Raw genomic sequence first — 72,089 nt, 5'->3', positions numbered from 1 at the left:
TACTCGCGCTCTTAATTTGTGATCGTGTAATCTAAATATTGTTGTCAGCTATGAATTTTGAACTTAAAACAGTGAAATGGAATGATATTAATTTAATGCTGGCGTTTGAATTTCAACAACACTCAGCTTCATTCCTGAAAAGGAAGCGACCGTGCTTGGTGATGCAATTGGGACAATGAGCAACAAAGGTTCATGCTATGTTGCTGTAATTTTGAAACAGTTTGAGAACCTGAGGTATGCCATACACTTCTAAAACTTTACGTGCTTCCAACCTTCCTTGTTGGTTGATCGAACGTAGTGGTGACAGTAATTCATTGTCGGCCGTCGCTGTTGCAGAAGCTGGATGTTGGCACGCCTTCTTCTCGACACGGTCATCAGGCTAAACGGGCTCTTGGTGTGCGCCAGCTAATGCTTCCCGTCCGCGACACCGTGTCAGAAACTACCATAGCAAGTCGAGCGCAATTAAATGCTGCCAAACCCCGAAAACGCGGCAACTCGCGGGAGCGTCACACAACAAACCAGCTCCACTGCCCTACTCCAGCCAGACTCTCTCTGGTCTGCCCGCGCTCCACGCGACAGAGTTAAAACTACCAAAGATCCTAAACACTTTGGTTCTCCACACGACCGATCGATGTATTCATTCGATGGCATAGTTTTCTGTAGTCAAGACCCAGCGAAAAAATACAGATAATATTTACAAAACAAACCAATTATACATAGACATAAATGCATATATATATATATATATATATATATATATATATATATATATACATAGACATAAATGCATATATATATATATATATATATATATATATATATATATAGTGAAACAATTACGATATACAAAGACACAGAAATGTCATATCTTCACGTAACAAAATAGGGAAAAATTCATAGTACATTAGATGGAAATAGGAGGATATGCATTTCCGGTGTTACACGTGACCCACATTGTCTGAGGATGTTCGTGCAACCTAAACAGACTCAGAAAATGTCCCAAAAAAAAAAAAAAAAAAACAGCGGAAATGCATATGCTCAAAACATCAAGGAAATTTAGCATTAGGCTAATTAACCATAAACCAATTCCTAGACCATACTAATTGAGTGTAAACGCTCCTAACCTTATTCCACTCTGCCATCTTACTCAAAGAAAATAGGTTGACAATATATTAAAATTGATAGAAAACATAGAAAAGGGTTTAGCTATTCTAAAATCGTCAAAATTCTTAACAGTATCAAGAAATGGAATTCTATTTACAAAATTAACCAGAGTACATGGTCATAAAAAACAGGTATATCAAAATACGCAAATTAATCGTTAGTTACATAGAATACACATTTTATATAACCTTTTCATAATTAATATTCTCGTCATGAGAGTCCACTTTACGCTAAACAAGAAAATAATATACAGCAGATCGACAAAAACATAAATATTGACAGCAGAATTCTTTCACATCAGCTGTCCGGGAGGAAATCCAACTACGCCTTCTGTACTCGCAAATACAAAGAATGCCGAGAGTGGCACAAGAGCCGACAGCGGCTCCCTCTCGCCTTTATTGTTGCGCCCGCCTGTGCGGCACGCTTGATTTCACTCGCCTGTGTAACGGCATTTCCAGAACGTCCGTTTCACTGAATTCTTTCGGAATAACTGACTCCTGTGTAATCTCAAGGGGTCCATTAACACTTTCACAGTGGGTAACTCAACACTGTCCATCATCACACGCATGTACTAGCCTGAAACTTAAAACAGCGTCTAAGTACATTGGCAATGATTAGTAAATAACTTATTCATGAAATCTTACAGCTAGTTACAAAATCATATTTACATTCCTTAATCTAATGTGACTCAGCTGAAAACTTAAACTAGCAGCTTGGATTTTTCAACTGATTAATAATCAGATACTCTTAAATCATTTAGTCAAAATTAATTACTTATTAATTATAACTTCTTTAATGTTCTCTTGGTCAGGCAAAAGCATGGCAATCTAGCAAACCCTTAAATCTTACACTCTGTATTTACATACTGCACAAATTACCCCTTCAGTGGTATTAATCAATCCTAGGTTGGTACAATTTGAAGTCAACAATGTTCCGTATACCTAATAGTTTTACAGAGCTTGGATACTCTAAGCAATAAGCATTTGTATGAGTTATACCAATGACTTTATATGGTCCATTATAAACAAACTTAAATTTAGAGATTTCATTCTCTGTCTCGCTCGATTTCTCGTGAGCTTTTATAAGTACTAAGTCTCCGATAGCAAACTTAGCAAAACGCGCTTTAGCGTCATGACAACGTATGCGAGCATCGGCTTTTACCTTCATTATTTCTCGCAAACAATCTTTTTTTCACACCAATAGCAATGTCGATCCGTGGAGGGAATTTTATTATCTGTTCCACAAGTCCCGGTTTCTCTGAAAACACACTCTTATTCCTCATTATTACTTCATACAGACCTCGTCTTTGTTCGTGTGTTACGTTTGACACACCGTCTACAATACTTTCCAATTCACGTTCTACACTATTGTCAATGCCGAGATTCCTCACGTTACAGTAGGTGAAATTCATCCCTACATCAGTGGCATCCGGCCAGTTAGCAATGTGTATAGGCAGGTATTACCTATGCACACCGTGTACTGCCTCGTCAAAACTAACTACTATTGTTTTATCTTGTGACGTACATGTCAAAGTTTTGCTTTCGCAATTAATCACTGCACCGTACTTTAATAGCCAATCTAACCCGGTAATTACTTCTGTAGTTAAGTCTGGCACGACGACAAACTCTTGTTCAAATTGTGCCCCACATATCTCGAAGTTGACAAAAATCTGATTTGTGACCGGTTTACTGGCCTTCCCAGCAGCACCGATAATTTTCACTCCTGTTACCGGCATAACTACTCAAATATTTTCCCAGATACAGCACTCAATTCTGCACCGGTGTCAATCAACACGTTTAGTTGTAGGTCGTGCATATTAACAGACACTACTATCTGTCTACACTTGTCCTCGACTGTTTCTTTATTTTCCCACAGTAAATCCTTGTCTATATGCAGGTCATTCCAGAAAAAACCATCCGGCTTTGATCCTAAATCCGGCTTATCTGGCAGCTTTTTCGGCCTCTGTTCACATACAGTTTTAATTTCAACACGTTTGTCCTGAGGCTTAGTCTGTAACTTCGCCTCCAATACCGAAACCTTTTCCTGTAACTCGTCAACTAGTTAGTATTGCTTTGCTATCAATTCACTAATTGTCTCCTTCGTTGATTCCTCTTTGGTCAGATTGATCTCATCTGCCAATCTACCTGGAGGAATGTGCCCAGTAGTATCTGCAATTACTTCCTCTGGATCTGCGCAACCCACACTGCTACCGTCCGACCGTATAACGTCAGCTCTAACCTCATACACGCTGTAATCTATGTGTTTTTCTACCAATCGTGTCCGGCTATCAATAAAATTCTCGTAATGTTTCTCCTTAATATTTTCGAAATGTTTAAACAGGAGTTTTGCGTCGGATAGGTCGGCTACTTCTACCACTATAACTTTCGGTAAGGTCTGCGGGAAAGGGCCAGAACTTTCCGTTACTACTTCAATATCCAACTCCTGCGGGACGAAACACGACGAATCTTGCTCGTGCTGCCGATGAACATCAACTATTTCTGGTAAAGTATGCCGGTTAGGGCCAGAAATTTCTATCAATTTACAAATACTATATTCCTGTGGGACGAGACGCGGCAAATTCTGCCCGCGCTCCCCATAAACACTTCTCGCGTACAGGCCCCTATAATCTCTTAGTTCGTCGTATAAGCGACCGAACTGCCTTAACAAGACCTCATCCCTCTCTGCATCCCCTTGCTCGATGACGGACGTGTTATCCGACATCTGATCTACTCTCAACAATTGCGAATTATTCTTAAACTCAATCTCCAGTTCCGCTGTGGGTGTTACAGCTACCACTCTATAATCGATTTCCGGAACACTACTTAAATTGTTCTCACTGACAGTGAATGTATTTTCTACTGCCGTGTCGACAGCTGATCTACTACTTGTGGGCGCACTCCTTTCTCTTAGCACTGGCACACTCTCCCGCCGTTGATTATTCCATACGGAATTTTTATAACGACGACACCTGGGTTTTCTCCTGTTATTGGGCCGCCAAAACTTCTCCACGCCCGGTCGGCCCCTCATCGGCGCGGTTAATGGTTTCCCTGTCTCGTCCCAGCAGATCTACTCCCCGGATGTTGCTGAGGCGGCTTATCACACCCTCTGGCGTTATTACTATTCTGTGAAGCCCGTATCACGTTATTATGATACTGGTTTCCGTCATTCCTGTTATTATTTGCAGTGTACCGAATGTTAATACGGTCCGAACCGTTATTGTTATTGCTGCCATGGTTGCAGTATGCATTATTCCCATGGTTATCGTTCTTGTGGTTGTTGTGGAACCCGTTGTTGTTACCACGGCCTCTACCACTGACGCGATTATTGCGCCAATTGTCCTCGTCCTCAACTCTTCCCAGGAAATCATTGATTGTCTTGTAATTGCTTCCTACGTGTCGTTTTGTATCATCTGGAAGCTACTTGTTGAGTTTCCGGACTATTTCGGATTTCGTGTGGCGATCACGCAAATATTCGAAACTGCGGATCCAACCCTCACAAAACTCCTTCATCGAGCCACGCGAATTCGCATCGAAAGGCCTCGATACGACAAATTCGCGCCAGACACTTTTTTGTTTTTGCTCTGATCAGTATTCAGCCAGAACCAAGTTTTTAAACTCGTCAAAAGTCAGGTTCGTGATGTTGAAGTTTAAGCCCCAACACTTGGCACCACTAGCCAACACGTCAATAACCGCATTAATTTTTCTCTCATTAGTCCATGATCTGGGTAAAACTCTTTCACAATTTTTAAGGGGTCGAACCGCTCCTCTTTCATCAACAATTCCGAGCTATGTGCACAGATTGGCACATAGCTCTGTTTTTCATCAAGTTTCTTTTCTAATTCCGACACTCTCATAATTACTTCGCAAGTGGTTGTCGCAAGCGTTTCCACTTCCCTCTTTTTCTCCTCGCAGGTATTAGCCTGTTTCCTCACTTTACTATCTACTTGGGATACTAAAGCCTTTAAAGTTTCCACCTTCTGTTGATCCTCTTTTTTCACTAATTTAATTTGTTCCGTCACCTTATTCTCGATGATCAGAGCAACTGCTCCTCTTACACTTTTCTCGATTCTGCTAATTTCGGAATCAAAACGAGTATTTATGTCCGCAATTTCCGACTGAACGCCTATCATTTCCTGTCTAAGATTACCGATTTCGGTATTAATCACAACAATATCTTGATGGATTTTATAAACTTTTGTGTTAACAACTCCAACATTGTTGTTGACAACATTAATAGCTTCGTTCTGATTGTCTAGCTCCCTGTCAATTCTTTCAGACTGAGCTTTAATTTCTGCTGATTGAGTTTCTATCTTGCTAGACCGAGTCTTGATTTCGTTAATCAAAACATTCAATAAATCAGTTAAATTCCCGGAAAGTACCGGTTTTATTTCCATAGTGGGTTCCTCTTTAATTGTACCCCCGTATTTCTCATCAATTGGTTCAGAATTGATTTTCATTTCCGATTCCGAAACATTTTCTAAAGTTTGGAATTCCATTTCTGCTCTATGTTGCGTTTCGGCGGTCGCGTCTTTCATGCTAGCCGCCTGCCCCTGAACAATGGGTTCCGTGGTGCGCGTTTCCCACTGTTCGACCGATTGTTCCGTACCCAAGTCCACCAAATTCTGGTAATTGTTGGCTTCACTCAATTTACAAATTTTCAATATAAATGACAAACCTCAAATGTAATTAGGATTCCTCCCACTACTTATTCTCGCTGACGTAACGACCTGTTAGTAACCAGTACTTTGTTACGAGATTTTCACAATGCAAAATTCGTGTCCAGAACAACCTCAAATCCGAAGATTGTCCCGTCACCACGTCGCCACGTGTAACCTCCCCCTCACTTATCGACCTTAATGACAGTGAAAAATTAAACCGCGTGCACCTAATGGAAATTTGGGAAAAGCAATCGTCACAGAAGTTAATTTGTCGGTAAAGAGGGAGGAAAGGGTTACATCTAAACGAAACGAAAGATGCAAATGAAATTGGTGGAAATTAATTTTGAGAAAAAGGTAACATTAATAAAGGAAGTAAACGCGTGGTAGTTACGTTAACAGTTAATTGGCGTTAATTAGTTATTTGAGATATGGGGAAAATTACGGTTGCTAGTCCTATGGACAACTACTACAATAAATGAAAGATTAATGCGCATATAATTAGCACTAAAAGTGTGGCAACTGAAGGTTGACACGTGCTGTGTGAAAACTTAATGTTTGTCAGAAGTAATAAATTTCGCTACACTCTGACTTAATTTAGGCAAAGAATTAATAAAACCGGAAAATTGAAAGTTAATTTAGTGACTGAAACTAATAGTGAACTTTGTTTCTGAAGCACTACGAAATTCAATAAAATAAGGTTAGTCTTGGGCTACCTCAACAATCATTTCAAAAGCAACTTGAATCTACGCAATTTAAAAATAAGATATTTAACTTTGAACCTGAATTAAATGATTCGGATCAATAAACAATAGTAAAATTTAGTACGTACCAAGCTGAGCTCCAGTCACAGGCAAGCTAAAATATGGGAACAAAACTCGCGCTCTTAATTTGTGCTTGTGTAATCTAAATATTGTTGCCAGCTATGAATACTTTAACTGAATTTTGAAATTAAAACAGTGAAATGGAATGATATTACTTTATTGCTGGCGTTTGAATTTCAACGACACTCGGGTTCATTCTGGAAAAGGAAGGGACCCTGCTTGGTGATGCAATTGGGACAGTGAGCAACAAAGGTTCGTGCTACATTGTTGTAATTTTGAAACAGTTTGAGAAGCTGAGGTCTGTCATACAGTTCTAAGACTTTACGTGCTTCCAGTCTTCCTTGTTGGTTGATTGAAGGTTTGAAGTCGTCGATCGTAGAGGTGGTGACAGTCACTCATTGTCGGCCGTCGCTGTTGCAGAAGCTGGATGTTGGTGAGCTATCTTCTCGACATGGTCATCAGGCGAAACGGGCTCTTGGTGTGCGCGAGCTAATGCTTCCCCTCCGCGACACCGGGTCAGAAACTATCATAGCAAGTCGAGCGCAATTGCATGCTGCCAAACCCCGAAAGCGCGGCAACTCGCGGGAGCGTCACACAACGCACCTGCCCTAATCCAGCCTGACTCTCTCTGCTCTGCCCGCGCTCCACGCGACAGAGTTAACACTACCAAGGATCCTAAACACTTTGGTTCTCCACACGACCTATCGATGTATTCGTTCGATAGCATAGTTTTCCCTAGGCAAGACACAGCGTAAAATTACAAATAATATTTACAAAACAAACCAATTATACATAGACATAAATGCATATATATATATATATATATATATATATATATATATATATATATATATATATATGTTGAAACAATTACGATATATAAAGACACAGAAATGTCATATCTTCAGGTAACAAAATAAGAAAAAAATTCATAGTACATAAGATGGAAATAGTAGGATATGCATTTCCGGCGTTACACAGTGTCACTGAAACTAATGAGTCTTCCACCGTCACTAGGAGCACATTACAATCAGAATTTCTTCCATGAAGTCGTGGAAGAAGAACTAAGTCCATCTAATCAGATCTTTCTATTTCACCGCAGATGTTGTCCGCCCTGGTAGCTGAGTGGTCAGCGTGACAGACTGTCAATCCTAAGGGCCCGGGTTCGATTCCCGGATGGGTCGGAAATTTTCTCCGCTCAGGGACTGGGTGTTGTGTTGTCCTAATCATCATCATTTCATCCCCATCGACGCGCAGGTCGCTGAAGTGGCGTCAAATCGAAAGACCTGCACCAGGCGAACGGTCTACCCGACGGGAGGCCATACCAACACGACATTTCCATTATACCGCAGATGTTATCTTCATCGCTGAGATTCTCGAGTAGCATTACGGCAGTACTTATTTGTTCTGAGAAATGTTGCCTGAATGACGTTTAAAAGCAGTGGTAGGTTTCCATTGTATGAAACAGCATATGGCAAAGTATTACTCTAGTACATAAGCATAGATAAAGGTTTTACAACCAGAAACAACATCATGCTTAATTATTACTCTGACATAACACTAAAACCAGGAGCCAAACATGTACAATAAAAGCAGTTTCAGTATAGGATAAAGTTATTACCTGTTGCACATTATGTTGCCGGTTCAGAGCAGCACTAAGAGGAAACGGTTACCTGTGCGATAATGTTAAATGTAAATGTCATGTGACTAGGGCCTCCCGTCGGGTAGACCGTTCGCCGGCTGCAAGTCTTTCTATTTGACGCTACTTTTTGTCACTGAAAACTACCGTTCTTATGGAGCGGCACCCACTGACTGTTCAGAAAACAATTGTAATCAGCCTACATCATTCCGTCTAGTGGTAACAATACAAAATAAAAACAGGTGTCAGCGTATGATATATCGTGGGAATTACTGGGTTAATTGTGCTTACTTGCATGCCTCGTACTGCAGCGGAAGAGTTCCACTATGCGGACGTATTTCGTTCGGCTTGCGCCTGAGTGAGTAAAGTCGACTGCATCCCAAACACTTGTTGACAGCCGCCTTGCGCTACCACGACGGCGGCTGTCGCCTTTGCCTTGTCTGCAGCGTTAACACACAGTCTGAATGTGACCTGTATATCCACTCTGAACACAACAACCATTACAATATGGACAGTTTTTCCGCTCATGCCTCGACATCACTGAGGACATAATTTTCTCCCAGAATTTTGTAAAACATTCGTTGTGCGACGAGACTGAAAATTGTTACTTCTACTGCTCTTACTGCTTTACTATTTGTCTGTACACTATTCCAGTTATAGGCGCTTCAGTCTGGAACCGTGCTACCACTACGGTCGCCGGTTCGAATCCTGCCTAGGGGACGGATGTGTGTGATGTCCTTAGGTTAGTTAGGTTAAAGTAGTTCTATGCTCTAGGGGACTGATGACCTCAGATGTTAAGTCCCATAATGCTCAGAGCCATTTGAACCATTTTTTGAGCACTATTCGAAGAATATTCCGTACGTGAGACAAAGAGTCTTGTGCGTTACGAAGGAAATAAATACAAGAACCCTCGAAATCAACCTCTGGTGAGCCCACAATTGTTTCAAATTCCACAAGAGACAGTACTGTTTCTAAATCAGGATCAGGCAGTTTTACAATTGCAACGAGCATGCATGTATCAGATATATTCTGAGTAATGGTGACACGTAACACTATAAATCGCTATAGTTAATTCCGCACGAGCATTTAAACTTGCATTTCCTGGTGTGACCTCCGAGTTCCGCTATCCACTGTTTGACAGTCTGAACAAGCTGCTGCTTCAGACAAAAAATTTAAACCGAGCAGCAGCTACATGGATTTCACTCTCAAAATACTCATCTAATAATTTTACAAACTCGTCGTACATGCCTTTGTCGCGAACAGTTTCGGCATAGAGCTCCACACAGAGGCGGTACACTGCAGGACCAATAGTGAGCAAAAAGTAAACGCTCCACACATGTTAATTTGTAGACGATGAAGTGTACCTTTAATTTCGCCCTCTATTGGCTGTGGTAAGGAAGAAATTTGGGAGCAGATAACGGGTACGGTGCTGCTTGTTTCTTGAGTAAGGACATCAGTTGTCTAACGTTGAGCAGCAGGCGTTGTGTCTGCGGCACCGTGCAATTTAGGTTCCAGAGAGTTCCATTGGCCGCTCAGACATGGTGAAATATAGGAGACACAATATAACAACAGAAGCAAACAGGCAACGATAAAGAAAACTCGAGCACAGGCAGGCAGCTGGCGTGAATTACGAGCAGCAGGTTAAACGCCGATCATCGAGGTCATTTTTTGTGATCAGGTGAAAGTACTTTCTTTCGGCCACAACTGAGGGTTCCTCGAAGACTTATCATACTAGAACACATATAATATTAGTTCACTTAGACACACAAACAAATAAAATATTTGTTTACGTTTGACACAGTTCTTTGTTATAGGGGTACTGGATAACTTACATCTCTCATGGGCCAGCAAAGCATCGCCTGATGCACGAATTAACAAACTGTTCTCTTGAAGCACAATATTTAACAATGACTACACTGCAAGTTCATCTGAAACATTAATTGTCATTGTCCAACTCGATGATCTTGACTGATGTAGCTAAGGGCTCGCACTAGGGAGAGCTCTTGCTAGTTGCCACCATTATGACCTCAGCGTGAAGACGCTGCTACGCTGAGTGGCCAGGCGTGGTCTTCAACAGCACCTCCCATACGTCACTGCAGACTGCAGCGAGTCCTCGCTACCGTCTGTGGCATCGATTCGTGTTGCCAGCTATGATGTGGCAACGCAATCTCTGTACGATACCATAGTGTCCTCTTTTATTGTATGTTATAAATTTTTTGCTATCATGTAGCTGAAGTGCGGTGACTTTTATCCTCAGACAGCCCAAACCTCGCCGGTATGGGGTGAGGAGGAAGAAATACAGTAACGGAAAAAGAGCATGCTGCAGGCAGTTCGGACTCTGGGCTTCAGACCGGCAGCATCAGCGGTCTACCAAACGTGGAGATCACTGTCGCAGCGAGCACCTATCGCTGACGGTACGCTGGACCGCCGTCCGCCACTCCCCGGTTTCATGGCTCCCGCAAATCGTCTATTGGCAGCCGACGTCATCGAGCTATCGCCGCCGATGGCCGACGTCGAGGAAGGATCGTCTTCCCACCGGCTGGTATTGTCGTGGAAATGTGCCTCCGACATGCGCCGACGCCCGATGTCCCGGAAGCATCATTGCCCCACCGGTAACTGTCATCATCGAGTCGTCGCCTCTGACAGCCACTAATTCCCGACGTCCGGAATCACGTCATCCTCTAGGGCACACTCCGCTCGCCAGGCTGGATACAACCGTCGATCATCTTAGGCCTCTGCGGATCGACTTCTTGGCTTCATCATGCAGGCATATTGCAGGCGTCTATGGGTGACATTTCTGTTTATATTTTAGTAGTGCGGACAGTCGTCCACGGACACTACATTTGAATTCTGTTCCTCTTAGCGGTAGCAAACAGTTGTTATTGAACCTGCGCATTTTATTGGTAATCCATAGGAACCCTCGGCCGCGGACATAAAATTCTCGAAACTCTTAGTCACGACATAAGAATACCATCGCTTATGGAGCTCTGTGACCCAGATACCTCACGGAAAATGCCATACTTGCTTCATTGAGATCGTGTCAGCATTACCGAAGTATCAGCAACACGTCACTGTACACGCTGGTTGTGTATACCATGTTCATTGTACGTCAGTATCCATGTCACAAAGAACCTCGTTTGTTTTTGGATTCTCATCTGTCTTGTATACGGCTGCATAAAGGTCCACTTTATACTTTAACCAAAGAGGACTTCTAACAGCACATCGAAGACTTATATTCTGTAACACCATAAATTTGCATCTCGTCCGCAAGTCGTGTAGAAGGGGCACTGGATTGTGCATTCAGGTAAACAGTCACTCGCTTGAACATCTCCCTTAAATGAACACTTTCCTACTAACCCTAGGTAGATGTGCGGTCAGCGTGGTAGATTACTGGCAGAAGGGGTCCGGTTTAGATTCCTGGCCGAGTCAGAGATTTTCTCCGCTTGGGAATGGGTGTCGTGTTATACTCACTTCATATCGTCGTAATCGACAAGAAATAAGTCTCCAGTACATTGTTGTGTATTATTTCCATTAGTGAGGTGGCTGACTGGACGCGAACTGGAAGCTACTACATTAAAACAAAAAATTTAAAAAATGGAAAGAAAATCTGCGACTTATACACCCAACTTAACTAAGCCAATAATAAAAAGCATGTAGCAACCACAGGTGAAACTTGACTGTTTCCAGCTCTCTAACTAAAATTGAAAGAAATATGATTAATATTGATTTTTACTCGGCTGGTATAACAAAAGAGTCACATATTAGAAAATATGACGTTATATTAAAAATTATAACTCATTTTTATGACTCTCTGGAAAATAACGGAATAAGATATGTTCGGCATTCGTAGAAAAAGTATCTACTCTCACGTTTACCTTTGTAAGTCGTTTATAATATGAGTTTCGATTAGCAGCTGTCAGACATGAATTTCCAGTGGTAAGGCCATTGGAAAATTGAGGCTGGCTAAGCGAGCAATGGAGAGATACGTGCTGGAAAATACTTAAAAAGCTAATGAAAGATATTAATAGAACAATAATAAGGAGAGAGAGTAGGTGACGAAAGTGGATTAAGTAACTGTCACAGCAGGAGGCTTCACTATGTCTGCAATAAAAATGATTAGGAGGACACCGAGGCCAGACAGATGGGTGGCAGATGTACTTTGCTGTAATCCCAGAAATTGGAAGAGACCGAAACGATCCGCTAATGGTAACATCTTAAATGAGACCAGGAGACATGCAGGGTCAATTTGGATAAATGTAATTGAAGAAAATAACGAATGATAACGTCCAGAGAAATCTTCCAGCTGTCAGTGGATTTCGTATGGCTGTTGAAGATGAGTACAATCATGGCTAAAAAATAAGCAAAGCCAAAAGTAACGCGTAGTTACAGGAAACCGAACACACTATTTTCCCCTTTATGTGCAATTCTCTGTAACATTTCAGATCTTAAGAAGGCTTATTGCTCAGCCGAAACTGTTAATCAATGATTTTTAAATTATTGCGATCAGGACTATTAAAGTATTTTATCTAAGAAATCTTTAACGTTTGTGGAAACAGAATTGTAACAGGTTTAACGTTCAAGCTGTGGAAGATATACACTCCTGGAAATGGAAAAAAGAACACATTGACACCGGTGTGTCACACCCACCATACTTGCTCCGGACACTGCGAGAGGGCTGTACAAGCAATGATCACACGCACGGCACAGCGGACACACCAGGAACCGCGGTGTTGGCCGTCGAATGGCGCTAGCTGCGCAGCATTTGTGCACCGCCGCCGTCAGTGTGAGCCAGTTTGCCGTGGCATACGGAGCTCCATCGCAGTCTTTAACACTGGTAGCATGCTGCGACAGCGTGGACGTGAACCGTATGTGCAGTTGACGGACTTTGAGCGAGGGCGTATAGAGGGCATGCGGGAGGCCGGATGGACGTACCGCCGAATTGCTCAACACGTGGGGCGTGAGGTCTCCACAGTGCATCGATGTTGTCGCCAGTGGTCGGCGGAAGGGGCACGTGCCCGTCGACCTGGGACCGGACCGCAGCGACGCACGGATGCACGCCAAGACCGTAGGATCCTACGCAGTGCCGTAGGGGACCGCACCGCCACTTCCCAGCAAATTAGGGACACTGTTGCTCCTGCGGTATCGGCGACGACCATTCGCAACCGTCTCCATGAAGCTGGGCTACGGTCCCGCACACCGTTAGGCCGTCTTCCGCTCACGCCCCAGCATCGTGCAGCCCGCCTCCAGTGGTGTCGCGACAGGCGTGAATGGAGGGACGAATGGAGACGTGTCGTCTTCAGCGATGAGAGTCGCTTCTGCCTTGGTGCCAATGAAGGTCGTATGCGTGTTTGGCGCCGTGCAGGTGAGCGCCACAATCAGGACTGCATACGACCGAGGCACACAGGGCCAACACCCGGCATCATGGTGTGGGGAGCGATCTTCTACACTGGCCGTACACCACTGGTGATCGTCGAGGGGACACTGAATAGTGCACGGTACATCCAAACCGTCATCGAACCCATCGTTCTACCATTCCTAGACCGGCAAGGGAACTTGCTATTCCAACAGGACAATGCACGTCCGCATGTATCCCGTGCCACCCAACGTGCTCTAGAAGGTGTAAGTCAACTACCCTGGCCAGCAAGATCTCCGGATCTGTCCCCCATTGAGCATGTTTGGGACTGGATGAAGCGTCGTCTCACGCGGTCTGCACGTCCAGCACGAACGCTGGTCCAACTGAGGCGCCAGGTGGAAATGGCATGGCAAGCCGTTCCACAGGACTACATCCAGCATCTCTACGATCGTCTCCATGGGAGAATAGCAGCCTGCATTGCTGCGAAAGGTGGATATACACTGTACTAGTGCCGACATTGTGCATGCTCTGTTGCCTGTGTCTATGTGCCTGTGGCTCTGTCAGTGTGATCATGTGATGTATCTGACCCCAGGAATGTGTCAATAAAGTTTCCCCTTCCTGGGACAATGAATTCACGGTGTTCTTATTTCAATTTCCAGGAATGTAGTTGTAGAAGAAGGTGGAAAAACCTTCTGTAAAGAAAAACCAGGTTATAGAATATCTATGTTAAGAAGATATCAACAATTTTGTCCAACTGTGTAAAGTTTTCATTTCCATCTATATGACTACTCTGCAGTTCAAATTAAGTAGCTTCGAGAGGATTCATCGAATCACTTTCAAGGTATTTCTTTACCGTCCCACTGTCGGATAGCGGATGGAGAAAACAAGCACTTAAATCATTCTGTGTCAGGTCATCATTTTATTATGATCATCGTTTCTCCCTATGAAGGTGAGACCCAACAAAATACTTTTCGAAACCTTATGAGAAAATTGGCTAGTAAAATTTCACGAGATTATACTGTCACAACTAGAAACGTCTTTGTTTTAAGAATTGCCTCCCGAATTCACATATCATATTCTTTGCACTCTCACCTCTACTTCGTGATAATACAAAACAAATCTGAGAAATTTCTTAAAGAGTTTCAACTTCAGCCATGCAATTTTGCGACAGAGGAAAGGTAATTTGATCTACGTTAATACAGAAGAATTATGAATGGTATGCAGACATCTGATGTGCATGAAACAGGAAGTAATAAAACATCTATATAGTAATTATTTACCGGAGGAGGGTATTGGTTTGTGGGATAACCGCTGCAGGAAGTAGAAGTGGTATTAGAGGCAGATAAAGAGTGTTATATGCAAAATAAATTGAAATGATATTGTATTTATTATACAGAGATAGAAAGAAATACTCTACAATTAGGGAAAGGCGGATGACACCAACAAGTGAAAAGGTGGGGACTAAAATGCTCTTAACTTCATAGAAAATAATGTGGATAACATTCAAAACTGCTATCATTTTAACGTAAATCGTGTATGAATATTGTATAAAATCATATACATACATTATATAGTACAGCTAACGTTTCTCGTATAAGTGTTCAAGCAAACTGAACTTTTAGGTGGTTGCAGAAATAGGGAGTCCAGCATTATGTAACTCATTTGGCATTACTCTCTTTTATGATAACATATACGCCCCGTTAAGCATTTAATAACATTTCTTCGCTGCAATTACCGATCTCTCCGATTCTGTATTTGACTTTCAGTTCATGATTACTACCCCAAATTAGTCAGTACAGATTATTATTCGTTTACCTCAATATTTTTTTACACAGTATTGAAATTGCGACATTATGGGGGGCTGAAGTGCATCAAAACAAAACATTGAGTAATGACTCTATTTCTCTACCTTAAACAAGCAACGTCTGTTTATTTATCATTAATACCACCCTTACTTGAAATAAAGTTGATTATTTAAAACCACATATAATTTTGCCAAGGCGGGTAACCCATTTATGCCGGCACGCTTGAAAGCTGTGCACACGTTCTCACAATGCGATTGTTTAACCGTAACAGTTAGTTCAAACATTTAAATAGGTAGGAATTCCACTCTATGCCCATTCCGTGCATATTTTTGGCTTAAATGAAGTTCAAAGAGTTTGTAACAAACAGAAAGTGATTCAGTATTCTTTATCAACAGAACTGTAGTTAAAAAGAAAAGTACCGCAAACGACACAAAATAATAAATTTCACATCAACATCTCAACTGTACTAAGTATTCAATCTGCACTTTTTTTACAGACTTCTCTATCCTGCCCGTATGAAGTATTCACGTACAACATTGCAGCTGTTTGCTTGAAGTAAATTTTATTTTCATGATATAAAGTAGCTTTATAAGGTTACTTCTTTTCCAAGGGTCTAAAAAATTTTTACATAAAATGAAATGCTTGTATTACTCGGATATCCTTATATCTCCTCTATTTATAATATGTTGTTTCTATTAAATATGCGGCAGATCCATGTATTTCCCGATAGTGAGTCGGAAGGGGCGCAAATACATCTGCCATTTAACAGACATCTGCTCTTGAATTCACATCCCTCTTGCTGCACCGGTGTGCATTATTTGCGTAGAACTCACCGGAGAATTCACAGTAATTGTCGTTTCGAAGAAACTGTATTGTGAAAGCTTAATAAAACAGACCAAACGTTTCGCAAATTAGGCACATCGGAAGATTAAGTTGCACGCTAGGAGCGCGAGTAAATAAACGCGGTGTGGTGCAGCCTGTTAGAATGCAGGCCACCGCCTCAAGGTCCATATTAAACATTTTAATGGCCGGGTCCACGAACCGCTCACACTGCGAGACTGGGAGACCGCCGCGCGCATACTAATGGGCCATTAGCCCGTGACGTAAGCCTTATCGTGATGGAAGGCCCTGGCTCGCCAAGGTCGCTAATGTAATTACAAGCAGGTTTGTTTATCAAAGAGGAGGAAAGTGTCTCTAAATTATTGTTTCGCCATAAAAATTCCGGTAGTCTCAGTAACACAAGTGAGTGAAAAGCGATACGTGTATTGGCTCAAACTCAAGTAAACTAGGTACAGTTCTACAGTCCAAGACGCCCATAATGGGTTCAAAATAATCAGATTTAAGACGTACATTAGTCATATTATTCATACAAATACCCACGGTACACAGTTTCAAAAGAGTGAAAAGAACATGTTCCTGAGGTGTGCACTGAAATGACAGAGGTCACGATAGTGCAGTGCGCACAAATCCAGGTAGAGATAGTATCTTGTACAAAAGGTATACAAGGGCAATGCATTAGCGGAGCTGTCATTTGTACGCAGGTGGTTCGTGTGAAATGGTTTCCCAAGTTATTATGGCCCCACGACTTGAATTAACAGATTTTTAATGTGGCATGCTAGTTGAAGCCAGACCCATGGGGCATACTATTTTCGGAAATCGTTAGGGAATTCAATATTCCGAGATGCACGATATTAAAAGTGTGCCGAGAATACAAAATTTCAGACACTACCTCTCACTACAGACAACACAGTGGCCGATGGCCTATACTCAGCGACACGAGATCAGCGACTTTTGCGTAGAATTGTAAGTGATAACAGACCTGCAATACAGCGTTAAATAACCACAGATACCAATGTTGGATGTACGGCGAGAGTATCCTTTAAGACAGTTCATCGAAACCTGGCGTTAACGCGATAGCCTTTGCTGTCAGCACCACATCGCCTGCACCACCTTCCTGGGCTCGTGACCATATCGGTTGGACCCTAGACGACTGGAAAACTGTGGCCTGGTCAGGTGAGTCCCGATTTCAATTGGTAAGAGCTGATAGGATTCGATTGCGGTGCAGACCCCATGAACTGATTGGCCCAAGTTGTCAACTGCAAGCCGATAGGGGCTCCATAACGGATTGGGTCCAGGTAATGTTTGGCTATTTGGAAGCCATCACATTTGGTCACCCATATCATTCGACATGAATCCCATGAGACATTTAGGGCACAAAATCTAGAGGTCAGTTCGTACACAAAATCGTACACCCGCAACACTTCCGCTGTTGTGGTCGGCTGAAGAGGCAGCATAGTCCAATATTTCTCCTGCGAACATCCAACGACTTGTTGAACCCATGCCATATAGAGGTGCTGCATTACGGCCGTTAAAATTAGGTCCGACACATATCAAGATGTATCTCATTACGTTTTTCACCTCACTATACAGAGATTAATAACGATAAGAAGGAGGGACGTATGGCGTTGTCGGCTGGCAGACCTCTAAGGGAGGGTACACCCTTCACAATATGTAAGATTTGTTTCTCAAGTGTTTCTGTTGACTGCAGATGACTTGAATGGATATGTGTATGGTGCGGTATGAGGTCAGTGGTTTGTGATCAGGAGCACTAGGAGATTGTTAAAACTTGTGCCAGTGTTTAGCTTACTTGTGTCTAATAGCATCATGGGGGTTGTCGAGATTAACATTACCAAGGCAAGAATGAATCACCATCAACAGTGTAAAACTCCCTGACTCAGTGTGAGAAGGGAGCACTGTGTCGCACAGTAATATGTAGTTCATACTTAGAGGCTGTCTTGGGTCTTTGTGCTCGTTCTCACACTATACAAACAGTCATCTATCGTGCTGAGGTCCGTGGGCATGTAGCGAGGCGCTATATCATACTTCTAACATTTTTTGTGAACCGATATTAATGAAAGATTATACCTGATACTATTTAGAAATGTGAGTTCAGCATATTAATTTCAGTGCCTTTTATTATGTTAGAGAGTTAGACACACTTAACACAAAAAAATTTCAGCAGTTAAAAACAAATAACAGTATTCGTATTATAAGACTATGTGTGAAGTGAATGGGAAGGATACATGAAAAAGAAATCTAGAACTTGTGAGTATTTCAGTAAACCTTAAAGTGTGAAAAAATGTTGTGAAACAGTGGAGTGTGTTATGTACACTGAGGGAAGGAAAATTTGAAAAGCCCTGGCAGTTATTCCGGAAAAGCTAAATCATTGCTCCAGTCCACGAGATAAGTGAATATATGGTTTTCCAGGATCACTTGGCATATTTAAACAGGATTTTGGTAATTAAATTAATTACATTGGTGAGTTGTGATTGGTAAGTTAGGGCATTATCTTAGTAATATAAGAACACGTAAAACTATCGTTGAACATCAACAGAATTAGATAACCAGAGATGAGCGGGTTCACGCGTTCTGGAGCTTGAATGATACATTTCGGATAACAGGAGGGAACTGTAATCCAGTTTACCAGAGCATACAATGTTTCGGATGATTTTCCTAAAATGTTGCTAAATCACGATTCGATGAAAACAAAACTCAAAAATGGATATGTACAATGTCATCCTATTTGGAAGACTGTCCTAATAAGTAATTCTGTAAAAGTGAAAGAGTCCTTCAAATAAAAACTAATAACTCCATGTGGCATCATATTATTAACCTCTTTATCAGTGAATTTCAACAATACTCAGTACAATGGCTTTAAAACCGAAATGAACTCTATAAAAGGAAACAATATTGTTTGAAATCAGGTTGCTTATACGTATGAAACATGCATTACCGATTCTTTTTTATATATGCCTGTGTAACTAGTGTAAACGATAAGCAACCATTAACAGATAGACTTCTGGTACTATATTTATCTGGTAAAAATCTCTATGTGACAACCCGCTTGCCACAATAATTTAATGCTAGATTTCTTGGGAACTGAGTAAAGACCTATCTAATATTTTTGGCGAGCGTAACAACGTATTCCCCGCATGAACCTTGGACCCTACCGTTGGTGGAAGGCTTGCGTGTCTCAGTGATAGAAATAGACATACCATAGATGAAACTACAATGGAGGGGTGTATGTTGAGAGGCCAAACAAACGTGTGGATCCTGAAGAGGGGCAAAAGTCTTTTCAGTAGTAGGAAGGGCAACAGTTTGGATGTTTGACTGATCTGGCCTTGTAAGACCAATCAAAACGGCCTTGCTGGGCTGGTAGTGCGAAAGGCTGGAAAGGAATGAAAGAGTGAGCCACTTTGTATGATTTTGCACAGAGCGTAGCAGATCATAGCTAACACTTGGTTTAAGAATCATGAAAGAAGGTTGTGTACTCGGAAGAGACTTGGAACCACAGGTAGGTTTGAGATTGATTATGTAATTGTAGGAGAGAGATTTAGAAATCAAGTTTTAAATTGCAAGGCATTTACTGGGGAAGATGCAGACCCTGACCACAATTTATTGGTTATGAACAGCATATTAAAACAGAAGAAACTGAAAAAGCCAGAAATTTAAGGACATGATATCTGGAAAAACTGGGCATTTAGAGGGAGCAATGGGGAACAATTGTCAAGAAAAGGGGAAAGGAATATAGCAGAAGAAGTTTGGAGAGCTTTGAGAGATGAAATAGTGAAGGCAGCAGAAGATCAAGTAGTTAAAAAGACGAGGGCTAGTAGAAATTCGGGGCTAACAGGATAGACATTGAATTTAATTGATGAAAGGAGGAAATGTAAACCTGCTTCAAATAAATTATTTGAAAGGGAATACGGACACATAAAAAATGAGACTGAGAGGAATTGCAAACATGCTAAGCAAGAATACCAGAGGACAAATGTAAGGTAGTGAAAGCATATATCATTAGGGCTATGATAGCTACTGTCTTTAGGAAAAGTTAAAGAGACCTTCGGAGAAAGGAAAACCATGTGTAAGAATGTCAAGAGCTAAGATAGAAAACCAGTCTAAAGAAAGATGGGGAAACAGAAAGGTGGAAGGAGTATATAGAGCGTCTATAAAAGGGAGATGAACTTGAGGGTAACGTTATGGAAACAGAATAGGACGTAGAGGAAGACGAAAAGGCAGATATAATACTGCGTGAAGAATTTGACAAAACACTGAAAGACTTGAATCGAAACAAGGCCCAGGGAGTAGACAACTAGAATTCCAGTGCCAAAGAAAGCAGGTGCTGACACGTGTGAAAATTACCGAAATATCAGTGTAATAACTCACGCTTGCAAAATACTAACACGGGTCCCTTACAGAAAAACGGAAAACTTGGTAGAAGCCGACTTCGGGGAAGATCATTTCGGATTACGGAGAAATGTGCTTACTTCATCGATTTCTTAGCCACTGGTGCCCCCAATACTTATCTTCTCACATTAAACACCTATCATCATTCCACAACCGCAATACCAGATCGGATACGTCTAGCATCTTGGCTGTACCTTTACATAACACAAAATCTTTCTCCGTGTCATTCTCCATCTCAGCCATACGACTATGGAACGCGCTCCCCTGTGATCTGCGTCTTATCCAAAACCACTCAACATTCAAGTGGGAACTTAAGACTTACATATATGGGACGGTATAGCCACCATTGTTGTGCCCCCCCCCCCCCCCCCTCATCTTTTTCTTTCTCCTCTCCATCATAGCTTCGAATTTTACCATTCTATTTCTCTTCCTCTAACCTATCTACCTCTTCTATATCTCTTTCACCCCATTCCATCTCTGCTTGATGAGAATAACTCACAAGCTGCCAGAATATAACGAGAAAATTCCCAACTAGCAATAGGACTGACACTCATAAAAGAAAAATATGTTTACTTTCATATACATAGTCATTATTATTATTATTATTATTATTATCATTATTATTATTATTTTTATTATTCTTGATTGTTATAATTATTTTTTGATTGTTATAATTATCATTGTACTACTTTTATAATCTCTATTTTTTTTCTTTAACATTAATACTGTATAACATGTTATATGTCCTAATTTTCTGTAGACACTGAAATTTGTTGAATCTGAGTATGCCTGGTTAGGTGTAAGAGAGGGCCCGAAGGCCCTAATCTTGCCAGGTGAAATAAATGCATAAAGAAATAAATAAATAAAATGTAGGGGCACGAGAAGCAATAATGAACCTACGACTTATCTTAGGTTAAGGAAAGGCAAACCTACGTTTATAGCATTTGTAGACTTTGAAAAAGCTTTCGTCACTGTTCACTGAAATATTCTCTTTCAAAATTATAACGGTGGCAGAGGTAAAATACTTGGGGAGAAATGCTGCTTACAATTAGTACAGAAACCAGATGGCCGTTATAAGAGTCGAGTGGCACGAAAGGGGAGCAACGTTTGAGAAGGGAGTGAGGCAGGTTTGTAGCCTATCCCAGATGTTATTCCAACTGTATATTGAGTTAGCAGGAAAGAAAACAAAAGAAAGGTTGGAGTAGGAATTGTAGACCAGCGAAAAGAAATAATAACTTTGAGGTGTCCCGATGACATTGTAATTCTATCAAAGACTGCAAAAGACTTGGAAGAGCAGTTGAACGGAATAAACAGTGTCTTCAAAGGAGGAGACAACATAAACGTCAACAAAAGCAAAATGATGATAATGGAATGTACGCGAATTAAATCAGGAGATGCTGAGGGCATTAGATTAGGAAATGAGACACATAAAGTAGAAGATGAGTTTCGCTATTTGCACGGAAAAATAACTGATAATGCTCAAAGTATGGTGTATATAAAATGTAGACTGGTAATGGCAAGAAGAGCGTTCCTGAAGAAGAAAAATTTGTTAACATCGAGTATAGATTTAAATGTTCAAATGGTTCAAATGGCTCTGAGCACTATGGGACTCAACCGCTGAGGTCAGTAGTCCCCTAGAACTTAGAACTAGTTAAGCCTAACTAACCTAAGGACATCACAAACATCAATGCCCGAGGCAGGATTCGAACCTGCGACCGTAGCGGTCTTGCGGTTCCAGACTGCAGCGCCTTTAACCGCACGGCCACATCGGCCGGCAGATTTAAATGTCAAGAAGTCTTTTCTGAAAGTATTTATATTGAGTATAGCCACGTATAGAAGAGAGACATGGACGATAAAAAAAAACAAGACAAGAAGAGAACAGAAACTTTTCAAATCTGGTGCTATAGAAGAAAGCTGAAGGTATGATGGGTAGATCACGTAACTAATGAGGGGGTACTGAATAGAAGTGGGGAGAAGAGAAATTTGTGGTACAACCTGACTAGAAGAAGGGACTGGTTGGTCGGACACATTCTGAGGCATCAAGGGATCACAAATTTAGTACTGGAGTGAAGTGTGGGGGGTAAAAAACGTAGAGGCAGACCGAGAGATGAATACAGGAAGCAGATTCAGAAGGATGTAGGTTGCAGTAGTTAGTATGAGATGAAGAGACTTGCACAAGACAGAGTAACATGGAGAGCTGTATGAACCCGGAAATGGACCAAAGACCACTACAACAACAACAGCGACAACAACATATTGACATAATGTACAATTTAGATTGTTTATGCACTGATTATACCGGTATTGAGTAATAAAGATCGTGAGTTCGATGTGTCTAATGAATGACTGTGTGAATATCGTACGTGAAGTTGTAGCTGAAATGTGACTTGTAATTCATGAACAACTTGACTGCCATAATAACATTAAGCTAGGTAATTTTTACGGATTTTGAAATTGTTCTGGCAAGTTGTTTCCGTCCTTAGCATATACTTTGACATGTTTGACTCCTCAAATGTTTTCTTTTCTTTTAGGATCCAACGTAACGTCGTATACTTAAAGTCAACAAGTGGAGACTTAATATCTCCGTATAGAAAAGGTAACGTATCGTTCCAACGGTAGAAGCAGTCGAAGGACACATGTAATACAGTCATACTTTGTTTCCACTGGTTCTTCGCTGAGTTTCTTTGCACGTCGTGGCGCTGTGGAGCCTTCTGAGGCGAGTGTGCGCACCTTTGTTGCATTACAGCACCATTCAACTGTTGGGCCAACATTTGTGCACCGTCTGGTAATATGGAACTCTACATCACCACCTCTCCTCCAATTATCAGCCAAATTATGGGTATGAAAATGTCTTCCACACCTTGCAGAGTTAAGTTGCCAACCAAGAACTCGAGACCGTACTAATAATGTAATACGTAAATATTTATGAATTTCTCTGCTGTCAGAAATAAAAACAAACTGAAACAGCGGCAGTGCATTCATAAACTGGACTAAATTATTGCTGAGAGGCCCGTTAGCCTCAAAAGTGTATCCCTCTGCGATTAACCGTAAAGTAAAATAAATTCATACTAAGCATGTTTCAGTTCGTAATTAACAGAGATTAGGGACAACAAGTATAAACAAATGTTTCAACGTTTTCTTCAAATTTCTTGAAATTTTTATACACATTATTACAATATGTGCTCCTTTCAGAAATATGTGACGTAATAAAACACTCTATTTCAGATGAATTGCTAACTATACAAATGCTATTCCTCACACAAAAACAACTTCCATCCCGTGCGTGGCCTCTTCAGTTATGTTCCGAGTAAATTTCCTTACTATGAGGAGTTTATTTACCCTGTGCGTAGTGTAAGAAACTAGCAAACCCATCAAATTCAAAAGATAATAAAATACATCTTACTAGCCTCTCTATAAAGACTTACAAAACTCACCAATCTCACGGTTCTAAGGCACGTATTAGCACTATAAGAACATTGTTGTTTGAAACCAGATTGCTTTAACTAATGTAACCTATATTACAAATATCATTTGACTCTTATTTGTGTAATTACTGTAAATGGTAAGCGAACAATATGGCGGACAAATCCGGTTCTCTATTTATCTTGGGAAACGACATTAAGCAACAACTTGATTGCCATTGTAATTTAATGCTAGTTGATGTTAGCACATTCTACAGAAACTATTCCGCAAAAATTGTTTCTGTCTTTTAATATATTCTTGGATTTGTTTAGCATCCTTTTCTTTTAGAATCCAAGGTAACGTCGTATGCATAAAGGAAATAAGAGGAGATTTAATGTCTCCATATAGAAATGGTAACGTATTGTTTCAACAATAGAAGCACTTTTTTCATTACGAGTGCCTCGATATAATGGCTGTTACATATATGAACTTGTTCAAGGAGAAACTCGACACTTTTCTTATTTGGTACACGAAGACTTTATAAAAAATCTCACATGAAGGTTGACGATGATTTAACGGTGGAGTTTATTTTATTATTCATTATTACGAGATAAATTGCCTGAATTTCATTGATACTCTTTTATTGTTTGGGTAGTGCCTGTTGTAACTAAGTCTTATACAACTGGGATGCTGACAATCTAACTTTGTGTTAACAATATATCTACAAACAAATTTCATCTAATACAGAATCAAAAATTCACAAATTACCTATTATAACAAAACTAGAAATACATGAAACATCGAGAAGCTATGGTTCAATTATTACACCATATCTGGCAGTGAAATGAATATCGTACTGAGCTGTATGCTGGGGTAGTAAGGAATCATTCTAATGCCCTACTCTGTATTGTTTTACATGTGTTTTCTAGTACTTTTCATATATACAAGGACACCATCACACAGGGTTCACCATTCTTCAAACAGCCAAGAAATTCCAAATACTTGTCACAAATTCAATAACACTGGCAACCGAGAGTCTATAGGTGGCCTGTAGCGATGTTTCAGCGGTTACGTTTGAAAAGCTGAATTCACAGCAAGATAGAATGCAAATTATCAGTCCTTGTTTGAAGAAACCATAGTGGAAAATTGATGCTTCTAACATATTTTTCATTAGTTAAGGATATTTTAACTTATTACAGCTTCCAAAAATCTGAAAAATTTATAAACATACTCTGTAATACCCTGCGCAGCCTTTTAGAGAACAGTAGAACTTATACTGTTGTTTGTCACCGGTTGAATCAGACGCCAACAGTCGGTGCAAGACGGCCGTGCGCAGAGAACCTCACGAGTTGTAATGGCCGCAGCACCATATGTCGTAAGTCTTATCGAGAAACTCCAGCGATTTGTGTGTGTGTGTGTGTGTGATGTGTGTGTGTGTGTCAGACGCTGGCGATATATAACCAGAAGTCTCGTAAACCCGGTAGTGAGCCATTAAATGCGGCTTCCTAAGACACAAACCTATCTTCCTCATTACGGTGACGGGCTTAGAGTTGTTGCGCCCTGCCAAAACTACGGATCGGTACTTTTGGCTGTGTATATAAATTACGTAGTAAATGATAGGATTGCTAGTAGTATTGGTAGCATTAGTTGGGAAAGAAACCTAAATAAGTAAGTTGGAGAGAAACTGGGAGCCGGCGACTTCTCTTTGTTTTTTATTTGTTTTGCACATAATTAGAGCCGCACGTCGCCCAGTGTTAGTTCACTGTGTTTTTTCTGTCCTTATAATATACAAATTGCATTTTACAAGTAATAGAAATCAGTTTATCGCGTAATTTCTACCTTTTTATGTAACCAAAGCAGTTACAGGTACATTTACATGCACAAACCTAAAAAGAATATGTGTAATTATTGTTACTTTTTTCTCAATAGAATTTTCTTCCTCAACATAAAAGGCCATAGTTCCTTGTTGTTACTGATAATTACGCAAGTTGTTTAGCAGTAATAGAACCATTTATATAAGCCTGACGACGTATTGAAGGTATGTTTAAATTTTTTGCTGTTTACATTTACTAGCTCTATATGGGAAATCAGCGTTCTTACCTTTTTTAATTTTTACTGCAACATTCCTTTGTTGTACGTTATAAATCAACATGTTTAGAATAAAATCTGCATTAAACATTGACAATTTCAGCGTTGCTATAAATGATTTTCGAATAGAAACTGAATTAAACATTGACAGTTTCAACTTTGGTTCAAATAATGTTTATTTTTAAGTAACAGACAGTAGGGTAACCATGTAGAACAAAAATGTTCCGTATGTTACGCAGCCCTTTATACACCATTACTCAGTTCCTAGAAAATTCACTGCTTCCAGTTTCTAGAGGAATCTTGTAAGATACTTATCACATACAAACAAATCAATCACATGGGGCGACGCCAAATAGTTATGCAACACACTTAGCATAGAGGTAATGCAGTTACGATCTTAACTGACCAAGGCTACTAGGTAAGCTAAGTCAACACTTATTTATGATAGTCTGCGGCAGTTTTAAATCTTTAAACGGGCTACATCTCTAGTTGCTTTATCACTTTTGGGAACTAGTAGGTTGCCATTGTCCACCCACACCTAGGACTATGTGCATATGGCATTTCTCTCTTTCTTTTAAAATTGTTTATATAGTTTTCATTTTAGGATACGGTACGCTAAATCAAATACAAAACCGACTACGATGGGCTACGAAATGCATCAGTTTGCGCAGCAGCAATAAATCTTCCATTCCCATGAATCTTGCTTCAGTTTATCAACTACCAGATTGAATCAACCAGTAGCACCCCTTGACACCAACGATAGCCATAGTTGCTCCTTGATACAGAAAACCATGGTTCCACTAAAAAGTGCTTGAAACATCAATCTTATTTTCTCACAGTCCTAAGGCAGCCCTTGAATAGGATATTTTTCCACTAATATTTTTAGGTACGTTTGTGAGTACTTCCCTGCACTATGTGTCTGGAATCGACAATTCACCTAAAGTAGGTTTGTGGGCTTTCACAGCGCTGTCAATGTCTATGAAATTCTGCTGGATAATAGATTGTGACATGTAAAATGTACTCATGTTTTGCCCACTATTTAAAGGGATTTTTGTCATGGTATGTGTATCACACACTCTCATAAAGGCTCATTGCTATGTTGATGGTCGACAACTTATCTGAGACGCTTGGCATTCGGGACTCGCTTTCGGAACCATACTTACATTTGCAGCATCTTTATCACAGCAAGTTTCAGCTAGAAAGAATCCTGCAGGAATTTCGACATTAAATACATTCCAGTAATCTGAGCACTATAAAGTCTTTCGAATTATTACAAATTTAAATCAGGAAAACATTTTATTTGATTGTTATGATTTCTTATGGGTCTTACATATCGTATCTTCCCGTCAGTCGCGTAAATAAAACATAAATCGAATACAAATAATATAAAAACTATATACGACCAGAAACTGAAGATATCGCCTCGCAGTTGATACTTATAGCTCATACATTTTTTACAGTAATGTGTAGAAAGTGAAGTGCACACGTATGTAGTGAGATAACAACATATTATTATTCACTGTCCATAGTACATACGTTTTACACTGAGCATACACAGAATGACCAGAGAATGTAATCTTACAACAAAATAACATATTACATATTGAAACACACATATTTTTGTGTTTTTCCTACCTTTATCTTACTAGAACCATGTGTACTATAAAACAAAGAGTCTTCAACAACCATAGAAATTAAGAGATAAAACAGCATACATTGATATAATAAAATACAAATAGAGGCATCAGAGATTAATACATTGCAAAATTTTCACCATGAAACTGGGTGCATAGAAATATTTTTTCGTGTTGAAAGAATTTCGAAAACATAGCCTGCGAAAGGAAGTGATTCACTTTTGAGGATAGTGAGCAGCATCTAAGACTTTTCTCTCGGCTTATTTTCTATTGGTAACATTCTAACATTCTTGAAAAGCTCCAGTTTTCAACTTTTCTCATTTCGATGTAAGGGCAGTTTTTCAGATCGATCCCAATTTGAGACTACCAATAATGCAATCCCTTCGAATAAGATTTTCCCCACTTCAGACGACTGTCTCTCAAACTGTGTGCCAGTCGTAGAAACAGGTTCGTTGTTGCTGTAGACATCTTTTGCGTCATACAAATGTATTTAACACCATACTGTTCCTTTGCCAAGCAACCTGGGTCTGCAGAAAATACCATTCCTGCAAAAAGGTTCTGATTTAGGAGCTTCAAACAAGCAACGTGCTGTGGCTCGGTAGCGGAGAGTGTGATCTGCCTACCACACTTACAGGTTCAAGGCACAAACAACATGCAAAGTGGTGTAAGCCTTACATTACCTTAACGCGGCAAATGGCTAACCACAGTATCTGGAAATGGTCTCTGATGTGAAGACTATATTGCATGCACATGTCAATAAAATTATTTAAAATTCAAGGCACACATATATTGTTCTGTACAGGGTCATCTGCTTTACAATGGAACGCCGTCACAATGGAAGAACACAACTCACTTATACAGCAGATATCGGTCATGCTTGTTATTTAATGAGGGTCGCCTGACCGGAACTGTTGTAGGACAAGAAAAAGAGGTAAAACATATTAGCCTTCTAAACACAGGATTTATTTTCTCTACAATTTTCACATTTAACTGAATAATTTTCATAACTGCGGTAAATAGAATTGCTTACTTTAGGCTCAATTAAAGAAAAATTATCTCTGAAAAATTTAACTAATTTTGTCGCACAATGGAATGTATGTTGATATGTTCAAAATCACACTAAATTATTGCTTGAACGAAGCTCACTTGGTGGTGACTGTTCTGCTAACAATTAGTGGATACATCCGACTGAACAGAAGATTGCTACGGAATCACGACTGGGTTTCAAAAATCTCTGCTGCTTGCAACCGTATGTGAAAACTGGATCGAAGATACGAAATTAGTAAAAAGATTGAAAAGACAACACAAGTTGCGCAACTGACATCAGAAATAGTGAGCTGGTCAGCGGAAAGTGCGCCAGGCTGCGACAACGCGTCTCTGTCTACCGATGTAACCTCAAGGCGACGTGTCTCAACACCATCTCTCCGTCTTCCTGATTTTACTCTCTGCTCCCATTAACAGACGGCTTACCAAGAAGGATTCACAATTTTCACCACAGTGATGATCAAGAGTTACTGTGAACACGAAAAAACGCAGGAGAAGTCTGTCAAATCTTCTCCACAATTGCTTACTGTAGGCCAATTAACTGGCCAGAAATTGGTATACTTTATCGTCCATACAGTTAGATTCTGGAATTCACCTACGCTGAAGATGGCAAATTTTTGGTGTCGCATGTTTATAATCCAACAGGAATACGCTCAACTATGAAATAGACCTAGGATGATGACGAAGTACAAAGTGGTTGACAAACACGTTAGAAAGAACAGTTGACAGCCTCCATAGAAGATATGATCTGGTGTTCTGCAAGTGATGACACATAATGACATCTATGTGGAGCATCCATCAGCTGATTGGTCAGAATTTTCAAAATATCCAAAAGTTTGCCTGAGCACGGCTCAGATTTTGAGAGAGGAAAACTTATACCTGTTTTTTTCGGAACGAAACACACCGATGTCCAGTTGTTTTAGTTGTTAATACAAAAATTCTTCCATTGTACGCTACTTTATAAGAAACACTTAGAAATGTTCTGTTAATCAATGTTCTGTTCAGTAGTTTATAAGAATGTATTTGGGTTTTACTTATGTTGTCATCTTGCACTGTGGCAAAAGTCATCTTGTCCCAGTACTGGAGCAAGGTGCCACTTCTCTATCGGCATAGAATTGGCAGAGTAAGCGAGATTATATTTACGAAAGAGTTATAGAACTAGTTATAATGCAGTAAAAGAGCACTTTATAAATGCATGGAAAGAAAATACAGCTACATCAAAATAACAATTAATTGAAATGGATTATCTGTTAACATCGCAAACTGTTCCGATTTACATTATCTTGCTCCAATAAATGTTGTCATGGGAAAAACAAATGTTATGCATTTTAGAATAAGTCTTCACTCAGTCCATTTCATATCAACATGAGCTGAAGCATTTATTCTCGTATACAGACACGCATCAGCGTGTACACGAAATACAGAGAGTTCTCTCCCCGGATGCGGGGTTACAACTGAAGGGAATCCCCTAAATACGGTGCTTCCAGGTGCGCAGCGCGCAGATCTCTCCCGCCCTCCCCCACTCACCCCTGTCACTCCCAGCTGCTTACTGTAGGCCAATTAACTGGCTTTCCGCCTTGCTTTCCCCTCGCCACCATTATGCCCGTCCGTGGCTTTAGTTACCGAGGCCAAGTTTAAGGCGACGCTGCGGTACGGCTCCTGCAAGGTGGGAGGGAGGCGCTGGGGGAGGTAAAAAGGAGAAGAAGCAGAAACGAGCCGGCTTCGCCCCTTTTATGATAATAGAGCCCGCGTCATTTGGCTCCTTCTAGGAAGTCCTCCCTTACGACATTATTATTTTGGGTTAAAATAACGTCGTAGGGTTTTATGAGATGACGTATTTAGACCACGCCTTGCTCTGGTGGAATTATATAAGACGCATTCCTTTTTTCGATTTTCTTAGCCGTAGCTATATCGCTGTCAGTATCCGCCGCTACCTGTATTCCCAACATTTTTATCTGTGCAGAGCACGTAGGGAATAAATTGAGATTACAGAAGTCATGGGGCAGTGATATGGACATGTCAGAGGACGGTAGTATGGTGTGCACAAGGTAAAAAAAAGGGCAATACATTGGAGGTGAATCTGCCATTTACACTCATGTGAAAACGTTTCCGACGTGATTATGGCCGCATGACGAAATTAATACACTTCGAACACGCAATGGTAGTTGGAGCTACAAGCATGAGACATTCCATTTCGAAGATTGTTAGAGAATTCAATATTCCCAGATGCACAGTTTCAAGAGCGTGCTGAGAATATCACACTTCAGGCACTACCTCTCACCTCAGACAATGCTGTGGCCGGCGGCCGCCACTTAACTACCGAGAGCGGAGGCGTTTGCGCAGCATTTCAGTTCTAACAAGCAACAGTGTATGAAACAGCAGCAGAAAACGATGTGTGACGCACAACGAATGTATCCGTTACGACGGTGCGGCAAATTTGGTGTTTGGCAGCAGATGGTCAACGTGGGTGCCTTTGCTAACAGCATGGCGTCGTCTGCAACACCTCTCCTGGGCTCACGACCATGTCGAGTGGACCCTAGACGAATTGAAAACCGTCGCTTCGTCAGATGAGTCCAGATTTCAGTTGGTAAGAGCTGATGGCAGAGTTCGAGTGTGGTCCAGACCCCAAGAGGCCATGCACCTATGTTGTCAACAAGGCACTGTGAAAGCGACGGCTCCATAATGGTGTCGGCTGCTTTAGATGGAATGTACTCGGTCCACTGGTGCATCTGAACCGATCATTAACGAAAAATGGTTATTTTCAGCTACTTGGAGACCATTTCCAGACATTCATATACTTCATGTTCCCAAAAATGATGGAATTCTTTTGGATGATGATGCGCCACGTCACCATTACACAACTGTTCACGATTGGCTTGAAGAACATTCTCGACAGTTGAAGTAAAAGATTTGGCAACCCACACAGCCCGATATGGATCATATCACTTATTACTGGAACAAATTCGAGAAGTCAGTTGGTTCATAAAATCCTGCCCTGATAACACCTTCGCAGTTATGGGCATCTATAGAAGCTCAGTATTTCTGCTGGGGACATCCAACGAGTTATTGAGTCCATGCCACGTGGAGAAGCTGCACTAAGCCGGGCAAAAGCAGGTCCGACACGGTATTAGGAGGTATCGCATGACTTGTCACCCCATTGTACAGATTCAAAGGAATTATACCCACCATAATGGTCACAAAACTAGGAACGAAGGTTTAGTCTATGCAAACTCAGTAACATGTTTTACGGTGAGTCTACTGTCACTATTTTATGAAATAACGTATTAACAAAGTTATTAAATTATTTTGGATTTAGTTCGAGAACCAATGATAGCAGTAGCTTGCTTTGACATACGTTCGTCGGACGAGATCTACAGTCACCACAGAATATTTCAATTACGAAGGAAGCACTGACTACACAGAATTAAATAAGAAGTTATAAAGTTTTGGGAGTATAATGAGGGTAGATGTCGCTACAGACTTATGTTGTACGCTACTTTGAAGCCGGCATCGCCATATTAGATTCCCCAGAATATTAGCAGACTGCGATTGCTTCTTGCTCTTAATCTCTGTCTTGTGAAAGGAATGTGTGATTTCTACAATAAAAGCTACAGTGTTTTGTGAACAACGCAGCGCAGGTAGACATTCTCAGACGCTTTTAGACGCTTTTCAGATCTTCAAATGGCTCTGAGCACTATGGGACTTAACATCTGTGGTCATCAGTCCCCTAGAACTAAGAACTACTTAAACCTAACTAACCTAAGGACATGACACAACCATGCCCGAGGCAGGATTCGAACCTGCGACCGTAGTAGTCGCGCGGTTCCGGACTGAGTGCCTAGAACCGCTAGACCACGGCGGTCGGCTTTTCAGATCTTAACTGAGTATTTGATAAAGTAATACGACGCTTTTAGTCTCGTTAATGTATCTACGTTTTTGTTAAACTTTTCGAACAAGGAAGAAGAGAATATAATGGGAGCAGATTACGTTTGTAATCCAATGTTTTTCTTAATACTGTTGGACGAAACAAATGTTAAATCGGTCTACTCTTTCTCAAAATATTGATAACATATGTTGCTATGTCTGCTCGGTTTCCAAATCTTTCCTTCTCACAGCGTTCAACCTGAGACATATTAGAGTTGGATTGGTCTGAAATCTAAGGTCGAATGATTCAAATAAAACCAATATAAAAAAATAATCAGCCCAAACCACTCCTGAATGGGTCCAATTATGAATCAAATGTGATACCTTTACACTTTAGATTAGAATGAGAATGGTTAGTGCAACCGTAAATGACACAAACCAGCGTTTTTATCAAAACACTTGCACCCGAAGGTAATGTTTAGCGCAGCTGACATAACGGACGTTGGTTTCAAAGAGACCCAACGTGATATATGGACCCTGTGGCGTGCGTCCCAGGACGTGACGCTGTAGGTCTTACGACTGCAGCTACCGTCACCTGCGGGAAGCGAGTTCCTACTTCAATAATTCTTAACTGCTCGTTTAAATACATGCAAGCTCTCTATAACACAACCAAAGTTAAAACTTTTATTGGATAACTTTTCATTGACATATTTTCCTTTCCCGTGAGCAGTGCATGGAGCTGAGGGTTAGCTACGCGTAGTGGGAAAGGTGACTAACGTGACATCACAAGTCCGTTGCGCGCCCCAAATTTCTGGTGGGCCCCAGTTTCAAGTTTGTGACGTCATGAAAACACCACTTGTTACTGTCCCTCCATGTATAAAATATCTACAGCCCAAACTGTTCTGCGCAAGTAATTTGGTCTGATTTTGTAGTCTTCAGTCCGAAGAATGGTGTGATGCAGCTCTCCATGCTGCTCTATCCTCGGAAAATCTCTTCACCTCCGAAACATTACTGCACATTACGTCTTTCTGAATCTGTTTACAGCATTCCTCGCTTGGTGTCCCTCTATGACTTTTCTTCCACCCCTCCTCCACAATTCCCTCCAGTGCTAAATTGGTTATCCCTCATTGTCTCAGGAAGTGTCCAACCAACCAAGCCCTTCTTGTAGTCAGATTGTGGCCACAAATTTCTTTTCACCTCAACTTTACCGAGTATCTCCTCATTAGCTGCATCTTTTACCCCTCTGATCTTCAACAGTCTTGTGTAGCACATTTCCGAAACTTCTATTCTCTTCTTGTCTGATCTGTTTGTCGTTCATGTTTCACTTCTATGCGTGGCTACCCTCCATATAAATACATTCAGAAAACACTTTCTGACACGTAAATCTACTTTTTACGTTGGCACATTTATCTTCTTCACAAACACTTTTCTAGCCATTGCCAGTCTACATTTTATAACCTCTGCACTACAGCAATCATCAGTTATTTTGCTCCCCAAACAGCAAAATTCATCTACTATTTTAAATCTTTAATTTCCTAAATAATTCTCTCAACATCATCTGATTTAATTTGACTACGCTCCATCAACGTTGTTTTGATTTTTGTTGATGTTCATCCTATACCCTCATTTCAAGAACAGTCCATTTCGTTTAACGGCTCTTCCAAATCCTTTGCAGTCTCTGACAGAATCAGAATGTCATCGGGAAACGTCAAAGTTTTTATTTTGCCTCCTAACACTTTAATTCCTGCTGTACATTCTTATTTACTTTCCTTTCAAAAAACGATTCAAATGGCTCTGAGCGCTATGGGACTTAACTTATGAGGTCATCAGTCCCCTAGAACTTAAAACTACTTAAACCTAACTAACCTAAGGACATGACGCAGATCCATGCCCGAGGCAGGATTCGAACCTGCGACCGTAGTGGTCGCGCGGTTCCAGACTGTAGCGCCTAGAACCGTTCGGACACTCTGGCAGTGCAGAAAATGAGCAGTGCTGTTTACTGAAAGGAATAATTATGGAATTCAGTTGGAGAAATTTATGGAAGTCACAGAAAGTGTAAACTATCATGGCTGGTTAAAGTGAGAGAACAGAAAAGACAGATCTTCAACCCCTATGAGACATATCGCTAACGCTACGCAACACCGATTCTAGTCCTGACAGAGGCCTCACTACGGCGAGGAAGTTTCTTCAGGCATGCCATATGCTGAAGTTCGGTACTGATGATTACTAAGATAACAAATTATGGGGTTTTTGTTGCTATCGAGGTGAAGAAAAGCCGAGCAATATTTGAAAACAGATAACGTAGCAAATGGTTCAAATGGCTCTGAGCACTATGGGACTTAACAGCTGTGGTCATCAGTCCTCTAGAACTTAGAACTACTTAAACCTAACTAACCTAAGGACATCACACACATCCATGCCCGAGACAGGATTCGAACCTGCGACCGTAGGAGTCGCGCGGTTACGGACTGCGCGCCTAGAACCGCGAGACCACCGCGGCCGGCGATAACGTAGCGATTTATCGTAGTCTACATTCCCCTGCGGTATCACCTACAGTCGGCTGCGAAATTCATTGCTGTTGGCAAGAGTCGGTAATCATGTGCGGCTCTTGTTTGTTGATATCTTTTTACGACCACCGCTCTCGTGCCGTGTTCATGACTGCAACTAGTACAACATTCCTCGTACGCGCGTAAGGCAGACCGCGTTGACGCACCAAAAAATCGGGCCACTCTGTTCACGGTCTGGTCTTGGGCACTTCCAAATTAGGTCATTTCTGAAATTCGGCCTCATATCCTCGTCCACACAACATATTGCACTGATTCAGTACCAACAACACTGAACAGCCAAAGAAACTGGTACACCTGCCTAATATAGTGTATGGTCCCCGCGAGCACGCAGAAGTGTCGCAGTACGACGTTTCATGGACTCGAATAATATCTGAAATACTGCTGGAGGGAACTGACACCATGGATCCTGCAGGGCCGTCCATAAATCTGTAAGATTACGAGGGGGTCGAGATCTCTTCTTAACAGTACGTTGCAAGGCATCCCTGATATACTCAATAATGCTCATTTCTGGGGCGTTTGGTGGACAGCGGAAGTGTTTAAACTCAGAAGAGCGTTCCTGGAGCCTCTCTGTTGCATTTCTGGACGTGTGGGGTGTCGCATTGTCCTGCAGGAATTGCCCAAGTCCGTCGGAATGCTCAATGGACATAAATGGATGAAGGTGGTCAGACAGCATGCTTACGTATGTGTCACCTGTGAGAGTTGTATCTAGACGTCTCAGGGGATCCGTATCACTCCAACTGCACACGCCCCACACCACTGCAGAGCCTCCACCAGCTTTAAAAGCCCCCTGTTGACATCCAAGGTCCATGAATTGATGAGGTTGTCTCCATCGTATACATCTATCCACTCGATACAATTTCAAACGAGACTCGTCCGACCGTGCAACACGTTTCCAGTCATCAACAGTCCAATGTCGGTGTTGGTGGGCCCAGGCAAGCTTTGTGTCGTGCAGTCATCACGGGTACACGAGTGGGCCTTCGGCTCCGAAAGCCAATATCGATAATGTTTCGTTGAATGGTTGGCACGCTGACACTTGTTGATGGCCCAGCGTTGCTTCCTGCAGCTATTTGCGCAAGAGTTGCACTTCTGTCACGTTTAACGATTCTCTTCGGTCATCGGTGGTCCCGTTCTTGAAGGAACTTTTTCCGTCGCAGTGATGTCAAAGATTTCATGTTTTACCGGTTTCCAAATAGTGTCAGTGCTCGCATGAAATGGTCGTAAGGGAAAATTCCTTCTTCATCCCTACCTCGGAGATGATCTGCCCCATCGCTTTTTGTGCCGACTATAACCCCACGTTCAAACTCACTTCAGTCCTGATAACCTGCCATCGTAGCAGCAGTAACAGATCTAACAACGGCGCGAGACACTTGCTGTCTTATAGAGGCCTTGCCGAGCGTAGCGCCATCTTCTGCCTATTCACATATCTCTGTATTTGAATATGTACGGCTATACCAGTTTCTTTGGCGCTTCTGTGTATTTTCACATACATATGGATCCACTTTTGATGACTTACGTCAACAATTTCGGATCACAGGAGCACCTGGCAACAATTCCTTACGATCTAGAGCGCTCCAGTGCAGCCAAAATGTTGTTTATGTTTTGCCTCGTGAGCTTATAAACGCTACATATCTCGAACACAGTTCCAGTGTATTAGACAGGTAACATCTCGCTTGTTGTCAACATTTATAAAATTTCCAATGTCATAATAGAGAGGACTTACAACACCGGACTAATGAAAGTGTCTTTACACTGTCTTATACATGTTAGATCGGAATGCACATACAAAAGAATTTCGGTCAGCTATGTATTCTGACGTATATTGAACATGTCATACACATTTAAATGTTACTATTGTTCGGTGAATGCCGACACGATATTATTGAAACAGCAATGGCTCATGCCACGAGATATCGTGGTCGAAGACATCCATCGACAATTATGTTCTTTCATGCTGAGCAATGACTTGGAGAAACAAGTTGTTTGAGGCTGGATGGTTGTAAGACACGAACCTAGAAATAAGATAGGATATTCAATACATCACAATGTCAGCTTGGGAGATGTTTCTGCTGTCACAGGTTTTGGTATTACATCTTTGTGGTGAATGGTGAACAGTCACAGGTTTCGGCTCCACAACCTGGCACTGACACGGGAGCTGCTTGGGAACGATTTGAACCAGAGAGTTGCTTCCTGCGGTTAGTCTACGAATAATATCACTCTGCACACTTTACGAAGAGTTATGTCCACGTTCAGTAATTACGGTGCAATATAACATAATAATATACGGTACTGGGCTACAGAAAATCTTAGGCAATTATATCGTATCGATCTTCAAAAGATATGGTCTATTAACGTCGGCTGTCGAATCTTTCGAAATGGCACATGCTCTGGCAGATGATATGTGTAGCTTCTATCATCGACACTTTAAGTGCTCACCTTCAAGGTATCAGTCTAGATATTAGAGGCTGCATGTTACTGTAGCACGAGGACCCCGTTCCCCTACCCCCTAATCATTCTACTCGTGATTTTCTGCACAAAGTGAACAACACTTTGCTGCGCGGGTTTAGCCGAGCGGTCTGAGGCGCTGTAGTCATGGACTGTGCGACTGATCCCAGCGGAGGTTCGATCCTCCTTCGGGCATGGTTGTGTGTGTTTGTCCTTAGGATAGTTTAGGTTAAGTAGTGTGTAAGCGGAGGGTATGATGACGTTAGCAGTTAAGTCCCATAAGATTTCACACACATTTGAACATTTTTTTTTGTAACACTTTCCTTGTAAGATGTAGAGAACAACGTTGGAAAGGCACGCAAGAAAGTGCAATTACTTTCTTCTCTTGTGACCAACAACCAGAGAAGAATTCAAACAGAGCTTCTCCACATCCTGTCCTCATGTCTTTGTGAAAGAGCACTAAGTTTGCGGGTTAAGGAAAATTGTCACTGGTTGGGATAGCTCACTTGAAAGAACATTCTACTACCAGATGATCCGTCAGAACACAGTCAATGATTTACAATATGTTGCATCCACTCCTTAAACATAGGTCCTTAAGTGAAGCTGATGCAAATTTAATTTCAGCTGATTTGTGCACAGTTGGTTTGAATACGCTAGCTTCTTAATGTTAAAATAGATAATTTTTGTCTCATAAGTGTAGCACCATGGATAGTTGCTACAAGTGTGTGCTGAAAAATAACGCATCCGAATTTATTTCGAAAAAACTTTTGAAAGGAACCCCGTGGGGCTGTTATATAAATGATTGAGAATGTAAGTAAAATTTAGTTTACTAACACCACTTATTTTCCCAAAACAAAGACAGGCATAAATTGTGCTAAACAAGTTTATATTGTTTAAAGTAAACAACTAACAGTTGGTTTAAAACTGCAGTGGACAAGGATCCTGGGTAGCAGAAGTGAGTCAAAAACTCTGGCCCTAAAAATGTGGGTAACGAAATTTGAATTGATCTGACGCTAAGAAGACTTTGATATTATACAGAAGTTTCACAATATTCGTGCAGATGAGAGCAAGTGGCGATTGAGATCTGCGCGCTGACGAGGCCAGAGCGGCTGTATGTAACCCTGTTTGCTTCGTGCAGCGATGTAACTTGTAGCTGGAGAGGTGTGTGCGACGAAGGTGAGACGTGAGGCGGCACCTGCGAATTTATCACAGCCATGAAAGAAATGTAAAAACATCACGGTCGAACGATCAGGCCAAGGGATCGCAATTTACCACGGTAGATTTCAGTGTGTGACACATTCGTTCACTGGTCTTACCAAGGACCAATTTGGCTCACTTATACGACAGAGCGCACACGGATAGCAAACGTAAAGTCTGGTAAACCAAAAACGAATAACTCTGCACTCGGCAAACGAGTAGTCCGAGACGTTTGAAGTTACACTGTCGGTACAGAAAGAACTTCACCACGGGCTCCCCAGCCCAAACTACTCGCAAGTGAAGTCAGTCTCAGCACAGATCCCAAACACCAAGCACATATGCCAGAGCATTGACCAGACTTCCCCTTACCAGACCCAAGTCCACCACCTGAGAGCCTCGCACCTCTTCAGAAGGAAATCCGTTTTCCCCAAAGTGCAAGAACCACACCGCCTTCATGCCATCTTGAACCAATCACAGCGCCCTAGAGGCGCTAAATTTCCCCTCCCACACGACAACACAAACTCCTGTCGAACCAGGGCAAGCGTTAAGAAACCTACGTCTCTGCAAAAAGAAGAAACCAACATTTACTGGCTTTTTTGTGGAGGGGGAAGATGTTTTTCTCCGGAGTCACGTTGCTTCCCGTGGCAACAAGCGAACAGACAGAATCTTAAAGATCTTTATCTAAATCGCCTGTGCCTTGAGCTTCTTAGTCCTAACTATGAGGTGTAATAAGGATTCTATCTATAAACGTTTTTCATATGCCGTGGTTTCTTATACAACCGAGGCAGCACAAGGAAGTGGATCACAAACCTATTTGCAGTATCGGCGAACACGTAAACTTGTGAATTTTTATTACACGTGGCTCTGCACACAATGCCCGATTTACAACTCCACTGTGTAGACGCATTCCTTCAGTCCATCGCCCCAGCCCAGCTTTGGGCTGTCGCCAATGCAGGTGTAGCGACATTGTTCTGCTGGAGACCTGTCTCGACAAGGGGCTGCTCTGTCTGCCCTGTACTGCTGTGGGCTTGTTCGGAAAGATTTACTGACGGATGGGCTCGCCGCCAATTGCTTCCAACCCCTAACATGCCGTTTCTATGAGCTCAGAATCATAAAAATAACCCATGCCTTTAGTGCCCTACTCGGCTCCATCAACGTCACCTCGGGCTGTTAACTTTCAAGTGTCTCGTTCAAGGTCGATCAGGAGTAACAAAATCTTTAATAAGCTTCCGTATAGGAAAAATAGTTGAGAGAGTAGCTTGTCCTCCCTCACTTTTAAAGTTTTGTAAATAAAACAAACGTTATTAACTTTCTGCGGCTTTATTCTTCACTTCTACAAATTTGCAGCCCTTTGTCGCTGGAGGGCTGTGAAATGCAGTGTGAAACGTTGCTGTGTGCAATGTAACTACGTTAGAGCCTGACTAACACCATGTCGTAAACGAGCTTTGAATGCGAAGAGTTCGTTTACACATGGAGCACCCTCTCCTTGAGCATGACAACGCTAGACTACACACGAGCGCGGCGACATCTGCAACAAACCTTTGTCTTTGGTTCACTGTCACCGATCGTCCTCCGTCCAGTCACGATTTGACTTCATCTTACACTTGGATGTCTAAATAAATACTCCTTTCACTGACAATTTAGTAGTTAACAGAGAGAAACACCTTATCTGAGACACCTTCTTACTGCGCCCGCTACTGTACTGGGCAAGCTGGAGGATAAGTCGTGCTAATGTTACCGATGTTCTGTGTTACGAAACGTGCGAGGAAAAACATGACGGCCAGTATGTTTCTGTACGCGTCATTCTCTCCCATATTTTATTATCATCATCCCTATGCAAGTTACACGATGCTGGCAGAATAATGGACGCACTGGCTTTTTGCAGACGCATGTTCTCTAAATTTACCCTACAGAGTTTCAGAAGACGTACTTTCTCCTTTCTTCCAGAGACTCTCATTTAACCTCCCAACCATTTCTGTTACACTTTGGTATGAGCTAGAGAGATGTGCCACGTCCCTAGAAGTGCATTCTTGACCTCGATGCCGAGTTTTTTACCTGCTAGATAAGAACTGTTAACACTGGAAGACAGGCTGCACCTGAGTCTTTTTAAGGTATTTTCATTGCATATCCGCTGCATGTTCCAAGCACTCTTCCGGAATTTCTACGTCTTAAATTCGCGTTCTTTGCTATTGATTATAAGTTTCGTTCTCATTTCATGCAGTTTCTTAAAATTTACACCGAAAAATTTATGGGCTTGGCATGCTCAGGAAGTTCACTACAAATCTTTCAACTAGTTTTTCTTCTGTGGGATAGACAGTATTTTGTAACTGTTCACTTTTAAAGGGAGTTCCGATTCATTACAGCAAGCGGAAATAGGGCTCGAAAACTATATTTCGTTACAATCGTTCAACGATGCTAATTATCTATGGAGAACAGCATCGTCGTACAACAATCTTATTGTGCTGCACACCATATTTGATAAATCCTTTTTGTATTATGAGAACGTTAGACTTCGTATTAAGCTTCCTTGGGCCACATCCGATGTTAAGTTTCACCCTTACACAACAGCTACCTCTAATTCAGTTATTTATGAGCATATATATTTATTTTTTGAAGTACAATAATTTTCTGTAAAGCTTTCGATGGCATATAGTGGACTTTCCTGTTGATTAGGTTACGGGGCATACGGCGTTCGCTCTATTGTTGTTCGGAAGACTGTAGCAGTATTCAAACGATGAGCCTCGTACCTCTGAAGTTATCTGTTAGTGATACAATAGAGAAGGATTGTCCACTGATGTCCTTAGTTCGGTTCGTATTCTCGGCGTTTAAATAGAATAATTTTTAGAGATCTCATACAACTATGATGTTCCAACAGAGGTGATAATTTATGCAGATTCGAGATATTAACAGTGCTTCTACAGATATAGAGCTTGTAACCACCTCCTCACTTATCGACCTTAATGACAGTGAAAAATTAAACTGCGTGTACCCAATGGAAATTTGGGAAAAGCAATCGTCACCGAAGTTAATCTGTCGGTAAAGAGGGAGGAAAGGGTTACATCTAACTGAAAGGAAAAATGCAAATGAAACTGATGGTAATTAATTTTAAGAAAAGGGTAAAATTAATGAAGAAAGTAAATGTGCGGCGGTCGTTACGTTAACAATTAATTGGCATTAACTATATATTTGAGATTTGGGGAAAATTACGGTCGCCAGTGCTATGGACAAATACTATAATAACTGAAAATGAAAGATTAATGCACATATAATTAGCACTAAAAGCGTGGCAACTGAAGGTTGACACGCGTTGTGTGAAAGCTGAATGTTTGTCAGAAGTAATAAATTTCGCTACACTCTGGCGTAGTTTAGCAAAAGAATTAATGAAACCGGAAAATTGAAAGTTAATTTAGTGACTGAAATTAATAGTGAACTTTGTTTCTGAAGCACTACGAAATTCAATAAAAGAAGGTTAGTCTTGGGCTACCTCGACAATCATTTCAGAAGCTACTTGAATCTGCGCAATTTAGAAATAAGAGATTAAACTTTGAACTTGAAGTAAATGATTTTGAACAATTAACAATAGTTAAATTTACTACGTACCAAGCTGAGCTGCAGTCACAGGTAAGCTAAAATATGGTAACAAAACTCGCACTCTTAATTTGTGCTTGTGTAATCTAAATATTGTAGCCTGCTACGAATACCTTAACTGATCTTTGAAATGAAAGCAGTGAAATCGAATGATATTACTTTAACGCTGGCGTTTGAATTTCAACGACACTCGAGTTTATTTCGGAAAAGGAAGGGACCCTGCTTGGTAATGCAATTGGGACAATGAGCAACAAAGGGTCATGTTAAGTTGCTGTATTTTACTGATGCTAATGGAGTAGTTTGAAAAGCTGAGGTCCGTCATACAGTTCTAAAACTTTACGTGCTTTCTGTCTTCCTTGTTGATTAATTGAAGGTCTGAAGTCATCGATCGAGGAGGTGGCGACAATCACTTATTGTCGGCCGTCGCTGTTGCAGAAGATGGATGTTGGCGCGCCTTCTTCTCGACACGGTCACCAGGCGAAACGGGCTCTTGATGTGTGCCTGCTAATCTTTCCCGTCCGCAACACCGTACCAGAAACTGTCATAGCAAGTCGAGCGCAATTACATGCTGCCAAACCCCGGAAGCGCGGCAACTCGCGGGAACGTCACTCGACACACCTTTTCCACCGCCCTACTCCAGCCAGACTACGCTCTGCCCGCGCTCCACGCGGCAGAGTTAACACTACCAAAGATCCTAAACACTTTGGTTCTCCACCCGACCTATCGATGTAATCGTTCGATAACATATTTTTCCCTAGGCAAGACCCAGTGTAACAATACAAATAATATTCACAAAACAAACCAATAATATATCGTAACAAAATAAGGAAAAAAATTGTAGTACAATAGATGGAAATAGGAGAATATGCATTTCCGGCGTTACAAGCTAAGGGGCCTTGGTATGACCTAGGAATACCCAGAGAAAGAGAGGCAAAAAGAATATTCCTCTACGTATGTAATAACTGCACACAACATACTTAATGCTTAATTGATTAAGTGACATGAATCATCTCCGTCTACATAACCCACTGTTTTACCATGGAATCACCTCGCACTTAAGTAGTGTAGTCGCCGCACATGAAAATGGATAACAATTTGGACAAAATGTCGCATATCGTTACCTAATTTGAAGTATCTAAAGCTGACGTGAAGTAATTATAGACCGGTGGTTTAGACGCTCTCTCGACTGTAATCAAGATATCCTGTCTAAACCAATAAGCCACTATAACTCTCCATCTGTAGAACCACTTTTAATACCTCGAGTATGCATAAATTATCAGCCCTGTTGTAACATCATCGTTTTATAAGATTTCTGTACGACATGCACGATCTGAATTTCATTCGCTGTTAGTAGCACAAAAATGCAGTTTTCTGGACCAAAACAAAATCAGTGTATCAGTCTCGTTTGTCTTCTCTTAAAATTTAATGATATCAGTATGCTGTGACAAGCCTTCGCAATGAAATCGAGATGTCAGCACGAATGACAATCATTACAATATAAAAGTGAAGAACTGTGAAGGTGAAGTTTATCTTTTCTATAGTTGCACGATGAAAGCTTGTAAGAAACTCTGAGTGATATTTCGAGTTTTGAGGTGGACGATATTGCGGTTCCTAGACAATAGCACTCCCCCCAAATGTAGTTTCATACTATGCCCCAGAGCATCACTTTATGACTATCTTATTCCCACTTTATCGAAGATAGATGCGCTAGGTTTGACTTACCATACAAGGCTTCAGGTAAATTTATTTATGATTCCAACAAGCAATATTACGAGGGGCATTCAATAAATAATGTAACATACTTTTTTCTGACAGGAAATTGGCTTTATTCAGGATTCCAATACATCATATTATTCAGCACTGTTTTGGTTACGAAACCTTATTTTTCAACATAGTCTTCATTAAGTCTGACGGCATTACGCCGCCTTATTGGAAGGAGCTGCATGCCCGCATTGTACTACTCTGCTGGCCGACGTCGCAGCCAGCTTCTTCCTGCATCACTAACTTCCCCATCACCCAGGTACTGCATCCCGCGGAGTGCATCCGTCACTGAGCCTAACAGATGGAAGGAAGTCGGAAACCAGGAGTCACAGGTGAGTGCCGCCGGCCAGTACACGGGAGATCTTACAAGTTTGCGCGACATTGTTGCGATGATGACAGATGCCTTGTCCTACGACTCACCGGGGTTTTGTTCACTGCTATCTCTCCGTAGACATTGTGCAAGTGCCTATCAGTATCTGCAGTACTCTGGTTTTCTTCCAAAAGAAACTCAATGAAAGCTCACTGCTTGGAATGCACCTGCGTTATAGACGCCATTTTGAAGGCTACCTATAGCGTAACTCGTGAAACTGTAGGGGCCGAAGCGGAAATATTCCACAATGTCTTGCCACTAATTCCGCACTTTTTCAGTTGAAAGCGGCCTAGAAAAAGTGTTGTATTACTTATTGAACGCTGTTTATTATCTGCCAACGCACTGATATTAACATTATATACTTGTGTCCAGCAACTAATATTACTTTCTGCGCCATGGAAAAGTACAAACGCCGTTGCCTTGAAGCAATAGAGATTCTCTCACAAAATACAACCATTGTTATCACTAGCGTCAAAGAAAACTCGTCGTAGAACATGCACTCATCTCTAATGACAAATTACAAAGAACGGTTGAGAAATGTAAGAAAGGTGAAATAAACAGAAACTGACAAGCAGACGCAAAATTAACTTCTACGGATAGGAAAACTGTAAGCATAAGGTACGTGTGAACTGTAAAGCTTCATTACTACGGACCACACTACTTGACAGGACTAATACAACGTTAAGTTTTGTTCACCTGCCTACCCATAATTATATTACACAATGCATGCACCAGTAAAGTCCTTAAAGTGGTCCTGCCTTTCACATCTTGGACAATAGTCTTCGTTTCCTTGTTATTCAACTACTGAATGAAATTAGCCCTGGATGAATACCCATTTCCTGCCACAGCTGTATCGTCCTTCCGTCTCGACGGGCATCTTGTTTCATTACCTCGTGTGTGACTGCATTCCATTATTACTTCGCATTCGGCGTCTCACTCGAACTTAGCTGATTCTATTAAACTTTGGGTGCTCTAGCAGAATTTAATTTCCTGTGCTAATTTCGTAACTCCTCGTAATAAGTTCTGAATAGTGATTCAGGAATCCCATCGGCGAAAAGAGATAAATGGAATAGCCTTATAAGAAAAACCTTGCACATTCTCTGATGAACCATGTTTATTGTGAACAGGATGTCGTAATGTCTATACAGATAAAATGGACGTCCTCTTTCCATCATGTTCCTTTGGAGGAATAAGTGGGAGGATACCGTCGGCAGAGCCACGACCTACTTTAACTCTTCACTAGAGCTAATATTGGATCGGAAAGATGATGAAGATTATATCAGTGATGCAAATCTTTTCATCCATGTCAGTTTTGGGCAACGTCTCTTTCAAGACCTGTATAATAACAAATCACAGGATCTAGTATTCATTTCGAACATAGTATAAACGGCAAAAGTAAGATAATGTAAGAAAAATGTAATATCAAAGCAACTGTACCAGATGTTTTTCATTACAGAGTAACTTATCATTGCATTACATATAAAGCTGATACAGCACGTACACCAGCATTTGTAAATCTAAACGTTCCATCCTCGTCGTTCAGGAGGGACGTCGAGTGAGTAATGACATAAAGAGATCCTGAAACTTCGCGGCAACAGTCTTACTCATTAAACAGTAAGATGTTTCCAGCAATGTAACTCACATCGGCAGGTAACTTCCAGCTCTCTTTCATTTAGGTGTAGTTCTCATACTTTCTTGTTTTGTTTTGTGTGGTACATACTGTCCAAATGTGCGCTGCATACAAAATTACGTTGCCGCATGAACGACGTTAAACCAATAAAAAGCACATTAATTTAGTTTTAGCAGTCTTTCACTATGCAGTTTTACCTAATAACAATCTACACGATAAGAGAAATGATGAATATTAACCACAGAATATAGAAGAACTACCAACACATTCGTCCTGGATATAACTTACCTGCAGTGTCGTGCAAAAGGTGTAGATTCACATATGAGTACACATTGCAGTTGGCCAGAAACTTCCTGAGGATACTTGTTAAGAGAATAAATTGCTGAAGACGCAGTGAACAATGTCGGTTATATCCAGACAAGAGTTATTAGTCATTATACGCTTACGACACTAAGAAACTCATTTTCCAAATTGTACATAGCTGTAGCACTAGCTTAGAAACCTGGCGTCGCCTGGATATTTCTTTATTCCAAACTTATATTACTCTTTCTCCTCCTGAATCCTCTCTCTGCCCATCTCCTCTTCCGTCCTCCTTCTGCATCTCCTTCTGTCCCTCTCACCGCCCATGTCCTCCTCCCCCTCCCTACGCCAATCTGCTCCCCGCCCCCCCGCTCTGTCCATCTGTTCGTTCCCCATCTGTCCATTTCCTCCTTCCGCCTCTAATTCCATCACCTCCTCCCCTCTCTTTATTAATTTCATCCTATACCTCTCTCTCTCCACCTATTCCACCACCCACTCTCTGTCTACCTCCTTTTTCTCTTCTCTCTGTTCATCTCCTCCTCTCCCAATCTCTCTGCCTATATCTTTCTCCCCCCTTTTTCTCTTCATGTCCTCCTCTTCCCCTTCTCCCTCCATCTCCTCATCTCCCCTCTCTTAGTCCATTTTCCACTTCCCTAACCCTGTTCATTTTCTCCTCCTGCTCCAAACTGTGCTTATCTCCTCCTTCCCCCCCAGCTGTTTGTCCATCTCTTCACCCTCTCTCTCTCTACGGTATCATAAGAACCTCAATATGAGGCTCCTGGTTACTACCTCCACAATATTTCTTTCCGGATTGTAACTGATATGTGCTTCAAATTTGGCTGATATCGTTCTAGAGGTTTAGGATGAACTTTTTACCCGTGGCTTTGCTCACATACACGCATTCTAAAATGTATTTCACACATATTTAAAATATGTCAAACTTATTTGAACACATATTTCACCTGTAGGTGTAACGAATTTTGTCTTGTAGTTTCATATTCATGCAGTTTGACGTTTATGACCTAGTATCTCCTGAACTACTTGCTGTAGAATGATGAGGTACATCAAATGATGTGTGCCTACTGTCTTCCAAACGTGGCGCAAGTAGAGTTAGTAGTAAAGAAGTAATCAATCAAAACGGCATGTCCGAAAGAACAGACAGCACGCTTTCATATAACTGATTAGCCTCGATGGGTAATGAATCCACAACCTTCAGCCCGAATACACAATTTTGTTAGACCTCCTGCTGGAATGTAAAAGTAGATTCGAGGACATGAACGGGGACTGTGGACAGGTGGCGCTAAGTCGGAATGTGAGCAGGCCGGTGTGTCCGAGCGGTTCTGCAACTGGAACCGCACAACCCCTACGGTGGCAGGTTTGAATCGTGCGTCGAGCATGGATGTGTGATGTCCTTAGGCTAGTTAGGTTTAGGTAGTTCTAAGTTCTAGGGGACTGATGACCTCAGAGCCATTTGAACCATTTGGGAATGTGAGTCGATCAGAGAGCCTACTGAGATACTCCAACAATTATCGATGAACACTGTATCAGGATGCACAGTGTTTAACGCAGATACCTAGTAACTCAGGTTTGCGTCCTAATCCGGCACACATTTTCACTCGTCGCCGCCGATTCCGCATAAAGTCTCCATACAGCTGATATTATCAGTTCCTTCGCTTTACTTCATTTTCTCCTTCCCTCCCCTTCAATTTACATAATAAACAGTACGTAGATAATAATACAATAAATATTTAGATATATGGAAATAATGAGATTAATTTTTCGGCGTGTTGGACTAGCACAGCAAGCTGAGCTACGACTGTAAAAGGGTAAAGAATCTTTTCATATTAGTTTCACTAAATGAAATAGTCTTTCTCTTATTTGAGATTTATGCTTACCAATTAATAATACTACGCCAGATCGACGTATACACCAACAAAACCTTGACCCTGTCCATGGTATGGGAGTTGGGTCTTCTTGGTAACTCCGAAGCACACACGTGGGCTTCTTGGGTTTGGATGTATTGCAATACTACTTGGAATAATGACTCACACAATCTCTCAGTTAGTAAAATAATAATATATTCTTTGCATCTATGGGCATAAAAATTAGAGACTTTTTACTTATTCTCATAACCACCTTTTCTCTTTGCCTTTGAGGAAGCGAAAACATAAAAGGAAGAAATGCAAAAGTACATCGCAAATGCCCCCCCCCCCCCACTACCATATACTGTCGGAAATAAGTCTCTTTATTTACGGAGCCAGTATACAAGAGCCTTATTTACATTGGGGTTCATAGTTTGGTTACTTGGTGCAAGTCAATGGAGTTTTAATACCCTTATGCTACTACAGGTATATTTAGAGTTCGCAGTAACAGACGGAAAGTCATCGAGTAAAACAGAAGTAATATCTGGCGTTCCGCAAGGAAGTGTTATACGCCCTCTGTTGTTCCTGATCTATATTAACGACATAGGAGACAATCTGAGCAGCCCTCTTAGATTATTTGCAGATGACGCTGTCATTTACCGTCTTGGAAAGGCACCAGATGACCAAAAAAATCGCTAAATGATTTACATAAGATATCTGTGTGGTACGAAAAGTGGAAATTGACCCTGAATAAAGGAAAGTGTGAAGTGATTCAAACAAGTACTACAAGAGACGCTAAATTTCGATTACGTGATAAGTCACACAAATCTGAAGGCAGTAAATTCTACTAATTACTTAGGGATTACAGTTACAAATAACCTAAGTTGTAACGATCACATAGATAATGTTGTGTGTAGAGCAAAACCGCGAATTCATTGTAATGCCGCTCCAGGCTTTAGAATTCGGTGGTGTGTATGCCGTCCAGTCCGGAGAGTGGATACGTCGGATTCAGCTCCAACGCTCAACCCGAAGGACACCAATACCTCTCTCGCACCTGGACGAAGTTTTCTGCCAGCAAAATTGAATGTAAGGGCCGCACTGCAGGACTCGGCATTATCTTCCGTTGTCAATTGTAGTTCGGCTGTCCTCACTCATCAATTAAAGGTTATACGGATTTCCTCTGATTTCTCCGTCGCACACGCATCGCACTTCGCTAGACTGTAGCTTTTACTATTTTCATGGCTGAGCAGTTATTTTCACTATTATCAGGACTAAGTATTTTTGTATCATTTCACACGAGCGAGGATTTTACTCTTCATCGTGTTACACTTCACATACATACATAAATGGTTCTCCTTCAAGAATAAAATTTCACAAAAAACTTACAATAATACATTCATTTTACATATACATGGAGATTGACAATAATAAATCTGACAAATAAATGTACAATTCACGTTCACATTTCATACATAGACTTCATGACCGAAACTTTCTTACACACTAATATGTAAATTAGAAGGAATCTGGCGTTTATTCTGAGTATTTGCATTTTCTTTTCTCGTCTTGCAGAACTGACCTGCTGTGCATTTTTATCTTCACAACTACACACAGAAAATACGTTCCAGCATTACTCACTACATGCTAGGGTCTGCTTCAGAGAGCAAGCTACTTCTAGAATTGCTACTTGTAGTGCGTCGTTACTGTACTTATTCTATCCCTCATACTATGTACAATACTTACAAGTGCAGCGAGTATGGGGATTGTTTTACCCCTTGACAATCCTGACTTATCACGGCTTGTTAGTCGTCGTAATATTTCACATTCATGTTCACATATTTCAAGCTGTATATCTGCCTTATTGGTGCGACGACATATTCATGTTTACCTTCGTAAAGTGTGACCGGTAATTTTACTGTATTTTTGTCATGTGTAATTCCACTAATAATTCATCCCCGCTAAAGAAGAAGGTGCTCATACTAAAGGTACTTCTTTCGCTTCTCCGTGTGTCAAGAACTCAGTGCAGAAAATATTGTTTCTCTGCATGAACAGTTTTCATACTCAGATCTTTTTCATTCTGATTTATGTGTGGCAAATTACTGTGCTGTAGTTTACATTAAATGTACCGTGTACCTTTGTACTATTGACTTCACTGTTTCTTCCTTACTCCTCACCGCTTCTTCAAGATGTTCGTTTTCGAAACTATTTATCGTACATGTATGACACTTCGCTTTCCACACTCATACAATCATTCATTCTAAGACTTAAAACTGTGTAATCTATTCTTTCTTGGTTCTAGGTGCTACAGTCTGGAACCGAGCGACCGCTACGGTCGCAGGTTCGAATCCTGCCTCAGGCATGGACGTGTGTGCTGTCCTTAGGTTAGTTAGGTTTAATTAGTTCTAAGTTCTAGGCGACTGATGACCTCAGAAGTTAAGTCGCATAGTGCTCAGAGCCATTTGGTATTCTTTCTTACATCGCTTTCGTGGCTCTTTCCTAGGTATCCCTGTAATGTTCATCTTCATATTTATCACCGTATACACATATAATTGTTCAATAAAAATGTTCCACATAAATCTCCATTTATACCCATGTATTACCTGTGGGGTGCTCACTCTGGCACCACCGCCCTATTTATTTCTTCCCACCCATATAAATAAATTCATACACTTCCATTCTCTTCCTAGTTTCACGCCATGTATGATATGTCAACACCGCCGTAGATTAACTAATTAATACATCCACTTGAATCTAAAATCTTTCACACTCTGTCTCCTTCCCAGTATTTTCCAGCAGTGAAATTTCTTTAATTTCTCCACATTGCTTTTTAGCGTACAATACTTACCTGAATTATTTTGTTACAGTTCGTGTGATGTGTGCGTATTAGTTTGTTTTTGTATTTACTTAGTTTATCTTCCGCATGTTGGACGATTCATGTTCACAGTTTTATTTTCCTGCTTATGATTTTCCTATAAGCTACCATGTAATTAATAGCAACTACCATAAGTGAGTTCTGTAATAGTAAATTGTGGGTATGTATTCTCCCTGCACATTAAGCTCACTACTTCTAAAGTTGTCTGCAAAGAAGTGCAGCTCTACAAGTGTATAACTGCTGCTTTTGCTAAATCTTGTACAGTATGTTGTTTTATAGACTACATCTCAGTCACACGCATTTTTCTATGTGTATATTTCATTATACCTTTCTCACCGTCGCTTACTTACGTGTCGTATGTAAATCGCTTAGTCCTTAATTTCTGTGGTAATCGCTCTCTTTTAAGTGTACATGTGTAAGTAGGGTGTTTAGGTTTTTATGTTGGTAACGCCACATAGCGCTTTGTATGAAAATCACTGACTGTGCTGTGTACAGTCTGTGGCTAGTTTGCATTGTTGTCTGCCATTATAGTGTTGGGCAGCTGGATGTGAACAGCGCTTAGCGTTGCGCAGTTGGAGGTGAGCCGCCAGCAGTGGTGGATGTGGGGAAGTGAGATGGCGGATTTTTGAGAGCCGATAATCTGGACGTGTGTCCATCAGAAACAGTACATTTGTAAGAATGAATGTCATGAACTGCTATATATATTATGACTTTTGAACACTATTAAGGTAAATACATTGTTTGTTCTCTATCAAAATCTTTCATTTGCTAACTATCCCTATCAGTAGTTAGTGCCTTCAGTAGTTTCAATCTTTTATTTAGCTGGCAGTAGTGGCGCTCGCTGTATTGCAGTAGTTACAGAAACGAAGATTTTTGTGAGGTAAGTGATTTGTGAAAGGTATAGGTTAATGTTAGTCAGGGCCATTCTTTAGTAGGGATTACTGAAAGTCAGATTGCGTTGCGCTAAAAAAATACTGTGTGTCACTTTAGTGTTGATCAGAATAGGTAAAGAGCGAAATGTCTGAGTACGTTCAGTTTTGCTCATCTGTTTGAAAATTAAATAATGTAAGAGATTTATCAGCACAGTAATTCAATAACTTTCCCAAGGGGACGTTTCATATGTTGACCCTTAGCCGAGGATACCTCACTGGAATCTTCTGATTTTTTCTTGTAGTTTGTGTAATTAGTGTAGCTATTGTTTATTGCTAGCGCCTAATCATAGAGAGAATTTCCTTTGTAGTTGTAGTTTTTCATTGTTGTACAGTAAAACAGTTGTCGCATGCATGTAGATTTGCACCAAGTATTTCGCAGCTGCGCTTGCAATTAACTGGATATTATTTTCAGTGCTATGTTAATGTGTTTTCTTATTTTGCTCTTCAAATTTTGCTTTTCTGTGTTATCGTGTGAAATATTGTGACAATAATGGCGTGTGGAAAACGTAACACTAGGCTCCAAAGTAAACTGAGAAATAATAGTGACGACGAGCGTAGCTTATCAGCACCACTGTGTAATGAATTAACAGACATTCAAAGTGGTAATTTGGTAATTGTGCATAGGGAAATTGAGCGGGCGGCAAATAATGGCGTGGACAGTGAAACAATTAGTGAACAGGGAAGCATTATCGATCGATCGGTCGGCAACAGCTCGCCTCAGGAATCCGAAATGACAGGACACAATCTCGCAAATACTGTAGATTCAGGTTTTGGGTCCTCACCGTTTTCTCAAATAAGTGAAGACACATTTTCTGCTTGTCAAATTGTGAATGTTGCCGGTGCAAATTCACTGCTCAAAAGCACTGAGGAACATATTTCAGACACCTGTGCATTGTTATTGCAATTAATACAACAAATGGGACAAACACAGCGAAAGCTTCAAAATTTAGACACAATGAAACAAAATCTTCGAAAGTTAGACACAATGGAACAAAATCTTCAAAAGTTAGACACAATGGAATAAAATCTGCAAAGGTTAGACACCACGCTTGAGCAAACATGTGAAGATTTAACTACTGAGTTTCATAAAATCGAATCGAAATGTCAAAAAGTCTGTAATGACGTAAAAAAAAACAAATTTGTGAGCATTCCAAATCTATTTTTTCGCGGCATGAAAAAAAAATTACAGAATCACGAAGCAGCCATAAAAGAACTGCAAACTATTGTTCATGAAAGTCATGAGACCTTGCAAGCTAAGATTGACTAAGTTGCATCTACCTATTCGGTTACGCAACTTGCAAAAACTCAGAAAAACTTAAAAGACACAGTAGATACGATTTCAACACAAATGGACACTCTGAAACTTGGTTCAGAAAAACACACTGAGGAAATAAGTTCACTATCGGATAAAGTAGCCGAACTTTCGGTTTAGTTCACTAATTTATCTACAAGGGTGGATGATGATCTGAATGACACAAAACCTGTAGCCTTCACTGACACAGAAGAGAACGAACAAATTAGGCAATTCAAACAAAATCAGAATCAAATTAAACACCAAAGAGGAATCCGGCAAGTACAAGATCAGTTGAAAGGTGGCTAAACTGAGCCACTGCGCCAGAGATTGCGCCAAAGAGTATTATTAAGCCGCCTCCACACTGCCTGTTAAGAACTCGTAGCAGGCAGTGCGTGGGCAGAGCTCGTAGAAGACAGTTCGTGTTGAGATGTGCGAGTGGGCAAGGCTTCTTGAGATGTTGTAGTAAGGAGTGTTTGTTCCATGTTTTATCCAGTTATTTGATGGGAGAGATAGCAGATGTTATTCTAATGAAGATATTGTAATGATCAGAGTGCATTTCGTCAATATATATGAAGGTAAAAACCACTATGTTCTTTTATTATTTGTGTGTCTCAAATAATGCATCATTACAGGTTCAGTCAACAAAGCATCTGGCTTGTGCTCTTGTATTAGAGTATAATTCTGGTTTTCTTGCGTAATTATAGTTTTTCTAAGTTTCTTTTATCACGTCAGTATAATTGGTATTTAAAATTCTTGTCTTGTTGAAGAAGAACCGTGCCAGATGTGCGTTGAGTCATAATACCACATACAGAACAGCTACACTTGTGCTTGTTGGTTTCGTAGGTTTCATAGTTGCTGGGGACTTAATTAATTCATTGTGTCAACGAAAAAATTTCATTTCATTCTTGTTGTTGTTCTTTGCAGTCAGATAGCGTAACAATACTAGTCAGGGCCAACCGTTTACGAATCAGCGTAATCGGACATACAGCTACGAAAACTAAACACTAAAAAGTATTTTCAATCATATATTTAATTAAGCCCCCATGCACGTGGCGACCGCTGCTTCGGATCGTCCCTTGGATTCTTCTGATTGTAAAAATAGTAGATGGTAGTATTGTTGTAGTAATTTGTAGTTAGTAATTGTAGGATGTATTGCATGTGTAGATTTGGTAATTGGCATTCTTCTAAGGGTATTTTTCAAAATTTATTTTTTTTGTTGTCTTGTTTACGCGTTTGACAATCTAGTGCAATTATGTCAATTGTTTGTTAATCGTGTTTGAGGGAAACATTTCATGTGAATGGTATTGTTGGAGATAGGGAGTCGTTGTGCGTAATTTTCGTACAGTGACGAATTTTTTTTATGTTTTGTAAATGATTACGCGATCAATGAAAAAGGCAAAAATGATGAATAGTGAGAATGACGAAATTGTTAACATGGCGAACTCGCCAACAGAGGAAAACAGTGCGATGAATAATGAAGTGGAAAACAATGTAATAAGTCGGGAAAATAGTCCGGAACCATTTCAAAATTTTTCTCAATCAGAAAATTCACAGAATACGAGATTAACGATAGAAGATTCTGAAATAGTATGGAACACAGATAGCTTTACAGCTATGACGAAGGAAACTGGTTTTGCGGGAAATGTTAGGGGCGAAAGGAGTTTCGAATCAGTTACTATGGGGCAGTTGATGACTGCTATATTAAAAATGGAAACACGGTTTGGATCTGAATTAAAAACACAGATGGGAACAATGGAAACACGGATGGGAACAATCGAAACTCGGTTAGGATCTGAATTTAAAACAGAGATGGGAACTTTGGAAACACGGATAGATGCACGAATAGGGACATGTTTCAAAAATATGAAAAATGAATTAAAGAAAGAAATCAGAGACGAAGTACAACCAATTTTGAATGCTCACAATAATAGATTAATTGCAGTAGAAATCAGACAAAGGGAACAGGATAGAGAACAGGAAGAAAGGGATCGCGTGATAGTACAGAAATTTTCAGAGTTAAATTTACAACGTGCAAAAGATATGGAAGAAATATCTGAGAGAATCGAAGAATCCGTACCAAATGACAGATTAAATAATCTAACACAACAATATGAACAGTTAACTACCAAATGTGTCAATACTGAAACCCGAGTCGCGACGCTTACGGAAGACGTAAATAAACAAAAAGAACAAATAGGTGACTTATCGGAAAGAGTTGAGGAGATTTCAGATAAATTGACAAATCTTAGTTTACATGGGGACAGAGATTCAGATGATACAGCACCATTGCCATTTGCAGAAACCGAAGAATACCAGAACATAAATAAGCATGTTGAAAATCAGGGAAAATTTAATGAACGCGTGAAAAGGGAATTTGAGGCATTACGAAAGCAAGTCAAACAAATTGAAGGCGAAATAGTAGGAAAGGACAGTAGAAGGAACTTAGAATCACAGATAGCAGAGGGGTATGAAGAAAGTAATTTATTTCATTTACGAGAAGCAACAAGAGAGCGCCAGGCGCGCGAACTTGACAATAATCGACATTCGGACTGGGACAGACGCGGTAGGTCTTTGTCGCCACGAGGCGAAAACTTTGACTATAAACACTTTTTGACTGTCCGGAAATTTAAGATCTTCCGCAATTCTAAGAATGACATACATCCATGTGCATGGCTAGATCAATTTATGTACGCACTTCCGCCAAAGTTGCCATTAAGTCACAAACTGGAAATTATGTGCAGCTATTAAGGTCCTCAGGGGATTCACTACTCTAAGTGAATATGTGCCGTAGCGAGCATAGGGCCCCGAGCTGTAGTGGTGCTATTTCTCTTTTAGTTTTCTGTACCGCTGCCTACTCTTTTACTATTCTTTGCATCTGTCAAAACATCTCTTCGACTATCAATCTATCTAGTGAGTAAGTAAACAATAACCGGATTTGACTAATTGTACCTAAAAGTGATTTCGTAAATTACCATTTGGACTTATTGTACCTTCAGCAGCATTCATTCGTAGCTTAAATGAAATCTTACCTGTTTATCTTCGTGCCAATATTACTTCATATGTTGACGACATTCTTATTGCTAAACGTTCTTGGAGTGAGCACAACAAAATTTTGGATTCATTATTACGTATCTTTGCAAGAGTTGGCATTACAGTGAACTTAGAAAAATCTGAATTTGGTCGTTCTCAGGTGAAATTTCTCGGTCACATTATTGCTACAGAAGTTATTCTTCCTGATCCAGAGAAACTAGATGGTATTTAGTTCGCAATGACATTCTTTTTAAACGAAAATCGGTCGACAACTCCGTTTGGTTAGTTTGTATTCCTGATGAGTGGGTCAATAAATTGATTTGGTATACGCATTTCGGTTATGCACACTTCGGGCCCAGAAAATGCTTTCACAAATTACGAGAAAATTGTTATTTCAGTAATATGGAAAAACGTATTCGATCTGTTCTGGCCAAATGCAAATTATGTCAAAAGGCTAAGCCGCCAACAGTTTCTCACAGAGCACCGTTGTTTCCTATCATTCCAGCGAAATTAAAGGAGATGGCTGCAGTCGATTTGTTCGGTCCAGTGGTTCGATCTACTAATGGTTTTGCGTACATTTTCGTAGCAGTGGAGTTGACGTCAAAATATGTATGTTTTACACCGTTACGCAAAGCAACAGCTCGTTCAGTATCTAACGCTTTCATCAAACATTTTCTTAAAGGAGTTGGTCATGTTGATAAGGTTATATCAGATAATGGATCACAGTTTTGTTCTAAAATTTGGCTTCGTACTCTACAGCGTCGTAAAATTAAACCAATTTTCATTTCACTTTTTCACCCCCAATCTAACGCTTCAGAGAGATGGATGAAGGAAATCAATAAATTGTGTCGTCTTTATTGTCATCAGAAGCACAGAACTTGGGATCAGTATCTTCATATTTTTCAAAACATTCTGAATGAACTCTCTAATGATTCAACTTCTTTACCGCCTATACTGGTATTAAAAAATAAAGCACCGACAAATCGCATATCTGAAATCGTTCCTTTTCCGCCTTCACGGAAACTGCGGCATTCTGAAGTTGTCAACCTGGCTCTGCAAAATATTGCATCTGCGGCTGCTAGAAGAGAGAAATCAGCTAAGCGTCCTGGTCGTTCAAAACTCTTGTCAGTTGGTCAAAAAGTGTTAATTAAGTCTCATCGTTTATCTCACAAAGGAAAAGGCTTGTGTCGCAAATTTTTTCTGCTTTATAACGGTCCATATAGAATTCGTAAAATTATTCATGATAACACTGTCGAAGTAGAAACTCTTAAATCACGACGCTCTAAGGGAATACATCATATATCAAACGTTAAAATTTTTGTGGAATGACATACTTTAGAGAAACCAACAGATACATGTAAACATGCAGAAAGTACAGGGATACCGCGCTGTTTTTTGGCGGCGGCATATAATCAAAGCAACAGTCCAGTCTGCGCGCCGCACAAGGCAGTCGTTGACCGCGAACATTTGCTTCCTACGTCACGCGCCTACAGCTGATCGAGCGCTCAGTGCGAATGCACTGACAGCCGTAAACAAATACACAGTTTAATTTTTCCGATTAAATTCAGTATAAAGCTATAGTGACTTGATGAATTCTGTTATTAACGTTCAGTATTTTTCAGGATACGGTTGTATAAAATATTTAAGAACTTCAGGTAAATTCTGTGTGTCTCCGACGTTAAGAGGACTTGCTATCGAGAAATTTTCAGGAAGAATGTAATTTCGAAGAAGAAACTAATAAACTAAAAAAAAAAGGTAACTATTAATTGAGTTCACTTTACAGGTAACATATTTTCACTTAGGTACGTACTTTAGACGTAATTTGCTGCTCGCGATTACATGATTCATACTTTGTGCTAATTTCATGTTCTATGAAATTACTTGTGAAGCGACGTGCTTGCGTACGTTAACTGATTTTGACAATGATTATTAATGAACTGGGTTATAACTTGTGTATATTATGCATCGCTTGGCTGCACTGCTTTTCACTGATGTCATATTTTTTTATTATGTGCCTGCTGTGCTTATTTATTTAAACTATAATTGTCACCTCATTAATTGTGCTGATGTGGTTAGGTATGTAAGTTATACTTTGTGATTTATCTGCTTGCGCCTTCATGTTTACTTATTAGAATGACATATGAACATTTATTTGCTTATGCTGATATGATGCTAATGACATGTTTACTGCTTTGCGTATGGATTGCATATTTATACATATCTGTTGTTGTCATAACTACTCTTTAATTTGGTATATAGAAATGCTGATATACTGTGTATGATCTTAGAGTTTAGGTCACGCTATTGGATTAATTATAGATTGTTTGCTTGGCAGAGCCTCGTTGTAAGATTGTGCTGCATCCACTTGTTGACATTGGGTTCTCTACTGGTATATTTAATCGCTATTGCTTGTTTTGCTTACGGTCAGTGCCTTACATTTTTAAGATAAGAAAATGAACTGCTATAATTCGACGAACGACATTGGTACAAAGAACTTCGTTGAAGTCACATGAGCTGGAGGTTTTATAGAAGCTGTATAAATGTATGCTAATAGGAAGGAAGCTAACGACATGACATACCATTACTAGGTTTAGACCATTAACAGTTATTACACTGCATTTTTCGTGAGCAATTGAAATAGGAAGTGACACTTGATACAAGAAATACTCCACATGTTTGCTTCTGCCATAATTCTTGAAGTGGTGTACACACTGTGAAATATTATGATTATTCACACTCCGTAATCGTACTTAATTACTGAGAGATATTCGAGCTAAGTCTGTTAGAGGTCATGTATGCATTTCTTTGTTTATAATTCATAATGAGCAGAAGATTTGGGTCAGATGGATTACACAGAGGTTGTGTGTTGGCAATGTGTCTTCAGATTGTATGGGATGATGAACTGAAGTTTGCACTAGGATTTTATCTGTACTTGTTCGAGGAGACTGACTAGAGGAAGGGTTGTTATGGAAGTGAAGTGATATTGGTAATAAGGTTTATATGTATCGACGCATTGAAGAGGTATTATTGAGGTATTATTGAGATTGTGTGAAGTTGATGATTATTGGAGTTTTGGTGGATAAGAGGTAAAGTAAGTGAGGAGCATATATTGGCAATAAGGTTTATATGTATCGACGTATTGAAGAGGTATTATTGAGGTATTATTGAGATTGTGTGAAGTTGATGATTATTGGAGTTTTGGTGGATAAGAAGTAAAGTAAGTGAGGTGCATATTTTTTTTTGTTGGTCTATATGGAACAAGGAGGATGAAGATAGCAGACTAAAACACTCAAGTAGAAGGAAGATTGTCTACACACACTTTGTTAGATCACTAAGCAGTATATACTTTTTTTGGAAGAGAGGAAGTATTTGCATATCTTGGCTCACTGACAGTTGTTCAACAACACTACATTTGATCTGGCTTCGCAAACATTGGTCTTGACATGATGACTATGACGTTGACTTAACTATTATTGACTGTGATACATTGCTGCCATTACTACTTGATACACATGATGCACATCAGATTTTGACAGAATTGCATTTACACAGTTAACACTATTCAATTACACAGTAGTACTTAATGTGGATGAAAGATGAGTGAGTGTGTTTTGTGTGTTTTCCTTTCCTAATCGTACCCACCTATCTCCTGAATATTATTGTATTTGTTTGTAGTGGCTTGCACTGACACCCATAAATATTATAGGTTTACTGATATTTGAGTATTTGTAATAGTTAATATGACAATTATCTGAAATCATTTGTGTGTTTATTAGAATTTATATGTTTAGTGTAAAAGCATTTGTATGTGTATTCAAACTATTGTTCATGCCTGAACTGTCTGATTAGTGATGGTAAATATTATGAACTGTTACCTGCACTTTTCAACGTAATGTGTGACACTTAGGAATGATTAATTTCTGCTGATGAACTGAGTGATCAGTGATAGTGAATATTATGGACTGTTACTTGTACTTTATCTACATGATTCGTGTCACTTGGACATGTTTAGTTTCTGCTGATGAACAGTGTGATTAGTGATAGTGAATATCATGGACTGCTCTCTGGACCTGCTCATCATTGCTAGGTGCAACTGATGAACTGTTTCTACTGAAATGAAGTCACTTGTTGCTGTCTGTACCTACTCAACATTGCTGGGTGCCTCTGATGGATTACTTCTACTGAACTAATGTGACTTGTTGCTGTGTGTACCTCTGCAACTTTACTGGGTGCCACAGATGGAACTGCTTCTGCTGAAATGATGTCACTTGTTGGTGTCTGCACCTGCTCTCAACATTGCTGGGTGCAACTGATGGACTACTTCTACTGAAATGATGTCACTTGTTGGTGTCTGCACCTGCTCTCAACATTGCTGGGTGCAACTGATGGACTACTTCTACTGAAATGATGTCACTTGTTGGTGTCTGCACCTGCTCTCAACATTGCTGGGTGCAACTGATGAACTGTTTCTACTGAAATGAAGTCACTTGTTGCTGTCTGCACCTACTCAACATTGCTGGGTGCCACTGATGGATTGCTTCTACTGAACTAATGTGACTTGTTGCTGGGTGTACCTGCTAAACTTTACTGGGTGCCACTGATGGACTGCTTCTACTGAAAAGATGTCACCTGTTGGTGTCTTTTTTTTTTGTATCAACTAATAATTGAATGCATTTTATGTGAACATTTGTATAAACTGATTTTTTTATGTTTTGTGTAAACTATTATGTAAAGCCACATGTATGAAAAGAATTTGTATTGCCTACTGTATTTTATATATTAGGTTATTGAAAGGTGAGTGCAAAGCCAAAATTTTATCTAATTATGTGATATTTAGGTATTAATATTATCTTTTACTTTTGTCTGTATTTTTGTGGACAATTTGGTGATATTTTCACCACCAATGCTGGCAAAAATACCATCAAATTCTGGCCTGTGGAGGAGGGGCATATGAAAGGTGGCTACACTGAGCCACTGCGCCAGAGATTGCGCCAAAGATTATTATTAAGGCGCCTCCACACTGCCTGTTAAGAACTCGTAGCAGGCAGTGCGTGGGCAGAGCTCGTAGAAGACAGTTCGTGTTGAGATGTGCGAGTGGGCAAGGCTTCTTGAGATGTTGTAGTAAGGAGTGTTTGTTCCATGTTTTATCCAGTTATTTGATGGGAGAGATAGCAGATGTTATTCTAATGAAGATATTGTAATGATCAGAGTGCATTTCGTCAATATATATGAAGGTAAAAACCACTATGTTCTTTTATTATTTGTGTGTCTCAAATAATGCATCATTACAGGTTCAGTCAACAAAGCATCTGGCTTGTGCTCTTGTATTAGAGTATAATTCTGGTTTTCTTGCGTAATTATAGTTTTTCTAAGTTTCTTTTATCACGTCAGTATAATTGGTATTTAAAATTCTTGTCTTGTTGAAGAAGAACCGTGCCAGATGTGCGTTGAGTCATACTACCACATACAGAACAGCTACACTTGTGCTTGTTGGTTTCGTAGGTTTCATAGTTGCTGGGGACTTAATTAATTCATTGTGTCAACGAAAAAATTTCATTTCATTCTTGTTGTTGTTCTTTGCAGTCAGATAGCGTAACAATACTAGTCAGGGCCAACCGTTTACGAAACAGCGTAATCGGACATCCAGCTACTAAAAAATTTAAAAGGTATTTTCAATAATATTTAATTAAGCCTCCATGCACAGTTGACACAGGTAATACAAGAATTACATATTTCAGAGGACACTCGCGCTCCAATATGGGGAGAGGGACATAGAAATGCGAAACAGCCTCAAAATAATAACATAGGGCACTTCAGAAATTATGAAAGAAATTGGCAAGGTGCACCGAATTTTGAGATGGAACCGCCAAACGCAGTAACAATGACCAATATGAGACTCGCCGACATGATGATTTTGACTATAAGCTGTTTATCACTACCAGTAAATTCAAAACATTTAAGAATTCCGGCAACGACATTCATCTACAATCGTGGCTTCATCAATTCTCTCAATTTTTCCTCCCAGCTGCTCATTAGAGCACAGATTAGAATTTATGTGTGGCTACTTAGAGAATGAACCTGCTGTAAGAATGCGATCGGCCATTCACGATTGTCACAGTGAAGGAGAACTTTATCATGCCTTACTCTCAGCATATTGGTCTCAAGCTACACAAGGCCGAGTAAAACATAGCATCATAATGATGAAACATTTCGAACAATCTGAATTTTCCAGTCTTGTGAAATATTTTGAAGACAAGTTGCACAAGAATCAGTGCCTGTCAAACCCTTACAGCCCCTCAGAACTCATCCGCATTTGCTTCATCAAATTGTCTGAACATTTACGACATATTATTTCGGCAGGACGTTGCAAAGACGACATTGAAGCTTTTCAGGGACTGTTACAAGAATTGGAAATTGACACTGACAATCGCGGAACGCGAAAACAGGAGCACTACAATTACAGGTCACATCCGTCACAATTCTGCGATGACAGAAATAATAAATGGACATGCAAGGCTATTCTTACAACGTAAATCGTGACCAAAACAGACATCACACGTATCACAACCGTTGGCAGAGTAGTAATAATTACAGGGAAAGATCACCTCTCCACGGTAATGACTATCACAGAGACAATCAGAGAAACATACAATATGGGAACCAAAATAATTATTATCAAGGGGGACAGAATAAATTCAGGCGCAACGGTCCAGCGTGCAGTTACGATTCAGGGAGAAATTCTCCTCCACGTGACTGACAAGAAAGAAACTATGGAATCTACCGACATGACGACAGACGATATGATCGTAACGACAGAGCTGAATTGCATCAGAAGTGGCGGGATTCAAACAGGGCAGGGCCCTCTCGACAAGGTGAATTTGTAGAAGTTAGCTCTCCAAATCCCAATAACGGCGCCCGTTAACAAAGAGACAATAGTCAATGACTCATACCGCTGGCAGCCACTAAACGTACTTCTGAAACTGACGACGCAGCTGCTGTAGCTAGTAATTACGTAAAAATGGAAGAATTAGGGTCATCTTACTCCAGGAACACGACATAAAACGTAACAACATTGCATATCCTGTGATTGACCTTACAGTAAATGACGTAAAATTTACGGCAGTACTTGACTCTGGCAGTCCCATTTCAGTAATTAGTGAAACAGCCTTTAGCAAATGCAACAAATCGAATGATTGCCCCACACTTCCGTTACGTAAGATTAAATTACGAAGTGCAATCATTGGAAAAACTGTAGATGTACGCTAACAAACCAACTTAGAATCCTTTTGTCAAAGCCACAGCTTCTCTATGAACTTTCTTATTGTTCCATTATTGTCGACGGAAATTATTTTGGGAGTAGACTTTTTGAATGAATATAAAGCAATCTTAAACTTTCACGATGCTGAAATAAGTTTAGAGAAAGAAGGTAAGTCAATAACTTTGAAATTTGAAGATTGGCTCTCAAACCATGACGAGGAAATTAATCGGCTTTACCTTCTGTTAGACAACAGTTCGGAATTTTCGATGGAACTAGACACTGACAATCACTGTGAAAGTACTGACAGGGATGATATCGACGGTATATTTGGTACTAATGATTTAATTCAGAATAAAATTAAAACAATTGAGAATTGTAATGACACTGATAGGCAGGACTTTATTGAGATTTTACAAGCACATTCCAAAGTTTTTACTCACAAAAGGACCTTACCGAATCCGATGTATACCACATGATAATTGTGTTGAAGTTGAAAATCTGCGTACTGGGAAGAGTAAAAGATTGCACCACATTGCACACGTAAAACCGTTTATTGAAAGGTGATCTGCTTTCTAAATTAGTCTTTGCCATTAAAGTTTTCACTTCACGCTACTAGTACAATTTGTCACACTTAGAAACTGTTGTCATGCAACAATATTTTGAAGTTAACTGTCCAGTCTAGAACCTAGGAAACATATTTAGACAGTAATTACCACTGCATTGTGATAGTGAACAGAGGACACAGTGTTATTGTGTGTGTACATTCTTGCTTGTTAATTGCACGATTATGTAACGACTATAAGACTTACATACTTAGAACATATACTGCTAATGAGATTTTAATGCAACATTTTGGTTTATTTGAAAAGACATTCTTTATTTGAAGTACTTTCTGTGAGATTAAAGATGACTTAGTATTTGGTTTCTTCGACAGCTACACGATTATATCACGACGCTACTAATGTGTGACACAATTTACATTGTTGCTTTTGCGGTGTATCTGTTTTATATCTGCACAGTTTTTATGTATTATTCTGGAAAGCAAAACATGTTCTAGTAGTAACTTTTGTGGCATAGCTACAATGAGACAGCCCTTTCTGTAGCACAACAATACGTTACAGTACAGTACTTTCTTCATCACGGCAATAAGCATAATAACTACGATATCTATACGCAAAGCATTTCACTTTTGTTTATGATGAGGTGAGTACATTGACTTCAGCAGAACTTTGGTTACAGAGGACGATAACTACGACACTACCACAGAATTATCTTACAGCAAGACGCACATTTAGCGCTACAGGACACGCATTTGAGTGATTAATTTTGTACTTAAAACATTTATTTTTAAAGATTTTTGAATTACATAGAGAGTTTTCCATGATACATTTCATCCCATTGCTGTAATCTGTAACACCTGAGGGTATAATTACATTAATCCTCAGGGGGGTACACGCTTACTTTGTGTACCATGTGTTTGGCAAGCACAAGGAGCCCTAGCTAATGTGGTATTTGCTTATACAACTTTACACATCTGTACCATATTTCTCTAACACAGAACTACACAGCTATCTGATTATTTAACAGAGAAACCAACATTTTTTTTACAATGTCAGTGACACATGTTTACGCAATTATACAGTTGGATAACTTCACACTTACGAAATTGTATTTTGTCTGTACTTTGTGAACTGTTCATATTTTTTTGAGAACCATTGTGATACTATGAGAGCTTTGAATGATATATTTGGTATGGGAGCATGAATTTTAAAGTACGATTGAGGTGGATGACACTATTGAAATGAGCAGAGAGTTTTTTTAGGTTTTGAAATTACTACAGAAAGCTACGACGCTTTTGAGATTTGGCTGAGTTTTTATGATGTTATTATTACGATGACAATGTGTATTATGCTGTTGAGGTATGCTTATGATCAATAAGCTGATGCTATATGAAGAATTTGATTATGCTACATATTTATTATGATGAAATATTGAAGAAATGTCGACGAATATGTATATGTGTAATAAGGTAAGGAATAATGAGTAGTGGTTAGGGACTCTGACTTGTGAAAAACGATGTTGGAAACCAAGAATCGTACTTTAAGAGTTATGAAATGTGTGTAAATGCGTGAATGTATCACAATGCCGGCAAAAATTTTTTGGACACTGTCACATTTATAAGATTTTGTTTCTACAGATTTGTAACGCAAATATTTCGACCTGTGAAATTTTATTTGTATCAAAGTGTCACTGTAGCGGAAACTGATGTAAATATTTTGGTAGGGAAGGTAGGTCACCTTGACGTAATGCACTGTAAGCACCCATCTGCGCGACAGTCACCTGGAAAAAAGCCATTAGTGAGTGCCTTTCAGAGGCACAGGGGGATAAAAAAAAGAAGCCATTATCCTCGCTATTGACATTCCTTTGTAGAAATGAACACTAATACGACAAGCTCATTGCTTGGAAACATATGACTATATTGTGGAGCATGTACTTTGTGCTACTTACTGAAATGCTTATAAACTGATGGGAAATATTTTTACATCTGCACACCTGATTATGACAAGTGTCTTTTTACGAGAGTTGAGAGAATTTCTACTAACTTATGAAATGCCACATAACTATTGAATGATATTTTTATGCTTTGCTTTTCATAGTTGCTTATTTCATTTGATATCTGGTTTCCAGCTGTGTTACAGCATTGGTTTTATAAAGTAAAATTAAATGCATTTGCTAATGTGAAAACTTTCTGTCAACAGATCTATTAAATAATAGTTTTATGATCCACATTTTTCGAAAAAGCAGCACTTGGAAAGGAAAGAACAATAAGAAGGGACTAATAACAGTAACTGCATACACAATTTTCTTTTCAAGTACTTGGTAATTTTTTGTAGAATAAGTTTTTGTGGTGCACTACTTTAGTTACATAGACATTAAGATGTGAACAGACATTTCCCTTATATCCATTGTTGTCTTTAGTGTACTATTTTTTCTGCTTGAGCTTTGTCATCTTTAGGTATAAGTTATTGCATTCGCTGCTGCTGTTTGCCAGGCATAGTGCTACTGAATTTCTCTTTGCATTACTCTGTTAAGCCAGTTTTACTACTGATTTATTTTTCTTGTTGCTGCACATTGGCTCATATTAGTTGTAATGTTGCATTTGTTCTGCTAATTTAGATTTAGTGCTGCTAGCTTTGCCAATTTGCATTTTTTTGTCATTGCTGTTTGTGTTACTTGTTTTGTGCTGCTGCATTGCCTCGTCCCTTAGTTTAGCATCTGAGCTCAGTAGATTTAAGTTAGCTTAAGAGGGGGTAGGCAATATAAGAGAATGAGTTGCGATGAATTGGAAGAAATGCATTGAGAAGTTTTACGAGAAAAGTGCAGAAAGTAGGTATAGACAGCACTTTTTGAAATAATGAAGAACGAAGGGTGATCTCCAAGAAGTAAAGAAAGTTTTGTTTGCAAGATACTGCAGTAAAACAAACCCTGTCCTTTCCTTTTCTGTTATTCCGCTATGTGTTTTGTGTACTCTTATATATCTGTGTTTTTCCTGTCTTTATGTGTGTATCTGATAAGAGATATGTTGTAGAATTTTTCTAATAATGTGTTATTTACTTGGTAAAGATGTTTAGATATTATTTATGCTGTTCTGTTTCAATACTCATATGTGAAATTAATGTTTCGAAAACTATTCTCATTATTTTATATATTTACTTATGTCATAATTTCTGTAACACTGATGTACATTTTTATTTCTATTCTTTTGTAAAGCCTGTATTACTACAAATGTTATCTGTATTATTATGTTCTTTAATGATGTATTTTGTACCTTTGTAATTGTATTCTTATGTTATAAATTTATAATTGTATAGACATCAGTTCTTCAAATTAAGTTACATTTCACTGCACACATTTCTGTTGGTCATTGCAATGCACAATATGTGAGAAGTTGGGACTGTTAGTGTTTGCACGTTTGTTAATAATTCAGCAAGGGACTGGATAACAGCATTGCTGGTTCTCAGGACATTACACGTTTCCAGACTGTACCGCCTAGAACCGCTCAGCCATTCCGGCCGGCGATGGTTTGGTATCAGTTCTTTGTAGTACCTCCAGTTGAATCTGGAATTCTGTTACGTTTTTCTTTTTCCTATCGTAAAATCCTTTCCTTATTTGAGCTTGCTCTTCCAATGTTATTAGCGCTTGTCGTACTTTCTCGTCTACGGCTACGTCTTTGCCCATTCATCTAGTTCCACTTTTTCAAACATAAGTTCGGCAGCTGTGTACTCTGTTCATGTGTATGGTAATTGATTTACTATACTGTGAAACGGACCCAGGTATCCTATCGATTTCTTTTGATACCGTGGTATATATGTCCTGAGAAATCTATTGAATTCACGAAAGTATCGTACGACGGGACTTACATCCGTGTGGATCTTGGATACTAAAATTTGACGTATGTTTTGTGATTTAAAATATGATTTCCATTTGTCGCTTGTAAAATTTCATGCATTATCAGTTAGTACTGTCTGCGGTTTCCCAACGCGTGCTATTTAGTCTTCCAGAATCCGCCTTAAAATTGGTCCAGACCAAACCGTTTTGACAGCGTATAGTTGGAGGTGCTTACTAAAAACGTCATACAGGGCTACGATGTGTTTGACCCCGCCTCGGGCTTGGGGATAAGGTCCTGCGGCGCCAATAGGTACAAGATTCCTTGGCTGCTTTGGTATTATTGGGTGTAGTACGTTATGACATGTCCTGATCTGATGCTCGACCTTTTGACAAACCGCAAAGTGTCTGATAACTTGCTCTATACATCGCCTCATATTAGGGAAATAACAATACGTAGAATTTTTTCAGCACAATTTAGCACGCAATAGTGCCCCCATGTGCGATGAGTGTGTTGAATTATGTTGTCCACATATTCTTGAGGTATACACACACACCACTTATCCATTCGCCGATCTCTTCTATGAAAAAGTACGCCATTATGCGTAATGTTCGTGTGTTCTAGCCTGCTAACTTTATATTACCTCGCTCCATCTCGGGTCTTCTTCCTGCAAGCGTTGCGTTTTTTTGCACATTTTGATACAATATGGTTTAAAAGTTCCATCATTTATGAAAAGTATCCTGAAATCTGATGTTTGTTCTTCTAACTCGCGGAAATCAGTGAGGCCTTAGGATAACCGTGATAGTGCATCTGCCAAAATATTCTGTTCCCCTTTTATGTACACTATCTCAAAATCAAACTCTTGAACATACATGCACCACCTCGCTACTCTCTTATGTAACAACCTACACGTAAGGAGAAAGGCAAAACCTGACGATAACAGTCAACTTTAGTATGTTTTCCCCTAAAGTGATCATGAAATTTGCGAAACGCCAAAACTACCTATAACGCATCTAACTCAGTTACAGAAGAAGATCTTTCATATTTCGTGAGGGTCCTACTAGCAACACTGATTATATTGACTTCTAATTTACCATCCTTTTTTATTCTTCGAAACACACACACACCGAGTCTCTGATAAGAAGCATCGGCGCTTAAACAAAAGTCCAACTACATATCTTGGTGTTTAGGGATAGGTGCATTAATCAGCGCCTGCTTAATCCTCTGGAAATCATTTTCGCATTCTTTGGTCCACAACCAAGTGTGGTTTTTACGTAGTAAGTTTAATAGTGAACTACTACTCAACAATTGTTGCGGCAGGAACTTCCTAAAAAACGAGGCCAGTTCCAGAAAACCTTTTAATTGTCTCTTTGCGTAGTATGTCAGTAAACTGCGTATCGCATCTAGTTTACTTGGGTCAGATACAATTCCTACTCTTGAAATGACAGTCCTAAGAAGTTTATTCTCTCTTTTCCGAATTCAGACTTTTTGTAGTTAACTATGACATCGTATTCATCAAATTTTTGAAAAGCCTTTTCCAAAACCCTTAAATGTTCATTCCATGTTTGGATCGCAATTAATCAATCGTCAACATAGAGTGTAACCTGGCTAAGCAATTCAGGTCCAAGTACACTGCCTAAAGCTTCAATAAATACACCAGCGCTCACGTTTAATCCGAAAGGTAGCACTCTAAATTGGTAGTTCCTTCCAGGATTTATGAAAGCTGTGTACTTTCTACTCTCTTCATGTAATAAAATTCAAATTGAGGGATGTTAAATACCTAACGCCATATAACTTTAATTAATTTAAAACTTTTATAACTGCTCTTCTATACTCTCTGGCCTTGTTTTTATAGGAACGATGATTTTGTTTATTTCTCTCGCGTCTAACGCTAACCGCACCGTTCCGTCAGTTTCACCAACTCCGAGAATCTGTACCTCGCAGAAGGGCGTCGCCTTCTGTGTGTCCTACCACATATAAGATCTTTCGAGATTCTGTTCAAGTCCTAGGCAGTACGTTCCTAAAGGCTCGGGCAAACATTACCGGGTGCGTTCGCTTTGTTTCATTTGAAAATAGAGGAAACTGTCAGTGCTTTATTAAACTCTCGTCCATTAACAACGCTGTCCAGCAGGACGGAACAGCATTTACATGCGGTAATGATCTATCTGTCTCAATAAAAGTTTTGCCCGTTGCTCGCGTCGCGCTTCTGCATGCGCTCGCGCAGCGTGGGTTGGGCATTGTTGTCCGCGCCACTGATTTCTCTCACCCGCGGACGGGCTGTTAGTAGTTCCCCTTACCACCCCCGGCGATGATACTATCGTATTTTGTTAACTATCTGGTCCTTTAATCTTTTTTCTACCTGTTTGATATAATGTTCTACGGGTTTTAAAATTTCTTCTTCCTTGTCCCCCATTACTTCCTTTACCGCTTGCACACAGGTACGTTGTTCGTGTACTCACCTCGAACGTTGTGTTTTCATCTTTTGTATTATCCTTTACTGTTTCGTAAATTTGCACAATGTCTGAGTTGATTCCTTTATGTTCTTACTTAATTAATCCATCTCCACTGAGATTTTCTCTCTATTTTCTGGTAAGTCGTCACATAACGAATGCAGCTTCGCTACTTCTGATTGTACATTATCGCTGTTAACCAGCGTATTCTACATTACCTGTAAGCTTCGCTGAGTTTCTCTGATTCTGGACAGCTCCTGTCCATACGTGCCTGTGAGTGTTTCAAATCTTTCTTCCACTGCGTATTTTAATTTCTCATTCATACCGTGAACTGCAGCTTGTACTTGTTCGTTAATCTTCCTATCCACCTCCGTGTAGATTTGTGAATTCTGCTGTGTGAACTTCGTATCCAGTTTATTGATTTCTGTGCACAAATTTTTTACTTCGTCGGTTATGTGTGTCATGTTTGTATTTATCTTCCCGATCTCAGACTTTACTGTAGTCATGTTTGCTTGTAATGTTCCTAAACTCGACATTTATGAATTTACTGTGTTCAAATTGGTCACTGAATATGACATTTTAGAATTTATGTCTGTTTTCATTGTGTTCATGTCAGTTTGTATTGTTTCTGTTAAGGCTCGAAAATAGGCTTACATATCTTTCCTAGTCACTTCTGCCCTATGTCTGTCAGCATCTGCGGTAAAACTTGGCGTATCGATATCAGGTCGATTTTCATCTTTATGCAGATAACTACGTCGACTACGAAGTTTCTCTATAACAGGATTCGAAGCAGAGTTTAGCTGATAACCACTATCTCGATTGATGAGAGTCAATCAGACAATCTTATTTCCACTGATTCATTGATAATCCAGCTCCAAAAGTTTGATGTATGGGCCAAAATTTTTGTGTCATTGTTCGGCGATTGCGGACTTGATGGGTTGGAGAAGGTGAGTATGCCGTTGGTGTTCCACAATGCGTTCCTGCACAGTTCGTGTTGTTTGCCCTATATATGATTTGCCGCATTCACACGGAATTTTGTAAACACCTGATTTACGCAGGCCCAGGTCGTCTTTAACGGATCCCACCAGTGATGAAATTTAGGAAGGAGGGTGAAAGATGACTCTCACTTGATACTTTCTCAATATTCTGCCTATCTGTGAAGAGATATTCCTAATAAACGGTGGATAAGCAATCGACCTGAAGTCCTCTTCCTCTTTCTTGTTCCGTCATTTGTAGGTCTGCATCACTCTGTTCACTTGCCTAGTTGAAAAGCCATTCTTCAGAAATACTTTTTGCAGGTGTTCCAGTTCCGCTTGAAGACCGTCGGCGTCAGAGATAGCATGGGCACGGTGGATTAAGGTTTTGAGAACGCCCATTGTTTGTGCTGGATGGTGGCAACTAGTAGCTTGCAGATACAGGTCTGTATGAGTGGGC

The sequence above is a fragment of the Schistocerca serialis genome, chromosome 6 (genome assembly GCF_023864345.2).
Source record: "Schistocerca serialis cubense isolate TAMUIC-IGC-003099 chromosome 6, iqSchSeri2.2, whole genome shotgun sequence".
NCBI classification, from domain to species: Eukaryota; Metazoa; Arthropoda; class Insecta; order Orthoptera; family Acrididae; genus Schistocerca; species Schistocerca serialis.
This window is presented reverse-complemented; position numbering follows the sequence as displayed.